This window comes from Amblyomma maculatum, chromosome 5 (assembly GCF_055883805.1).
Source record: "Amblyomma maculatum isolate TAMU_Amacu chromosome 5, ASM5588380v1, whole genome shotgun sequence".
In the NCBI taxonomy this organism is placed as follows: Eukaryota; Metazoa; Arthropoda; class Arachnida; order Ixodida; family Ixodidae; genus Amblyomma; species Amblyomma maculatum.
Window position 1 is genome coordinate 147,425,734 of NC_139348.1, and position 72,089 is coordinate 147,497,822.

Here is a 72,089-nt window from a genome sequence, read left to right on the forward strand (position 1 = left end):
ATGTGTCCTGAATCATTTAGGCGAGATTTTTGAATTTGTGCAAATAAGTTCAAGTGTTAGGCACGCAAAGGAAGTTGAATTAAAGCCCAGCACTTCTTGATAAGGTACTCAAGAACACAGAAACAAGATTCCTTATAGGAGCAGAGAAAATAAATTGATGTTGCATTTTTCCTTGTCAATGAGTTGTGAGGCGTTACTGTAGGCGTTAACCACGTGATATTACCATTACACTATAGCGCAGCAAAAGACGAGGTCACAAGAGACGAGAGCGCTCGGGGTGTTCGTCTCTCGTCTCTTGTGTCCTCGTCTTTTGCTGCGCTATAGTGTATTGGAACTATGTACCAACAAGCCCAAAAGGCCACGCTACGTGGTATCAGCCTACGACCGTTGAGTACTTATCAATGAAATGTTTTCGCGTCTGTTTCGTAGTCTCTGGAAAATAAAATGATGGCTGTAATAATGAATACAAAGGTCATGCCATTGATTAAAATACTGTATAATCGCTCCTTCTTTCCTCCTTGAGCGTCATTTACTTGAGGCGTCACAGCTTCATCGCTGCAGCAAAATATATCTACAAAGGAGCGAATAATTCGCGGTTTCTAAACCTCTGTAATGAAAAAAAATGCCAAAATGTTGATATCGCAGCTGTTCATCGGCGTTTGGAGCCGGAATATATCAGAAAATTAGAAACGAAGGTCAGATACATTGTCTAGCAGTGACAGGCAAATATCACGTGCTCATCCATAAATTGTCTGATGCGCCATTATAAAAATAAAACACCATGAAACCTTATGTGTTTATAACCTTTACGTATTTTAGGACCAAACAGTTTTGTTCAGCGAATTTCGTCATATGCTGCGTCGTGGGAAGGAGAGCGAGGTGCATAAAAGAGGTTGTTTCCACATGTTACAAACCAACATGACAAAAACCATGTGGCATATCAGCCTCGCCTTCGAAAGCAGTTTCGCTCGATCATCACCACCTTACATGCTTAATAAGATGAGTGATGGAGTGAATCTAGTTGATTTATGAATATTTAAGCAAGCTTAGTCTCCTTCCGTTTTTCTAACTTAATCTCACATACCGCTCCGATTTCTGTATATGCCTAGCGCCGAACAGCTCGTATAAAAAAAATAGATTGGGTCACGCGCCTGCTAGGGCAATTATGCCGGATGAAATAGTTCCGGCATACAACATTTAAGTTGCAGGCATAACCCTTCCCATAAACAACAGCGGCTACAAAGCGTATTTACTCATTTTGTTTAGGTAGGAGGTTAAATACAATTAGGCAGCATATCTCTCCACTCAATGTGCCGACCATCCCTCTTATTCTACATGCGCAAAAGAGCCTTCTGGGCTACTACTTCTCTGGTATTGTAAATCTAGGAAATCGTACTTTTTTTCAAAAATTTGACTCGCCTCGATACACTATTCTTATTATTGCAGACGCTGCCCGCTGTTTTTTTCTACATATGGGCACACAATATAGCTCAAAATTCGGAACGTAAAATCATCAAACAACACCCAACGATACCTCGTGATGAAATAAGAAGACAAAATTTGGTAGTACTGTTAAGAAATTTCAATAAGTCGCGACTTTACAGTGACAGCCTTTGAGGAAGTAAAGGCTATAGAAGAAAAAAGGAAAGAAAGAGTATCATTTATGCAAGATTCCTACGCAATAGCTTGTATAAACGCGTTGCGTTCACTAGCCGCCGCTGCTGTTGACAGCAGCCGGGAAAAATTCCTCGAGGTTCTCCTAATGCACGTACCGAAAACAAAAACAGAAATAATTGAATAACATAAATTTTTCTCCAATTTCCTTCAAAACCAGTTCCTTTGCATGCCACGTGGGCGCGCAAAGCATAGACCGCGACGCGTCGTGAGCCATGCGCGTTTTAGAGGCATTTCGTGAAAGCGCTTCGGTGCGTATGACAATGCGTGTTGGGACCGTATTGATGTAACAATAATAACAATAATTAAGATATGCATAAAATAAACAGTTTTCTTTTTTTCTAATTTACCGAATGGAAAGTTGGTGCTGAAAGCACATCGCGTGTACTTTTAACGCGGAGCTTAAGGGTCATCCTAACTTTTGCAGAGTACATTGGCGAAATCTAACTAAGTCATATTTATCAAAGTTGCAATTGCTTCGAAATAGTTCACGCATGCACAGTGAAGTCAAGGGGTGTAGGAAAGGAAAGGTGCTGGGGAGAGGAAACTTAAGACTATTTATTTTTGGCCTGATGACTTTACTTGTTGTCGGTCCTCAAAAGATTTTACTCTTGTAGCTTCGACAAAAGGTCGTTGAGGATACCACTACACTTTTCTAATCAGATCTCTTCCTTTTGCAACGAACACAAAAGCAGCCAGCCTTATTTGTGAAGGTTTTCATATATAGCAAGACAGTTCAACGAACGCATTCATAAATGATTTGTAGAGCCTCGTAGGCCGCTTGAAAGGAGTTGGATTGTTTCTTTACTTTTCCGAAGGGAAGCAGCTTTCGGACGAATTGCTTAGGGAAGATGAATTTCACGTCTTATGATTGGCATTAACGTTAAACATCTCTTCTCTTCAGGTACGGAGAGCGTAGGCGATAATAATACGAAGGCATCTATTTGAGGACCGAGAAACTTTCGCAAGGCACGAGAGGGGAGGCGATCTTCAAGTACCGCGCAGAAAACCGCCGACGTTCTAGTGGCAAGAATGCCAAGCGTTCACTCTCCTACCGTAGTGTCGACATGCCGTTCTTTTTTAGGCGATGGGTTCACGTTATTAATCTCTTCAGATTCGGGTTTGATTGTCTTTCCGCAGAGTGCATCGAACCGATATATGATGTGCGAGCTGCGTTAGACGCGGTCATCAACTCTACTTCTGATTTTTGGGAAACGATCTCTCGCTGGAAACACCTCAGCGTTTTTCGTCAAGCTTCCGACCCTTTTAGTCACGTTACATACACTTACTGGGAGCATTCTTTGTTTTTTTGAGGGCACAAAGCGAACTTCTCTTCTCGGGCTTTGATTTGGACACTAGTTCGATGTCGTTTTATGAAGCGAGCGCTCCTTGATTGATTCCTACTTACCACGTGCACCATTCGGCCATTCGTTCCTACCTCTCGAACCTCTCCTCTCTTGATCTTCTCCTGCAAGGATCGTACAGCTGCTATTGTCAGATGTACTTACGATGGTGTGACTGACCTTTCCTAGAGTCTGTAAGAAGTGGAAGCGTTAACGGAGAAATCAACCACAACTCAATCTGCGTGGTTTAGAACTTTATGCGAAACCCTTACTCAGTCAGGTCGGCGAACTCTTCTAATTGAAAAGTCCGGAAATGAATCCGCTAAATAAAATAGAAACATAAGCGCCTGCGGGTCTAAGCGAAGGATGTTCCCGGAATTCGGGGTTTTCGTTGACTCATCAAGCGCTCCCATCTTTCGCCCCCCTCGGCCACTTATAACCGTTCCTCTAAAGCATTGCTGCATCTTTGCAGATTCCCGTGTGGTTCGTTGCTCTCTAGATCGTGTAGATGATGAGTTCTCGAAGGCCGTTGGCACGAGAAATAATTCGCCCGTACACGTCTATCTCGCGTAGCATCGTAGTCTGCAAGTGCATAGAAAGAATCGTCGTAAGTATAATGACTGTAGCACTTGGGCGGACACTGCAGAAAACGAAATTGTTTCAAGAGGTGTTGCAATTATTCCGCTTGGAACAATGTCATATGTAGCTCAAATAAGCCCCCCCCCCCCCCATATTACAACTGTGGAAATATAGATACAGCACAACCGCAACGAAAGCATTCTCTGCCAAAATAGAATCGAATTTACAGTATATTTATGGCGCCTAGTCTTTATTCAAAATTCACCGACTCTGAAAAGGGTTTAAAAAAAAGAAAATACCTGCACCATACACACGAATATAATAGCTAAAACGATAATTGGACATTCGTTTTTAGTTTTAATGCTTGAAGTGTAAAGGTAAGTTATGCAGAAACCTTTGCTGTACAACATCTTTAAGGCATCAAACTCCAGCACTCGCATTTTTAATATTTCTGTATTTAAACAATTTTTTCCTGTGCTTCTTATAACAGACATGGAAAAAAAAAAAAAACTGTGGACTCCCTGACAACGCTTTTGAAAGTTCGCTGGTTATTTGGTTAGGCACTTTTTTTCTCTAGTTGAATGTGCGCTGTCGTCTTAATTTTAAACCTCATGGACAGGTGTGGTTTAAGGAGACGTTTCGAAAGCGAACTGGTGGTGGATCTAAGCGCTGACAACCATCATGATTCGGTAAACATTGCTTTCAATGTTCAGTTGACAACTGCTCAACTAATTGCTACATATTGTGGTACAGCACATCCTGCAGATGTAACTCTGCCATTGATGAGAGCGCAGATTGAGGCGGCGCGAGAGTCCCGTGGTGGCAGGCCGCGGGCCACTCCACCGCTCCGCCTTTGGTTCCAGTGTGCAGCTCAAAAGGTTTCTTGTGTGCTTTTTCTTTATAGGTCCGAGTTTAAACAACAAAAAATAGTTCGTTGTGCTGTACAAGATCCTGTACAAGAAGTACCCAGGCACGAAGTTTTTACATTCGTCTTAAATTACTTCCTTTTCGTTGAAAAAAAAAATATTCGCATAATTTTTGCGATAATGCAGCGATATTCTTGAACCACTATTTAATGTTCTTATATTTTTCCGCGTTCGTGATTAAGTCAGGTTTAATAATTGCGCAAAGTCACTAAATGTTATCATTTGCACTGAAGGAAAAAAAAATGTCACCTTTTAAATTGACATATGACAGGCAGAAGACAGGTTATAAATCAGGAAACTTCTCAGGAAAATTTTCTCACTTGAAAAATAATCAGCTGTGGTTTCCCAGACATCACGACTGAATGATTTCGCCTTTTCTTTGGCATTTAAGAAGCGCTAGGGCCCATTAAAAATAATCTAGCCCAAAAAGAGTGAGCTCATTTAGCAGCAAGCCGTTTTGAGGGCGAGCATGTTAGTAACGAGATTTCTTCATTAATCTTCAACACATGGTCAACATCATATCTTTGGCACACAATGGAAAGTAGCCGGTAACGTAAATCATATTACGCGTCAAAAATTACGATCAAGTTCCTTTGTGAGTTTCTTAATCTTTTTCGCCTGGTGACAATGTTGATTTCAATTTGCTCTAAGAGGAAAGACTACACGCTGATCCGCGATAAAAATAACTCTAAACGGCGAGATGCTTACATAATCTGTAATTCAAGTTTCTTGGCGTTGCGCTTGCGCCTCTTTTTATATATCAGACATTGTTTTTACTATACAGCAATAAGCTACCCCTTCATCCAGCTACCGGTGCTAGACTACCACGCGGCGGATATAAGGCCCCGCTTTGACCAAGCTTATGACAGTGCCCGCTTGCCCTTGGAGTAAAGTGACTGGCACAAATTCCTATAGTACCGGAAGTATGATTCTTATTCCACCTTTATACCTCAAATGAACAACCCGAGTTTCATCTCTTCCCAACTTTCTCATATCACTTTGTCTCGTTATGTAGCACAAACCATCAAAGAATCACTGCTCGGACACGCCAGCGGCCAGCTGTTACCTGCAAGCGACTTGCTCTTGATTGTTTCACTCACAACGCTGACGCTAACGACGGACTCTCTGGGTAGCGAAGTCTTTAACGGTGTCGCTTTAAAACGTTTTGTTTTGTACGCTGTCGTTTTGTAACGCTGTCGCTTGAAAATTCATAAGCGAAAAAAAAAAAAAATAAAGAGCACTGCAGAATTTGCAGTGGAGTAATGAGAGCGCACGGATGCTCCTGTTGGTCGCTTCTGGTTGCTTCTAATTGCTTAATTCACTTCTTGTTTACCAATTTTAGTCTTTGTTGCTTTCAATTAAAATGTGCACCAATCCCTTCCTATGCCCTTTTTCGGCTCGACTTCAGGTTACATGATGTCACATCCTTGACGTCACCTTAATTGACTGATTTAATTAACTATTTAGTATTTGATACATCTTGACGTCACCCTAATTTACTGAATTAAATATTTTAGCATTTGATATGTTCAAATGTGGCGCCAAGCCATTGGCTAATGAGACCATTTTCGCGTTTACTTTTACATTTTTTGCCTGTAAATAATTACCTAAATAACTTATTGGCTTAATTATTTTTTCGGACACAAAATTACGTCACCCTCTATCTATTGACATCACTCAAACTCTACCAGTTCTTTTATATTCTTTGCCTCTAATTAATTACATAATTTCTTGGCGTAATTATTTTTACGGAAAGAACTTTGCGTCACCCTGTATCGATTGATACCACTCATAAACCTCTAGCGCTTCGTAATTACTCACAACGGCTGCGGACACGATTTCGCAGACGCGGTCTGCGGAAAGAAATAAGTTTGATCCGCGCCGGCGACAGTTTATTTTGTTCCCTATCAGGCCTGTTCCAGTGATAAACCCCTACAAGCCCGAAGTAGCTGCCGCCTGTTCAAGTGGGCAACACGGCAAGAATAACATCAACACTTTACAACTCCGGGAAGGCCCGCGAAATTGCATACTTCCGCTGATCCTCAGCTCTGCTGCTTAGCGTGCCAAGCGTCATCTGCTATGCTATCCCTGGTGAAAGAAAAAGCTGCTGCGTGATGGCGCTTTTCAACAATCGATAGTGATGGCGCCTGGCGGATGCGTAGTGCCTACCAAGTTAACCGCGCAGTCTCTTAGGGCTAGCGCTGCGTAACTCAAAAGTGGCAGAACCAGTGCAGGTATTTTTTGTCTCTAAAAAAAAAAGAGAGCTCAATCGATGCAATTTCCATCCCTCGCTTTTGCTTTTTAAATCACGATAATGACTACAAACTGATTTCAAGCACTCTTTTTATCTGAAAGTCATTTGTGCAAACCCGATTTGTATTCCTACGGTGTATTTCTTCTATGCCTCGTGAAAATTCCCGGAGTACTAGACAGAAAAACAAGTTAGCTGTCGTGAGTGTGAAAGGAAACAGGGCTTTGCTTACACAAAAAACACCACAGCGAGGTCATAGCAGTTCACCTAAACACCATTAACGAGGGACATAGCGCAAAGCAGGCTTAATTACCGATTGCAACAGTATTAAAAACAGAGCCAAAATACCGAATACGCAGGACCTAAAGCAGCAATAAATGATAAATCAAATAGCGGAAGATTAAGTGCACTCTGCGTAAAATAAAAGTGTGCTCTTCACTGTAGCTAAAAGGGAATCCGCGATGATCCTGAACAGACTTCTCCGCACTATATTTTGTTTGCATTTCATGCTATAGTGTTTATTTCATGCGCTATGTTATTTTGTGGGTTTTTGATACAAAGACAACACGTGCAGAGGAGGAGAAAAAAAGAAACCAAAAAAAGTCGCACAGTGCCAGCTGTTAAACTTGGCTTAGGATTATTCTCCAGATGAAATCGTAGGTAATTGTTTGCTTTTGATATTTTATACTTGCGAAACAATCCTTCTGTAGGATGGTTGTTGGCTGGATTAAAGCTATTATAAGGAGCCTTCCTCTGCAGAAAGAAATTTGCGTTAATGTTACTGGACGTTATGGTTCCCGAAACAAGCACACCACAAATTGAAAGCGACTTGAATATTCCTTAGCAAATGGTAAATTTTCTGCTCTGGGGAAAATATTGCCGACATCCGGCAAATACTCACGCAGCTGATAATAATGATTTGACCAACGAATCACTGTTATGTGTCCATGCCATACGACAGTCGACAAAGCCGCCTATGGTAGTTAAGAGTTTTAATGGGAACAATACCGTGTGTTAAATTACGATAAATAGCAACCTGTTTGTTTCCTGGTTTACAAATTATGGGTTTAGATTTATTTGTGTTAATCTCAAAATTGTTTCCCAGTTTTCATGTTTGCAAATTGACCTTTCATATACGACCAGAAATAAACAGGCTCGCATTATCGACATAAAAAAGAATAACAAGCATCGGAACTGAGTGTAATAACTTTGTCACGTGGCTGTGACAATGCTGTGGTCACAAAAAAATACACAGGCGTAGAAGCACTGGAATTAACTCTTTTTGTTGGGCTGACTTTCGCCCTCAGAATAACTGAACTCGGCGGCGGCGGCGGCGGCGGCGGCGGCGGCGGCAATAGCAGATGTTCTCGCTGGACATCGAATTACGAATACCCGTCGCACACGTCAACGATCTATTTAAAGGTGATGCAGAACAATCTAGATAAAGTCGCAGACAGTGAATAGCCCAACCTAGAGCATTGTAGAAAAATACGCCAGTGGCCGGAATCTTTGAGACACATCTCGGCCGGTCTTGCGCGAACAGTATCCTGATAAAGCTGCATCTCGCGACAACGAGAAAGGACAAATAAGGAGGGTGAAATCGATCGGTGCACTGCAGTAACACTAATAAGGCCGCATGCCGGAGGCCTTAACAAATACAGATTTGAATGGTGTATGACATTATCATTTAGCCCTAGGTATACAATGACTATAAATGACTCCGAAATACTGCTACGTTCTTAAGGCATAAATCTCATCCTTGATATTGACCCGCTTCCGATATATCAAGTAACATTAAAGGATGCCTAAAAGCTCATTAAGAACACCAGAATTACTAAGTTTTCCAGCAGTATAAGTATGATTAGAATATCAGAGGCCTTTTTCTAATCTACATAAATTCCAGTCGTTTCTGATGATGATCTCATCACGTTTGAAGTGCTGTGTCGGTAAATTTGCCTCGGAGGAAGTCATGGTAATATTCTAGTAATAGTTATTGTTTGGAGAAAGATGGTTTGAATTATTAGTCACCCCGCAATGAAAAAGCGATCGATTATCGGGCGTTAATTAGCTCTAGTATTCTACTTCGTTTCTTCTTCATGTTGCATAAACTAATTTAGATATGTTTCAACGAGTTGTATATTGCATACTTTCGAATGTATGCGCAATGTCTTTTGTTCGAATACAAGGAGCGTCACCTAGTGAATAGATTCTGCAGTAATCTGGCATACTAGCTTTGTTTATGTCCGGACCACATGGTGCAAATCCACCTTCGCTTTATGCGAGATACATATAGATTAAATCTACAGGCTAAATTCAGATAGCATGGGTCCAGTGTAAAAGGATAGATCGTTCGACACCATCCGGAACGTCTCACGTTAAACGTTGTGGTCGCAATGGCCGTTTGAAGATCTTAAGGAGACGGTTTGCGAAAGGAGCAGAAGTCCCATGTGCGAATCTCGAAATCCCACGTACACTAAGTTACAAGTGAAATAGCAATTTTCTGTTCCTTCAGTCGCTGAACCTGTACATTCTGTGCAGAAAGGATGGGACATAAATACAAACGGTGGTACTATTTGGTTCAACATCGATATTGGCGAGACTGCTAATATAGCGAAGCGAAAATAGAGGCCCGATTCGTGTCGGTCGAGCACAGCTGATACTCGTCCGTTTTGGTATGCAGCTACCGCGTAGTCTCGGGTATAGTAGTCTGTTCATGCCGTTGCCATGGTGACTGCCGTTTGTTTGCGGTTCACAGAATCACTCGAACTTCAAAAATGCTAACCGTAGAGCTAAGGCTTTCAGATAAACAAGTTTGCTTCTCTGATATCCTTTACATGGTGTTCTTCAATAGGGACGACGTACGTTTTATCTCTTCGAATTCTTTTCTTCGATGACATTTCTGTGTACAGTGCCCTTTGCAATCTTGTACTCGTATGAACACTCCTCAGTGACGAAGAGGAAGCTTATCTTCGGTGAGTGAAAAAATGCTTATACTCTAGCCTATGCCCGATTCAGCGTACTTCGATTGAATCTGAAACTGTGTTCGCTCATCGGAGATAACAAATGTCCTTCTTTTCCACGGCAGAAAGGGCGCTGGAAGTCAGACTATGACCAAATTTCTGGTGTTATTTCGCATGCCAATAGTTGCCGCTGAAAGACAAAACGCACATACCACACACACGGCTTCCCTTTAAAATTTGCTCTTCCATTCCGAGTTAACATTTGTTTTGTCTGATTGGTTATTGTCGCATTTGTCTGTAATGCTTAAATCCTGCATTCACCTCAGATGTCTTAAGGGAACGGGACAAAACAAGGAAAAGCAACGGGAGTCCTTATTATGTTCATTTCAATAGAAGTGGCTTCAATTTCACGGGAGCGAGAGAGGGGCCAAACTTGCATGAAGGGGATTGGTGTTTGCTGGCACTGCTCTTTCGCACGAAAGAGCGACTCGGACCTCGGTCTGTTTTCCCATCCTCGTTCAGGAATATTGGTTTTCCCTGGTTGAAAGTGCAATATTGTACCAAGTAGGAAGGTTACCTTTACTCTCCATGGAATTTTTCAGCAGACACTGAGAAAAAGTTTCCAGTCTTCAAAACGTACACAAGTCTGCGTTTTCTTTCAAAATATGCCGACTGCGACAAAGAGGAGATAAGAATTAAGAAGCCCGACAAACACAACGTGATCTGCCAGACATCAACAACTTGTTCCATCTGTCTGCCGTCAGCAGCTCACATTGGTAAACTCAGTTTGCAAGGTTATAGTTGCAGTTGAATGAACTCTAAACAGAGTGCTGCGCAGATGCGCAAACCGGCTGCTACTGAAGGAGGATTCCTTATGTACAGTGCAAAATATGCCTCATAGAATTTTTGTGGTCTCCGTGAATTGTTCTAATTTTCAGTGGTGTTAAACGATATAAAAAAGAGATACGAAAACGCACCATAATTACAAACCAGCGTAATACGGCAAATGTAATTGGGGGCGCAAACTACCAGCACGTGTCCAGATATTTTGGGCTTGATCTCAAAGGGCGAAAAACACTGAGCAACACAATAAGGATAGGTGTTATGTAGATAATTATATAGGAAACAATAAATAACTTAAATGCTGGCCGCGGGAAAACAACGTGCATGAGTTGTTCTCAGCTGGGACGTTGTACAGTAGCTGAAAGGTCGACGTATGAAATTTGTTTTTGACGTTCAGTGCCTAGTACCTATGAATAGCCACTGGTTTTGTTTTAGGCAAAATCATATATTTTCCCATAAACTTTCTTATATGAACGGTAGTGGTTGAAAATATTATTCTTTGACCCTCTCTTGAGGACTCAGAAGTTCCTTTAGTGATCTTAATTATTGCCTTATGTCGTCTTGAAAAAACTAGATTAAAATGTGTGCGCGTGTGCGTGCTGCAAGGTTTGCAGTCAATTCAGGAGGCTCGAAGAGGCTAGCTGAGCTACTTAGCACATCAAATAAAAGATTGTAGCAGTGGTGTAATATTTGAAGTAGGATAGCAGATATTGTTTTAGGGTCGTACATTTTTCGCACACTTACTACTGTTCAGGGACGTCGTCGTGGTAGACAGGCGGTAATGATCTGTTGTCTTTAACGTTTGAAAATACTTCTCATTTACTTCTGCCAACCATGGGACTGAAGGGAATCAGTTCTACTCCCATATGTTTTAGCCTTTGGTGAAGACAGGTTTATTGAAGCAGGATGATGTCCAGTTTACTGTCCTCGATAAAGTAATAAGTATTTAAAGTTTTGTGTTTTAAGGCGAAAACCTTTCTAGGCTCAAGGTGAACAATTCATGTACGCGAGTTTTCGCGAGATATGTTCGCGAGATTCCACGAAATTGCACGAGGTGTGTCTATCCGCGTGACGTCGAATGAGGTTATGACGTTTACATAATTCCCCTGCTCGGCTAGTTAGGCCTAGGCCCTATAAAATCCGCATAGGACCAAGTGTAAGTACGTTCAGTCTCGCATGTCAAGTGAAGCATTCCTGCTAAGCCAGTGTTGCCGACAACAAAATCAAAGGAAAGAAAAAAATGAAAGTAAAACAATTAGGTACACAAACATGCAGTAAGAGGTTCAAGAGAAGTAGAACAAAAAAGGAGGAGGAAAGGTTTTTGTTGCTGCGCTCGTAAGCAAAGCTACGTGCAGTCTTGTAATTTTTCAGTGCTCCTGTTAGTAAAAGAAACTAGCAATTTTTAAGTTTCAAAATTAGTGTATTCGGGTACTGAGGTGTACGGGATACGATATCTGGTTGAGTTTAAATTCGCACTCCCATCAATGATGTCAGGTATTGCAATTTTAAGAGTGGTGCCACGAAGCGAACTGTGTTTTTTTTATATATATATCGGATGCGGAATCCTAATAGAAGTCTGCTTCCCACGCGTAATTCCTCAAATCCTTGCATAAGCGTTCAATTAAGCGGCCGGACGTTTTTGTATGTAACTTACTTATAAAGTTGAAATGAAAGACAGCGGATTTGGAGCTCTTTGAAAGTGACGCCAAAAATGATATGTGATATCAGTTTTTCTTGCCAGCTTTGGGTAGTTTTTCTTTGTTAAAGCAGTGTGTGAATCTGGATTCCTTTTTGTAGCACTCAGCAAGATCTCACTGGAACTAAAGAGCAAAATTGTCATCAATAACAGGAAATTGTCAGAAATCACGAGGACAAAAATTTAGTCATTTCAGGTTGTAGGGAGACAACATCGGAGCATAGAATTTCTTACACCTTTGTTATTTCCTTAATGAACTCTGGAAACCAACATAAAAAGTTAATATGCCTCTGAGCATCTGTGTCAGGGGGCGTAAGGTCTCCAGTTGCTACAGTATGTCACAGAAGATTAAGTATTTGTTTAGATCCCGTGACTGCTGACATAGATGAAAGTTATGTTTAAAAGGCGGATAACCGGTAATGTGTCCGAAGCGGCAGCTAATCAGTGGCGCTGTTCAATCGAGGTGACGAATATTCACTCCCTTTGAGGAGAGAATTCTGGTGAGTAGGTCGACAGGGTGACGATAAGGCATACACTTTACCGGATTCAGAATTTTGACTGAAGCCTAATACTTTCTTCAGAGTCATAGACAAGGTAATAAATATGCTTAGCAACTAAAAACACACAGTGCATAATGGCTGGCCTTTGTCACTGTCACAGGCGAATGTTTAGCCAGAGTAGCGAAGATTAGGTTTAGGGCAAAACGAGTGGAATACTTTGGCCATGCACATATTTGAATTCTCTTCTTTTGAAAGAAGCTGAGTGTACCATGTGTTTTCGCTGAACCCATCCCTGTAAAGGCGCAAAGGAAGGGGAAGAAGAAAAAAATGAAAAAAATGTTACCTTTTCTCGCTTTATTTTCTTGTCTTGCATCGTAAGTAGACGATACAATGGCAGCGAGCAAGACATTCAATCATGACTACCACATACACTGCCTCTGCGATAATGCAGCATTTATACTGCGTCTCATCTGCAACCTCCACCAGCGTTCTCGCTCCGTCTCTACAGTCGACGCTTCTGCACACTGATGATACCACACTTGTCTGTAAATATGTGTCCCGCACAGGGTCAGCAATAGCAAGGCAAACGGTAGAGCAAAAGAAAGTCTCTTTGTATACGCGCTGCAATCGATGGAGAAAGACAGCGTGCCTCTCAGAGGGCTTGCCTCAGCTTCCTATGTTCGCATTTCATTTTGTTCGACGCTTCTCGTTCTTTGCACTTCCGTGATATTTTTTTCGCCGCTAGCCATTGTGTAGTCATAGTCCTCCCGTCTTAATTTCCGGTAGTGCCATACAAGACTTTCCTCCTAGTCTTTGTGCTCACTCTCGTTCGAAACTATAGATCTTCAGTGCCATAAACATCGAGTTAGGGACCGAGGCAGAAAGGGGGGCGAAAGGAACCAAGAAGAAATAACGGGAAAGAGAAAAGTAGACTTGCCTGAGCTTCGTTTCGTCGTTCGAGGCGTTGAAAGTTGCCACGCGATCGAACCAGTCTAGCCAGTCTTCCGCATCTTCGTCCGGTCATCCATCGAAGCAGGAAGGCTCACGGGGTTCAAAGAAAACAACCGGTGCTGTAAACTGGGTCATTGTCAGCGTTGGTGCTTGCCGAGATCGAACGGGTCTGGCAGCGGACCGTGTTTGGATTAGAGCCCTTTAATTCGATGGGCGGTTCGGTGGCCCATTGGCTGGTCCTCCAAGCTAACAGGCCCTTGAAGCCAAGAGGTACTTGAAGGGATAAACCGGGAGTCGAAGTGCAGCACCTCCATCAGATGGCACGTAGTGGTGACGAGGCCGTAGACACCAAAAGAAGACATAGGCTTTATACTACTGAAATTAATTCTTTATTGGGCTGACTTGCGCCCGCAAAAGAACTAAGCAACTAGGCGGCGGCGATAGCAGCAAACGTGCTCGTCGATCGTCGAACAAAAAATGCCAGTCGCAATCATCAAAGCGCAATTTAAAGGCTGCTCGGAACCACCTAGATAACATCACAAACTGCTACTATCGCAACCTGGAACATTGTAGAAACATACGCCAGTGATCGGAATCTTCGAGACTGATCTCGGCGTATTTTGCGTGAAAACGAAACTGATAAAGGTGCGTCTCGCGACATCGAGCATTAACAAACAAAGAAAACAGAACTGATACGCGAGCTAGAATCAGAGTGATAAGGCAGCATGCCGGCAGCTTTAAAAAACAAACGATACATGTTTGAAGGTTTCGCGGCAATATAATCTTTTCTTAGGACTTTACTTCCTCATCACATCGGACGTTCGAGGTAGAGAAGCGCGGAGTGCAAAGAAAATTATTTATTCAACAAAGGGCGCAATAAGCTGCTTTAATAATTTTAACCCTTTGTGACTAGTATTTTTCAAAAGAATATTATCTTTTTATAGTTTATTCCCGTTCCGTTTCTGTAGGTACACATTAATTATTCATTCCCTGATTTACCTTCCGTATTATTACGTGTACATAAACGGAAGCACGCGCTCACGGAAGCACACACCGACGCACCGCATAAACATTGTGTGAGAAACTTCTGGAAGAGCACATGCGAAGCGCAAATTATACCGTTTTTTGCTCCATGGCATCACAGCGATCCACAGTTTGGGCGCATCAGCTTCCAAACACAACGCTTACGCATAATTCCTAAACATCGCGCTGGTGCCACCACACATAATATTTTTACATGAATGAACGAACGTCGCTGTTGGCGAAAAATCCTTTCCTGGGCGCGCCTTGCGTGAGTGTACATAATGTTCACGAGGAATGTGGAAACATGGCCTGTAGGCGTGAAGAACTCTATAATATTTGAGCACGATCAGTTCAGAGCCAGGTAGGTGTCTACATGGGTGCGAAGGTTGTGAGAGAGGCGCCCGAAAATTGAGGAGCTCTCAAACATAGAACACTGCTCTACTAGCAACCATACCACCACCTACGCTAGGTGTCAGTAAAATCACGTTCGTTCGTGTTCTTTTCTCCTTTTATTCCGCTCCCTTCTAAGGCTCTCGTCGACTTGGCGGGCTACATGAAGATGACATACGAACAGACGAAGGACGAAGAACTTGCAAGAGCAGGCTAGCTAACTTTATGAACGATAACAACATAGTGTACAGAAACGTATTTACGAAAGATGAAGAGGCGACTACACTTGATAACAGAGACTGATTCACGCTACACACAGCTGCACGACTAGGCGCGTTAACTGACGCTTGAGCTCATAGGTCTATTTTCACGACTTCGTCTAAGCCGGGGCCTGCCAGTTATCGCTACCGTGGCTTCGTCGAAAACCGGTGGTCGCAGCGCGACCCGCTCAAATAACCACGGCAGTACCTTCCGGAAGGTGGAACGAGTGCTGACAGAGAGCACGAACACCGCAGCTATCGCAAGCTATGCTCCTCTCCTCCGGCCCCCTAAAGAAACCTGGAATTCTCTAAAAACCGTGCACTGCATGCGTGACTTTCTCGGGGACACGATGCAAGGACTACAGGGTCCGTGCAGTCGGGTCCGTGCAGTCGGGCCACCATGTCTTCCCGCCCGAGTACTCAGGCGTGAGAAGGCGAAAGATGCGTAATGTCCCGCTTTTGATACTACAAATGTATCGGCTTTCAATTTGCACCTATTTCTCTGGAGGGTAGACCAAAACATTTGAAAATGAACCACCACGGTCTTAGGATTCCACTAAAAATTAGCGGTCACTGTCAGACAAATAATTAGTTTCTAGTATTGTTTTTGTAATTACAGGGAGAGTCAGAAAGGCTGGAAATTCTGAATCTGAAAGCTTAAGCAACAAAGCCGAAAACGTGGCTTGGTATTAACGGTATGAAGTACAATCTACGTCTAAGGAATTGGTCGCATTGTTTTCAGGGGGTCGCAAGTACTTTGACTTGTTTTCAAGCCTCAGAAAATGGCTAGGATAAAGATTCGAGCTGAGCCAAATATTATCTGCAAGCATGCGTAGATAATACAAAAAAAAATTCTTTATCATTGTTTCCTTATCTCGTTTCTCTTTATCCATCGGTTGAGAAATATTTCAATACGGTGTCTTTTTATTTAAATTTAGTGAGAGAGAAAATGAAGCTAAACAAATGTATTCCCCCGGTTTCTTCTGTAATAGGGCAAAACAAAAGAATATATATCGACATGTCACCACGTTGCGGGGAAAACTAGTCAAGGATATGGGGCATAGAGTTAAGGGAAAGACAAATGATGGCAATGTTATAGGCGCCGTGATTTATTTTACTCTCGCTCGTCTGCGCAGGATTTAATTTCGAGCGACGGAGCGTCTGTGTTTTGCTTGCCTCGTGAACGCCGATCCGGAAATGGCGGCGAGCAGAACAGATGGCGCTGTCGTCCTCAGAGCGCTCAAGGTTCGTCGTAAAAAGAAATTGTCCTCAAGACATCTGCAGCGCGTACGTTTCTTGGACTGCAATAAACTGGGAAACAAGCATAAAAGACGGTTGCAGAAAAACAACAGAAGATAACAATGATGGCCTTGAGATAATGCCGGCAATGAATGAGGCCATATAAATGAGGGCTCGTGCTTTGGATACTGCTCACTTACGTCGGGAAGCTATTATCATTATTTCGCTTTATCCACTCTCACTCTAAAGTACCCAGAGATCAGACACAGTTATGGAGTAACAAAGTGGAAAAAGGAACGATGATGGCCCAAGCTAAGTCGTGGGAAGGGAATCCATAAATTTAGCAAGGGGGAACAGTGAAGAGTGTATGGGGAAGAGTAATGGTTATTACCCGGAGATAAACGTTTTACAGACATTCTTGTCGAGGACATGATGGAAGCTTTTGTAAGTGAACGAAAGAGAAACATGAATTGTGCCTCAATTTATCTTTGTAAGGAAAATGCAACACGCCTTTTTAAGCCTAATTTTCTATTTTTCGTGTAGAGCGAGCGCACCCTTTAGGTACGATGATATGATGCACAGAAAAAAGAAACGAAGGAATGTAAGGACGGGAAAGAAATAAAATAGGAAGAAATATTGAAGAATGTCAACAGAAAAAAAAGCCCATAAAGATAGAAAGGCACCAAGAACAAATAAACTAGTAGGTGAGAGAGGGAGAGGGTAGAGAAGCTATGTAGAATTCACAACATATTAACAAAGGAAGTGGAAGGACAGATAACAATGAAAGCACAGAAACAACCAACAGATTTTCGACTGCCCTCTGACAACTCTATATGACAAGCATCTAAACGTTAAAGGTGAATTTAGGGATCAAGAAAGACACAAGAAGATTGCCTGAGAATAGTTTAAGTATACATTTCCCTATGCATTTTGATGGCATCGAATGCTTTCCGCCGATATGTGTGAATACTTCGAAGAGCAAAGCCGTAACGCGGACGTCAGCATACCTGTTTGCAGGTGATGGAAATAGAATGGGTAAGACCTTCCTTTTCCCTACGCGGTCCACAAATAAAGAACCGTTGTATAAGAAATAGCCCTCGAGACAAGGACACGTGAAGATGAACAAGACATGTGCTCTAAACATGAACAAAATTTCTTACGCTGCCAACAAGTATATATGCCTACAATCTCGTGAAGAATGCGTAAAAAGCAGAGATTCTAAACACTTTTGCTTCTTTCACTCATGTGGAAGACTACACCCAGATAATCAAGCTCTTTTCGTAGCCAAGAAGAACAACCTGTTTGTTGACACAAGAGACGTCTGGTCGTTAAAGGCGGACGATTAGACTGCTGGTTCTAAATTGCAGGCGCGGCGGGTGCTAGCGAATATCCGCTACACGTGTCGTTGGAAAAAAAGGTACACAGTTGCTGGGGAAGAAATACGGGAAACCTTCCACGTTAACAACGAAGATACTAATTCTATTAGCTAATTTTTATGGTTTGTCACGAAATACAGGCCATTCCTGTGTTAAGGGCGAGTTGGCCTTAGCCTCGGTTGAACGGCCAACAACATAACACGATTTACTATGTCATTCTGCCGCAATATGAGGCCAGCCACAAAGTCGACGAGCGACATTTTCCTTACAGGAACATCAACATAAATGAGGGTCATTCGAAAGCGAGATAAATAGTGAATAACAGAGCAACACGCAGTCACTGTTGCCACAGAAATCTCGCTTCCCAGCAGGGAGGCGACAAAAACTTTCCCGTTTTAGAAAATTATCCCGTGAGCTTGGAAAAAACTTTTGTACACTTGTTCTGGCGGGATGAAATTTGAAAATAACCGGAAAACGCACTAAAAGAGCCTATAATTCTTTTCGATGTGACAACTCCTTGCTGTCGGTGCATCGCCAAAAAGCACGCATTTGAAGCCTATTTTTGTAAGAGTAGGCAACTTCTGATTTGGAGAAGTGTGCCACTGATAAAAGTGCCTTACACAACCGCCCAGATTTGTATTGTTGTGCAAGGCGCTTTTGCTAGCAGCCGCAGGTTTGCCAATTTACAAAGGGAAGACCAGGTCGTGCCTTGCCTACAAACAGCAAACGCTGACGCAACATCTGTCGTCACCAAACGTGCTTCGGCTGCGGCAGCAGTAATTTCCGGGCTAGCGGCACTGCACAGAAGTGCTCCCTCGGAGTCTCTCCTTTCGTTGCTATTTTTGTGCTAAGACGCTTTAGAGTGCGGAATGGTTTGGCTCCAGAATCCTGGAGCTAAGTTGCAGGTTATCTAAGGAACTGCTCAACCACAACAACAGAGAAGATAAGTTCAAGACCTTGGCAGACACATCTGGGGCTTCATTCTTGTTTACGCAACACGGGCCTTGTAATTCAGAGTTGGTGGATGTTATAAGTATGTTAGTGTATCTGTGGGTGTCTTCTATCTGTGTTGACACCTACAAAACCTAACTTTGATTCAGTGCCCTACTCATCCCTTGCAGAGTAGCGGACCGGCTCACATTTCTGCCTTAAGCCGTCGCTCGTGCTCACTTACCACCTAGGCACTCAGGACTGTTATCATTTTCCCTAGCTAGAAGATTCTATTGAGAAGCTATTTCTGCTTTTTACTTTGCTTATTTGGTACCTGCATCGCCCTAGAGAATTAGAACACATGGGAGGGGAGGGGGGGGGGGGCAGATACTTTAAACACGATGTGGCATGCTATTTCAGTTACCGTCACCTCGAGAACAACTGCGAGTGCCGATACTCCTTTCATCTGCCGCACGCTTCCAACACCAATATACGGCAAAGTTCTCCAGGACCTCCAGTCATAAATTTGCGATATTTACGACGACATTCATATGACATCCTTTGTCAGTGACTGACATGAATCTGCGGCATCATAGTAAACAACAGTGTGAACGCAGCCGCGCGATACGTTGATAAAATACGGGCTTTGTTCCCGTATGAAGGTTGGGCTTCGCAGGCTGGCGCTCAAGTTCACAATTACTGCTTTGAACACGGGTGGGCCTTTAATCACCGCTTTGTACCGTAACTCCGTAACATCCACCTAACAATCTCTGATTCTTGAAAGAAATACTCGCTAGTAAGCGATATTCCTCTGTCGTCTGAGGATGTTGCTTTTACTGATCAAATTCATTACCCCTTCTCCCTCTCGTTCGCCCGAAATACGTACGCTATGTTGTGGGGCGTTTCTACATTCGGATTTAGCCACAGTACCTAGAAACCTGTGTTTTTTCTTGAAGTGAATTCCTTTTTGGCTGGTTTTGTTTAGGTTCATCAACAGCACTCCTAAAAATATCAGAGAATTATTCGAAGAACCACAACGCGGCTGCATAAATTTAGTGCGATGATGTTTCTTGATGTTTCAATTACGTAGCCTCGTGCGGGTAGTTCCAACTCAGTGGGGTAGAGCGGCTCCAATAAGCAAGCCTCAGATGGCTCTTTCAACTTCGTCAGCCTACAAATTAGTGGAGCTTATAAGTGAATAAATGTGGGGTCATGATCTTTTAAGTGTTTTCAAGCTAAAGTGAAATACTGAATGGGCTGGGTTCGAACAATGGAAAAGGAAACTTATACTTCGTCTCAAAAGATGTTTACAACACTGTGAACGGCAGAGGCACCCCGGTCCAATCGATCACGTGCATTCCAAATGGCAACTGTGCTTCTACGCGCCTTTCGCCCCCGAAATTGGTGAGGGTGACCGTAGGAACACAGTTCTCTAGTATAGTGCGCAGGGGAGAGAGGCACATAGTAGCACAATTGCAAGGGCTCATCTGCCTTTCGCAGTGATGCATATATCTTGTGAGACTAAGTATAGGTATAGACGTCGAGCATTATAGCAATACCTGCTCCACAGCGGCGGATTTTTAAGAACTTTTGCTCATTGTAACCAGGTTTCAGTAGAGTAACAAAATACACTACATGATGGGCAGCTATAAGATTGCGTCACAAATCCATGGGGTTCGTGACTAAGCTCGCCCTTCCAGAAGAACTGTTCGCGGAGGCTCCGATTAAAGCTCTGTCATTTGAACCGGCGGCTCCCGGATGGTGCCACATGCACTGCTTGAACTGCAGCTTCCTGTGTTTGGCGCTGTAATCGGTTTAAGAGAGATAACTTATGCCATTTTTTTCTACCCTTCATTTAAGCAAAACTGCCACAGCCAGTCGGAGTAGGTACAGGGGTTACGGGTATTTGAAATGGTATGCTATATACGTAGATCGAATCGAAATGGCTTCCTCCAGTTTATGTCACTGCAGGAGTTAGAAGTATCGTAGAGGCTGTGCTGCATCTGTGCGGAGTTTTGGAACGGCCCCATGCAGTCTACGGAGATGTAGGATATGCAAGGGTATCAAAGTCGGACAGAAAAGTGTAATTTTATTCTTCACTTCATTCACACCATTTTTGCGTCTTTTACTGCTGAATAAACATTAAAGGACCCCGAAATGCTACATGGGGCAAGATTCTAATACAGGCAATACAAAGTGATTGTCTTTGTGAGTTTTTAGAAAGTGGTCCCCGCGACCGCTCGCAGCCGAGTTGGGCGACAGATCAGCGCGCGCAGGCCTCCCCACTTACGTCAGTGGGGCAGCTGGGCGCGCCAGCTAATTGGACGCTTCCAAGTTAGGAGAGCGAGGCGGAGTGTGGTGGGGTGACGTCGCGACTTTTATTCATTTTTTCCTGCGCTTCAGCTTTTGTTGAGTTGGGGGAGTGTGAGGAGGAGTATCATTTTCGATCACCCATAACTTCAATGCTAATGAAGCTAGCTTAAAAATGCTTGCGCTGCATAGAAGAGTGATGTTCTATCTTTTTGCTAGTGCGAGATTTATAATCCTAGTAAATAGCTTTCAATCTCCCTCTAACGTACTCAGAAAGGGCGAAAGAATCAATTGTAATTGCATAAATATTTCGGTGCAATGGTCCTCACTTTTGGTTCCTGTGAACCACAATGTCAGTGTCAGAGCGTATTTCATTTTCACCTTTGACACTGACACGTATTTCATTTTCATTTTCACCACTGCTTCTGTCGAGTTTTATTTGGTCAATTTGTACTGAGCACTAGAATGCAGTATGTAGTTAGCAAAAACAGAACCTCAGGTGGATAATACAAGCTGTCAAAATGACCATAAATGCAAACGTCTGATCAAAACATAACATAAAATGCTGGAATAAAAGCAAGCAGTGTTTATTGAATAAATTCCCACAACTACATTCTAGTTTTGTTCTTTCGGTAAAGCACAGAGGCGTGGAATAAAGCAACAAGATGAACGCTATTGCCATCCACCTCGCTGTAGGCTCGCTGCTGTATTTTTTAACCTGACAATGGGCCTGGAAGGAAAAAGAGGTGCAAACGCCATCAGATACCACAGAAACAAGAGCAACTAGCTTGGCGCGCATGCTTTCGCCCTAGCAGTTTTTATGACAAGAAAAAATAAACAGCATGAGGCGCATCCCTGCTTGGAAATTTTGTATTACTCTTGACTAGAACTAGAAATTACAAGTTACAAAAAACCCACACTGGAGTGTTTTAGTGCAATACCACATTATAAGCCTTTTCGCGAAAAGCTTATGCATATATACTGGACCATCGATGATTTCACATTTAAGCTTTGCGAGCGCGGTCGCAATGAAAGATATCTCAGCCGCCAGAAAGCTTCCAGCCCAGTCCACAGAGAGATAAACTTCGTTAACCAATGCGTTAAACCATTGGGCCATCGAAACGTACTTTCTGTATTCAACGTTGCCACCTTTTTTTTCTTTTTTGTATTATATAAAGTTTTCTCTCTCTCTCTCTGCCACCTTTGTAGCTGGTTTCTTCACGTGTTAAACTTTCAGTCGTTGTTGTTGTTTTAGCCCTCACACAAATCATGCTCCACTTGAGTGTGGTCGCCATCATCTCCCTTATCTCCTCTGGCCAAGTGGCATTAAAGTCCTGAATCGGTGATATGATATTCATGTAATGCGGCATCGAAATGCATTGCCTGGCTTCCAAGTGAAGCGTATAGAGGACGACGCTGACACCACATGCCCACGATTGCTGAAAAATTCGGCCGGATTTCTTCATGTGTTTATAGCTCTAACAGGCAATCAGTCACCATAGCTCAGATTACTTAGTATGAACAGGTTCTGTCTTCTTTGTCGGAATTCTATGACCACTAAATCGGGCTCTTCAGGTTTTGCTGACGCAAGGTATTGCTTAGAGCGTCAAAGTAAACTACAGTGAGAAAGAAAAAGGTTGGAGTGGGAGTTAACGGATCACAGGAAGAACGCGAAGAAACCTGCTACGGCTCAATAACAGAATGCCTAGCGAAGCAAGCCAAATCAATGCTAGACCAATGCAAGCGGTGGTAGTGATAATTATTCGCGCTGAGGTATACTAAACCTTACTTTATAAACTTCGCTACCAATTTTGCCACCACATTTTGACTGCACAAACGAATTTTCGATAAGTTGTGACACGCACGAGACAACATAGTATACAATCAGAGAATGTGAGAAGGGTTAGTCATCTAAAATATTGTTTCCAACCTCACCAAAAGAAGGTTAATATGCGGGACATGCTGAGTTTCAAAAGACATGGTAGTTCATGAGTCGCAGTCGTTTCCTATAGAGTATTATACGGCACACTCACACACGACGCCAGGCACAGAGGCGAGGATAGCGGCGCTGAACACGCCGAAAGTTAGCTGGAGCGCGGCATTTCCCTGTGTGGCTTGGTTAATGGCCTTGATCAGCTGGCAGACAATTCCTCGAAGAACAGTGAGAAACTGGTCTGCGGGAAGTTGTCTCAGGATGCACTGCAGGTAAACAACATCAAGACACGGCGGTTGGAAGTCTTCAAAAGAAGGAGCTAAGAGGGCATCGACATAAAGTCACTGGAAGAATTTTTCTATTCCAGACATAGTATTTCAAATTTATATGCACGTAGCCCACCTTCCCACCATGTCTATGAGAAGGCTTAATAATGTTTCAGAAGCCCATAATCATTCTATATAAGCTTACTGTATTTCGGCCATGCTTAGTGAACACCTGTTAGCTGGATAATTACTTGACTGCTAAAGGCCAAAGTTTCGTTTTACAGGGGACATGCGAGCTTTCTTTATCCCTCTGCGTAAAATATAACGCCTAAAAAGCTACGTGCAAAAGCTTCATTTTTTTAATATTGGTATTTATTTTGTAGTTTCAGCAGCATTGGTAGTTCCTCTTATCCACACGAGAACGAAATGACAGCAGGAAATGGTCGGGGAAGTATTAAGAAACTGATTCAAAATCTTCGCGGTGGATATGACAGATGCAGTTCCGATGCATCTTCACTCTTGTAATGCGCCAAATCATACCGTCGCCCCATTTTCATGTTTGTGCAGGCAGGTAGGCTTGTTGCTCTTGCCTATCAAGGCCGAATACGCCTTTTCACACTCCAAAGAGCTGATATACGGAACAACAAAAATGTCTGTGTCGAAACAGAGCGTTTTGACTGGACCTTTCTGCGTTTTCTTAAATTCCTGTTTTGGGATAAAATATAGCTTTTTTGCAGAACATTTTATACACTCGTTTCAGTCACAGAAAGACAAAATGTCGCATGCATACACGAAATTATATGTACAATGTTTGTATCTGTTTGAATTTACTCTGTATTATTTCCAAGACTAAATTTATTTCACGTTATTCTAGGCCAAGCCCCCTGAGATGATGCAAGATACAGAAAAGAAAATGTCGGAAAATTGTGCACGCAGAGGAAACATGCTCATTTACTCAGGTTTATATAGAAGGCTGTTAAAGATTAAAGCTTATTCTTATCTTGCTTTCACCAAGTAATGCGGTGTTACAAATGCACAGTTTTTACTTATGCCTAGCATCTGATGAGATGAGAGGAGTCGCTAGAGAGAGATTTGATGTTGGGAAAGGTTGAGGGTCACCGGAGAAGGGGTAGGCAGCGAACGCTGTGGGCATCCTCGAGGCGCTGCAGATGAAGTTGTGTGATGTTAGGAAGATAGTGAGAGATCGGAAAGCGGGGCGTGATATGGTCCATAGGGCCGCGAAGAGTCGGAAATGACTAAACGGCTGAACTAAACAGAACGGAGCATTTGCACTGTAAATTGCCGAGTCATCTGAAAGGCTAATAATTTTTGAAAAAAAAATATTTTAAGCACGAAAATTGGCACAAAAATAATTCGCCTGCAATCACTTAAAAAAAATTTTCGAAGGCATTCTCCGGTTACTTGGCTGATTACGTGACATACAAATATTTGCTGTTGTTAGGTTTGTTTCCACATTGACTCATTAAGAAAAACGGTAGTGTTAACGCGAAAAGAGAGAAAAACTTGCAACTACCACAAAACTCCTTGTTATTTCCGTAGAGTATTAGATCTTTTTGGAATCGGGTAGCAAGAAGTAAGTTTCTAGAAATTTAAATATTGCTCAACTGTGCAAAATGTTCAGTTTACTTACACCAATGGCTTCCACCGTAGACTGAATCATGTTGGTCTGAAACAAAATAAAACACACATGATGTCAAAGAATGGGAAACAGTATTCAGCACTCGTTGTATTTGCGGGAAGACACAGTGTGGACCTTATCACCTTACTAACGGTAAAAGCACGATGACATATTGTAACGCAGTCAAGACACAGACACAACAAGAGAGTCGATATAGGAGTGCTCATTTCGTCATCCTCTGCTTCTTCAGATATGTGCCCTCACCACAAAATGTCGTAATTCATACGTAAACCTGGCGAAGGCTCCATTGGAGCTGCTTAAACCTTCGCACGTACTCGAGGCAGACTTGTCTTTAAAATGAGGCCTTCATTGACAGGCTTCGCATTCCCTTATTTTATTTTCGCAAAGGCACTAAATGAATGCTCATGAACACTGTAACTGCCGGATACTTGCTCTGTTTGATGTTTGCCTTCTTTATAATTAATCATTTATATCTTTATAGATTTGCACGCGCACCATAATATTGTTACCCGACTTACAGGCTCTGATTTCCACAAAGCCAGATACCATTACACTGAACACGGTCCCTTGGATCGCATCTGGGATCAACGTTTCAAGCGATTTGCATATATGTGAATGGACATGTCAACAGGTGCATAAGCTCTAAGTGAGATTACAAGAAACGGAACCATTTCATGACCTATAAATCCGAAAACTTCAGCCTCCACCGCATGAATCGATAAAAAACGGCAGACCTGGTCCCCAGACACGGGGAATAAAAATGTTGAACAATTAGCATCTCGGCAATTGACAATTTATATTTCTCTTAAAGCATTACCTCTCATCTGCCGCTCTCACCAGATAGTAAAATAAGCTAAAATAGTTATTTTAGAAATGCCCTTTCGAGAAATGTTATGTAGACCTGCTTGATAGTCCTCGTCCCCAATGCTAAATATTAGTGACGAAAATCTAATCATTTTTCTTTGTCTCTGTAAAACCAAAAATAAAATTTTGGACGCGGCACTTCTCTGGATTTCCCTATATTTAACCCAGGACGCGATGAAACACATGAGGATCTGACTTGAAGCTACACAACAACGCAAAACAATGACATGCCTCCGGATTTTTTTGACGAACCTAATTCCGCTGGGCAAATGCTTTCCCATGCTATATGCGGTTTCCTAAGCACCCAGGCGTAACCTAATACACAGAAGAAGCATTGGTTATTTTACATTCTGTCATAAACGTTTTATTTCCTCTGGATCTGTAAAATCTATTTTTCTTAGTTACAACGTAATTACAAGTCACACAAGCACAGTAAGACAGCTTTCGAGGGCAAATTTGAAGTCACGGTAACAGCGAAACTTACAGTGGTAGGGGATCCAGCCGTGCACATCATAGCCGTGTCTCCAGCACACTGCCAACAAAAAAATTCTGAACTGTTTCGAAACAAAAAGAACTTGGCAAAACAAATGTAATTACGGGAAACACTTCTGTTGCACCTTACTCTAAAGTCTTATTCTTGGCAAAAAGCAAGCGAGGGATAGAACATTATGGAAAAAAATGTAAAAACATTTTAAAGGGGCTTCTTAGACCAAAAGCCACTGCCGTTTTACATGGTGTGGTCGATCAGTTCAATGTGTTTGCTAGCTCGTACGTCCTATTTGTGCACCCCAGGAGGTTTGAATGGGAGAATCTGGAGTTAAGGAATTCTCAATTTACTGAGAAATTTTAAAATGGGTTGGATCCGCAAACGAAAAAGTACACTGAATGAGAAAGTTTTCGGCCGTTAAACAGCTGGAGTAGAGAAGGTAATAGTTATCTTTGGTATATTCATAAATCGATAGGCTCGTCCCTCAATTTAACGAGTTATAAATGCGATCCGGCTGTATCGAATTGGTTGATTGATTTATATTTACTGATGCATGATTGTGCTTCTTTGCAAAATTTGGACGAACTTTCTCTGGATTTCATCGTCTGTACGGTTGTACATTGTTCTCAGTCACATTATGCCTGGAGCAAGTTCAGAGTATTTGTTGATGTACGGGAGGGGCCATTGTTCTGCGTCTGGCTTAAGCTGCTAATGCTAATCATGGTCCATCATAGCTTTGAGAAATACACAAATACTCTATGCAGATTTTGCTTGCGTAAAGATTTCATGATGCCCCGAGTTTCAACGCAGACATATGGCTGAGTTGGTAGGCATACGTAGCTAACTGGAACGAATAGGCTCTGACATAGAGAGAATATAAGGACATCACAAGTGTTCACTTCAACTTTTTCTTAACTTCAGGAAACAAATACACAGAGAAAAACAATGTAGAGAACTGGAAAAACACAATTTCACAAATAATTACAAAAAATTATATTTCAACAAAAACAAATAAAAATCAAATAAAAGTAACCGACACTACACACTAAAGCAAAGACAAAAATCTGGCATAGATTCAAAATGAGGACTAAGTGATGTTCATTGTGGGACTGTTCGTTGCGGACGCAGGGCTTTGCTGTGTCGGTCACCTGGATGCTAGTCTACAGCGTGTATGCCAGTTTTTCTTCTTTTCATGAATATTTTTATATATTTGTACATTTTTTTCTATCTTTCTGTATTTTTTGTTTTTTATTTTTTGTCTCTTTGTGGCATTAGTGTTTTTATGGTTTTTAAAACAATTTTCTCTGCTCTATCTATTTTCTTCGTAGAGGGACGAAAAACTGGAAGTGAGCGCTTGCTTTTTTTTCTTTTTCTTTTTCTTTTTTAACCAAGCTTGCCATAAGGCATATTATAGGAACTCATGTAAATTATATTCGGTAAGGAACCGGAGCAGGCTCCCACTCTTGTCGTTGTCTGTGAGCCATTTAGAGAGGTCCTCTTCCCTTGTTGTGGTTAGTCCCACTTTGCGCAGAATCTATTGTGTCCTTTTTTTCTAAGTGTCCATGTTCATGTTTTAATATTAGCTATGAACTGTGAGTTCAAATGTTATTGAAGGTGTTCTCATAAAATTATGCAATAGAATGGACAACCGAAGTGACCTGAAACGCGCACCGAAGATTGCCGGCAGGTGTATTCCGTCCACACCTGATGTGGTGCTCGCATTTATGTTTCCAAATGCGTAAAAAAGTGACAATAATCTAGTCAAAGGCTGTAGACAAGCACACGATGAACTGAGCAATTACAGTATTCTGCCTAAAGCTTCAGAAGGGATTATGAATAAGAGTCTTGCAACTCGATACTTTTAAGGGTCACATTCAGCTGAATGCATAGCGGTGTCGGCGTTAGCGGAATGGTTACAAAATCCGGATTTGTGGAAAAGATGTAACGTCACACGTGGAAAACGTGAATACAAAATGAAGTATAAACATATGTTAGGACACATAAATTGCGATTACAAGTTTTAAACATGATTTTAGCGTAATTGAGACATTAGATAAGAAAAACGATCACTGACGCCAAAGAAGTTTGGAATGGGAGCGATGTGAAATTTGGAACTGGGTTTCTTAGATTGTGAGCGATACACGGTAACTCTAGTCTTCGTTTGTCTTTGGTTAAAGTGGCGATTTATGTTTATGTCATGTGATCTAATGAGCATTAGTGAGACTGGAGGGACACCAACAAGGGATTAGAAATTAAGAGATTGGCAAAGTACACACCGATGAGAAGTGTGTGCGAACGAGGATCCTGCAGTGCGTCAACAGACGCCAGGCGGTAACGCTGTCTTTTCGTGCACTGAAAGACTGAGCCTAGTTGTCTACCCAGCTTTTTATTTCTGCGGTTGACTCACCATCAATAATTGCGATAGAAATATAAATGTAAACGTCATCAAAATCAAGTGAAATTATAAAGCTCGCAGATGGCGTGGGTAGAGGTTTAACAAGGACGTTTTTTTTCTACCGAAAGGTGCTCAATCGATTAATCTTGCGGCGTTTTGAATAAGAATGTCGGTAATGATTATTTGGATAAGTATAACTTAAGTATAACTCTTGAGAAACTTTAGTAAATTTTCAGGCATTCCAGCAAGAGGTATTCACCGCGCTAAGATTCCCAACGGCAGGCAGCCCAATGTTGATCGAGCCAAGGCACGAGTCGTTCTTGATGAGGAAGCCAAGGCAGCCTGTCGAATTGCAGAGCTGGTAGTTTCCGAGCATTCCAAGATTTACGCCGACTGCAAAGTTGCATGTGGTGTGTTGAACCAAAAAGGTACGAGGAAAAATAATAATTGCTAAATATGTCTGCTTCTTTAATTCCTTGCATTCGCGTGGAAACAATGTTCACTAAAATTGAGCTCACTAAATTTGACACCGTTAGACATCTAGTGGCAGGAATAACATTTAAAACAAAAATTACCTCCTTGCATAAAGAAAAATGTCCTCCTCTTCAAGTAAATGCTAAAAAAAAACAATGTCTAAGACTACGTTACTCACAGGAACCGACCATATATTATCTGGTGCCTCTTTTAAGAGTCATCTGATCCCGCATATCTTCGATTGCTCAACATTTTTAGGAGGTTCAAGATATAGGCTGCTGGAAATATTTAGCAACCTAGTGGGAACTTGGTAAAGACAGTCTTCAGTTGCTTCCCTGCACAATATAATTGCCGACATATTAATTATATCATCATGTAGGAGTGCTGAACATTAACTCGAGACAATTCATTAACACTGCTTCAGGTGTTAGGGGTTGATGAATTGCACTTTTAAACTTGTTTCTGACAACGTGTTCGTACATATTTTCTTTGTATGCGTGCATATAAGGAGAGAAGTACTTGTAATAAACAGTTGAAAGTTCGCACACGCACCAGTCTTGTCTTGTGTTACTCAAATTTCTCGAGTTAAAGTTCAGCGCGCCTACATGATGATGGAAACCCAACTAGCCGCCATTACAGCATTGCTCGCGATATTGATTATATATCGAGCTTCTTTTATTACAGTAAACATTATGTTTGCACTGTAATATTGTTACTCAAAGTTAGTGCAGTATTGAGTAAATTGCTAATCCTTCTGTGCGCAAGACATAATAGCGTTTTAAGGACGTTCGTAGTAAATACCTGCAGTTAACATAAGTATGTAAATATATCAATAAATGTTTAAATAAAGGCTAATTATGAAAATGATCGTACTTAGTGTGATATTTTCATTTGGTGCGCATACAGGAAGAAAACCAGTGATCCAAACAGCCAGCTTGGAACAATGTTAAAATGTAAAACAAATCGGGTATTCTCACTTGGAATGTCTCGGTTCGCAATAATCAAAAGCAGAGGCGCCAGTGCACTGAGGATTCCTTGCGGGGAGCCACTCTGGTAGATTCCTTGTATAAGGCACTGCAAGAAAATATCTTTTTTTGACTTCCCAGGGTAAAAACAAAGTGTAAAGAATTCAGTGTCCGTGTATTTACGAAAACAAGAAGCAAATCCTCTAATAAAGAAGAATATACTGCACACTATTTACTTGCTTTATTTAGCTAAACGCTCCATGCATTTACTGGGTATTGTGGTCGAACACGGAAGCAACGTAGCCAGAAGCCCCAAAACAGCGGCTTAACTCATATTCCAGGACCTGCAGTGACGAACACATAATCTTCATTGGCCATATTTTACATCCATATGTAACTCACATGAATTTTAACAGAAATATGGGGAAAGCGCTTGTTGAATGGACTAGACCTTTCACTACATTGCAAGCCTGCAATTCGGTGAGGAATGAATGGTTTGGTTTATTTGGTGTAACGTCCTAAAGTGGCTCAGGCAATGACAGACGCCGCATTGGAGGGTTCCTAGAATTTTCACCAATAGGGGTTCTTTAACGTGCGCTTACATCGTACAGCGCACGTACGCCTAGCTTTTCACCTCCGTAGACAACCGGCCGCCAGGGCCGGGTTTCAATCCTGTATCTTTTGGCACGGTAAGGGCTCACCGGATTACCGGAAGGGCTCACACCATGAGTGCCATTAAGCGAACTGTGCCGTATTTCTAGCGTTAGCCCGTGGATATACAGATTGTCATCAACAAATGTTATTGCTTAGCTTCGCTCTTTGAGAACAAAGCATTGAGAACACTTTATAAAGAGCTCTCCATTTCGCTCTGAAATGAGGCACTGGTAATAATCTATCCCTCCCTGATCCATGCGGCTCCGTGTCTGCGACGAACTCGTATACTATTACAGCAGGCGGAGAGCGCACTAGTTGTTATAAAGCGCCTTCGGAAATGATAGCTGGTCATTTTACACGAAGCGCCTTTGGCAGTGATAGCTGGCCATTTGGATAAGCATCATTCTTTCCACAGACTCTTGATAATGAAGGAAAATCGTTTATTTTTATATTAATTAATATTTTACGTACGGGAAAAACAGTGTCATGGAGCGCGAGAAAAAAACAACAACAAAGCGCTGACCTAACCCACCCTACAGACCAAAAATGCAGCCTGACGATATGTCTTAGCCAAATGCAACTTAGCAAGGGCGAATATACATACGTTGGTGATCTTGATGATACCTTGGGTGGCGCCACTTGTCTGGAAACAAAGCACCAAAAGGCGATTTATTACAGGTGATAGCATGGAATATATCTATTTAACGCTATACTACTTAAAAAAATTCATTTGTTCAAAAATTGCGTTTGAAAAAAAAAATACATTCCTTTACAAACAAATTGGTCATCTGTGGCACCCAACTATCGTGGCACCCAATACCATTCGCTTGAACTAAAATAGAATACAAAACAATACTGGCTTCTAAGTTACTGCAGCTTTTAGAGGTGACAGTAATCGTACACGCCACCTGATTAGCATTATTACCGCCAGCGTTCAGGCATGAGTTTCTCCTGATAGAAATAGTGCACACCAAGAGCACTGAAGCTTTACAACGACGTGCAACACAATAAATCTTGTGAAATCTTCACTGTGTCTTAAGTAGCTGCTTTCTACAATTTTAGGCACATCAGGATCTGAATTCGCAAGGTTTTAAACAGACAAATAAACAGCCCCCCAATTTAGAGAAGGCTGTTTGACCAGAAAGGAAAATTTAGGCGATATTCGCACAGTAGTTTCTCAACTAGAGAAAGTAGCTTTACTTAAAACTGTATTGTAATTCTTATATACAATGGCATTGCAAAGCGAGTATTTACACAAACTAATTTTAGTACTGATCAACTTGAGTGACTCGCAAACCGCTCGTAGAAAATAAGCAAGAATATGCATTGAAAAGTTTGAAGGACGTTGGTTGAATACAAGAAACTAAAGGAACAAAAAACAAGTACTTACAGTTGTGCTGCCGCAGAAGTTGGTAGAACTTCCAACGCACTAACATAGGGGCGGAAAATAGAAAACATACAAAATATTAATTACGGAGAGTGCAAAACGACAAACATTGTATAGATTATTCTTTATCTGGATGCTTGGACAGAAAGGCCTTGACGCTGATATTTCGTTTGGCGCCACTGTGGTTGCTATCCGGTAAGATTCAACATGATGATTTTTTAAAAACTAAATCTGGCCCTTCTGCTGATTCTTTTGAGGAGTTTGAGAAGCTGTTGAGTGTCGTTACTTGAATATGCATTATTGGTTTATATTTCTTTTTCAGTCAATTTTTCTCACTGCCACTGTTCAATTGTGAACTTATGAGGCTTCATTTTGCACGATGAAACCGAGACGTTTTGTAAGGTCAACAAATAAAGGAGCTTCTAAAGTAAACAATGAGTTATTGGTACTGCAAATTGTTCATGAGTTGTCGAAAGGAAACACCTTAAAAACAGTGTGAATGTGAGACTTACATTTCCAATGTTGAGGATATTGCTCAGGGTAATGTTGACGCAAGAAGCTGCAAACACGAAAATATTCACGTCGTTGAAATTTAAATTGTGTATTTGCGCTAAGGCACGGTTGCAAAGACATCTGGCGTCTTCATTATTGACTGCCTTAATATACTCTTCTATTGCAATCTTTGCCGATTTCGAAAAATGTTTAGTGTTCAATTGCACAGATGAGAAAAAGCGCCCTTCGCATAAACTCACGTTAAAAGAAAAAGGAGAAAGATATGCACATGCGTTTAATATAATTTTACGCTCTAAATGAAACCCGTTGACATATTCTGTTAGCATTCATAATCCAATTCTTTCGGCCAGAGGCCAGTCCTTAGGCTACCTCAGACTAAATAAGCACATAGCTGAATGCCGAAATTGCGAGACAGGATTAATCCACAACAGTAGTAGCCTTCGGCATGGACGGGTGGGTCATTGACCTCGTAGCATTAAATGTTGCCCCTTATAAAAGGTCGAATGGATCCAAAACACATCAGGTCGCATCGATTATTACAGAACGTAGACATAGGTTGCCCTGCCATATCTATTCATGGATTTTGTTAACGTTATTATCATGCGGGCATCAAATACATGTTGTGGGCTAGGATTCATTTTGGACAAATGCCGCATGGAAATAATTTTGTGATTTAAAGAAAACGATGCCTGCCCCGAGGTGCTACTGTAAAAGGGATAATCGTTAGCATGACGAAATCTTTTGAGGTACTCGCATTATATTCTGTTGTTTGGGATTTGATTCTGCAAGTCATTTTTTGCACTAGAGAGTAATGTTGATGCATATAATATTCCAGATTATATTTAACGACTGTAGTGTTAATTTCTCATCATGTTACTTGGTTGTTAGAGCAGAAATGTAGGAATAACGAGAGTATCGCAAACATGAAAACAAAAATAGGAATTGAGTTTATAGACTCAATGACATGCTGGGGATAGTGTGCGTAACAGCAAAAAAATAACATTCCCGCCAATGGCAGAATAACTGATCACTGACCCTTGCATTCTAATTCTTCTTTAAAGCTCAAATCTGTGGCTCAAAACGTGCTTAAGGTTGTGGATATGAATGAGTAGAAATATCCTAAGATATTTTAAGAGAAACTTCAAATATATTAGCTCTCGATGCACGCAAGTGAGAAAAGGCCACACGTTTATAGATAAGTATATACGCTGCACTGTTCACAAAAAAAAAAAATCGAAAGGTGGCCGGTATTGATGAAAGTTGCTCTCCATATATTCTCCTACCGATTAGCCGAAGAGGACGTGGGGACATGTCTTGATTGCGTTATCGGAAGCCAGAAAAACTTCTCGTTCGGAAACCTGAATACTGCGAAATAAAGTCTGTGATGTGGTGTGTTAGGAACATTTTAGCGAAACTAAATTGGTGAACAAAATTGCAAGCATCATCTTTATTCTAAAGGAGGGTTTTAGCGCTCGATGATAGGCGAGAGGTGAAGAATGTTGAGGCGATTTTCGTATCACCAGGTTGAACCTTTTGCAGCATTTTAATAATTAGCTCTTTTTCACACCCATATTTAAGGTCGGTTAGGAAGAAGAAACGGCCCTCGAAACATCACAACACTGATTCACTTTGAGCATGACATAGCAAACTGATCTCTGCATTCAATATGTAGCTGTAACCTCTCTATCCCTCTATCTGCCACTGGTTCTACTTCCCATCGTACAAATACTTCCACCTCAGGCAAAAGGTCATGAAATGCACCGCTAGCAAGAAAAAAAGCGTGCACATTTTCTTTATTTTTATTCAATGTTCCTGGATTGACTTACAACATTTAAAGGCATGAATTAAGCAGGTTTTAAGACTGGAGTTAATGATAAAGCGGAGTCACTACATGCCGACTCAGCTCGGTAGGCTAGTACGCACGCTGTTTTGATAAGCTAGAATAATTTGGATATACAGGATATGTTATTATGTACAAAAATCCCGGATAACTGGATTTTTTACACTTTTAAGCTCCTCCTTAATTCCGCATTACGTAAAAACTATCTATAGGTGCAGAAAACTTTAAGGTGCTCCTGATGACCTAGTTGAGGGAAAACAATCCCAAACATTGCGTCTGAACGATAGACCTACCCTTCTGCTGGCCTCCAGAATAAACCGCTGTGCTATGAATAGATGAAATTATAGAAGCCTGCGAAGTTCCTCTCATAAAGCGAAGATTATTCTGCCGATTTTCATTTCTCCCCCATCGTAAGCCATGCCATATCCGCAGCGTTCAACGAATGAACAGGGTTTAGTTGAACACCACAACTACTCAGCTACCTCCTGCAGGCTTAATATTTTGCAACACTTTCCACTCGATTTGTTGCATTGCAAATAAAAATTTTTTGTTGCCACTGCTAGGCCTAGCAGTAGTCGGTTCCGTAAATAAAGCAGCATCCTTATAGTACCAGTGTATAATTTTATTGTACTCGCAAATAAAGTCTACATTTCTGAAAACAAAGACAGTGACCGCACGTGGTTAGGCATTGTCTTGTAATTAGACGGAGTCAAAATCTTTTGCTGCAAATGTTTATCTTTATCGGCTCCTACCACAACTACTGATATTGCAGTCGTTCGTGAGACTGATATTTTATTTTGTCTCTTCTTGGTGTTTAAGTCGATGAACGCAATAAGCTGCTGCACCAGCGGAGGTGCTTTGAATCGCCGTTGTGCTGCTGTATTCAGGGGATGGCAAAGAATAGGTGTCAGTTTTTGTATGCTGTTCCTACACGTGGCAAAGTACATTTGGGTGACGTTTAGAATTGGCGCATCCTCCCGTATCCTCCCACTATGGTGTTTGTCACAGCTGATGTAAGTTTGGAACGTTAAAATCAATGTAACACTGCCATAGTGCTTCTTTCAATGGCCAAAATCATTTACTAATTTTAATATGACCGTCACGTTTTTTAACAGGTATCCGAGTTCCTGCATAAAGCAGAGAGTGCATTGTAGAGCATTCACAAGAAACCAACTCATTTTCCTCAGGTCTGTTCGAAATATTTCGAGGAACAAATACTTATGCTTAGTAGCAGAGGTAAGGAGTGTTTTAGGGGGTTATAGTTTAATGAAAAGCTAGAAAATAAATTGAATATGCACTTACTCGGCACTGAAGCTGACGCAGAAGTCACGGCCGCAACGACCAGAACAGCGACAAAGGTGTAGGTAGAGACCATGGTTGTGGTTATTGTCGGGCGTGCAGGGGCGACTGAGAGCAGATTGGTATGAGTTGCCACAATATCTGGGCTCAGAACCTTTGGTGCTTTTTATAGGCAAAATCAAGCACCAGTAGTATTACAAGGTACTCGAATATGACGTTACTGAAATCATTGTTTACAGAATGAAGTATATGCGTTTTTTTTTTCCCATGGTCATTTAAATATAAGGTTTACAGTGTTGCACACTATATCCTACGTTCGCGCCCACCTGGAACTCCTCATTAAAAATTATTAATGTCACTGCCTTCATTTTGTCGTAGAATACTGAAAACTTGTCACGAACAAGCTCCTTGACAGCTTAAAAAATATGCTTTGTACTGCGCGTTTCCTGTTTCATTACTTTCGGTGCGCCGGTCGGAACAAAAACGGAAGTTTATCGGTAAAAAGTATAGCCTGCGCAGAAGCCGGACGTTTGTAAATACCTGGGTTTTCCCGTTTTCGACACGTGTGCATGTGTACAGGATATATATTTACAGCAAAACCTTGGCTATAATTCTGATTTGAACTTATTTTTTAATGAAACAACTGAACTCTTTTCTCTTCCCTAATGAGACTATGAAGCACTAGGTATAGGACTCGGTATTGCGAGGAAAGAAAAACAGTACGAAATGAACTATCAGCGTGATAGAGCTAAATATGGCCATCGCAGAGGAGAAGACAGCAGCAACTGGTGCACCACAAGCGCACCTGCTGAACACCATGGCAGTCGAACGGTAATGGAGGAGTAAGTGCCATACACAAGCGTCGATCAGCGAACCCATGCGTAGAAGCGAATGATGGGTACTTTATTTGTTTTTTGTAACATTTTTCAGTTTCATGCTTGATAAATGACGTCAGGTGGTAGAACAGAATTGCTCGAACTTGGCAAAAATATACAGGCCTTGTGTCCAGTATGTTTTCAGGATCCGGATTCATATCCGGCAACAAAGATACTCTGCGCATCACAGCTAGGTATGACGCCAAGCGAAATCCGCGATGATACACGCCTGATTACGTGTCCGGCAAGCAACGAATAGGCTGCCATCATATATTTATTTCTAACTGTATATAATAACTATGTTCAACTATTTGCTCATTTTACCATTCCAATGTGATTGCTAGGTGGCTGATCCGAAAGCTCAGATTTCACTGCAAACATTGCGGTGCTATCAGACGACTTTCTCTCTTCAAGGCTCTCACAAATACACGCCCCTGAATCGCAACTACATGTAAGAGTTCTAGTGGGCGCCCATAAACTAAAATTTGTCCGTGTCTGACATTTATTTTTAACAAGCTACACAGCTCTACTAATGTTAGGGAAGGCGTTGTTACTGGTTTCATTTTTTTCGTGTGTCGCTTTCTTTGTAATCGTAATTCCTTGTAAACGGCATTTCTTGCTTTCGCGTGATTACGCATTACATTCTATGTTATCGACGTTACAGATGCCGCGCAATTTAAGTGTCAAAGTCGCTATTGAACAGAGTGCTGCTAGTGAAAACAAATTGTAGCTATTACTGTCGTCTACCAAGCCAGTTATCAAAGCCCCGCTAATTTTCCAGACTATACTTGCAGGGGAACAGCATAGAATTTGGCTGCTTTGGAAGTCGTAGGTCGTGAAGCGGGTAAAACAATGCGCAACCTAATTGTCACTGTCTCAATAACAACCCTGCCGAGACCAATGCTACAGAAAAAAAAGGGGTGGTAATCTAGCGGTGCTTACATCTCTAAGTCGGTAGCTTTGTCTGTTCAATGCAGGTAAAAACGCAACTTTTAAATACTGGATATCATTTTCGTTCCACCGCCGGGGTGGCGCAGTGGTTACGACGCTCGACTACTGTTCCCAAGGACGCGGGATCGAATCCCGGCCCCGGCGGCAGCTTTCCGATGGAGGCGAAAGGCAAGGCGTCCGTGTGCTGTGCGATGTCAGCGCACGTTAAAGAACCTCAGGCGGTCGAAATTTCCGGTGTCCTCCACTACGGCGTCTCTCATAGCCTGAGTTGCTTTGGGACGTTAAACCCCACCAAACCAAACCAAACCATTTTCGTTATTACAAGCCCGACGACGCACATTTTTCCACCAATCCAGAACATACAGCTTCTGCGAGTGCCGTATCACTGGCAATAACAATAGATTGAGTTTCTTTTATTCGGAAGTTTTTCTATTGGGTGATGTGATTTCCGTGCACTGGTGTTTTGTGTTCTGCCTCGTGCTGACGGGCATAAAGTATCACTGTTTCAGCCCTAATTTCAACACACATTGTATTAATCTGACTGACCTAGAATAGAACGAAAAGTAAATCTATATGTGGCGCTGTTACACCATCAAGACTACAGAATTGGGGCCGATGCCACTAGTTTCTAATCAATTTGGTGCCTAACAACACAACCACCACGGCAGCTGGCTGGTGTGAGTGCTGATATCAAAGAGGCGGGGTTGATTCCTGCCCTAGCGGCTCTTTTTAAATATTTGTGCTCCAATTTGGACCACTAAAGTGCGATAAGGCGAAAGCCTTTGTTTGAAACTTGGCCGATTCCTGGTTTTACTGCGTCTGCTTCTTTCTGTAGGCTGCGTGGTGCGGCTTTCGAGGAAGTTGCGAAATGAAAGGTGCTTCAAGGACGCCTGGATCGGTATGACGCGATAGCGTAAGATACCAGCCAACATATGAAGCCCCAGGTGAAAAACATTCGTGTAAAAAACAAAAACGAAATATATTAAAGGCACACTGATTCGAGCTCTAAAAGACGCAAATCGGATAGTAATTTTCCAAAAGAACTTTACCGCATTGGGATGGCACAATCTGTGAGTCGTATAATTAATCAGAGTAAGTCGTATATTTCATCTGCTGTGTAAGCAGTAAAGTCCAAACCTACTTGTTGACAGCTTTAAAGTGCTGGCATTGAAATAAATTTTTATGTGCACTGAAACGGGTGAGTATCCAAGTGTGTAGGAAAATATATAACAAAAATGTCAGCCTATGTTTTCTCCCAGAGAAACTAAACGAAACACAACATTTACCGTATGATGACCGCCTCCAAAACTGGCAACTAGTGCTTTCTTTGGTTTTTCAGTGCCGTTGTTAATTTACCAGGCCCGTCTCTTAGGTCCGTACCTTTTCACTAAGGTCATTTGCTTGCTACGCTGGAGCTGCGAGAAACTCGACGTTTTTATGAAGCGCTTTTTCCGGTGTGAACTGCAGGAGAGCGTACCGTCATGCAATGCCTTTGGCATGATATATCCTTCCTAAAGGACCATTTTGAGTCTCGTCAACATCTTGGTGACATTGAACAGTGCTCTTATTAAAAGCTGGGGGCTGAGTGTTCAGTCTGGAGTGTTGTAAATAAGAAAGCCTGGACTGTAGTTTATGGGCTACCAAACGTTGGAATTTCTCGTGATGCGGCAGTGCTTGTGCTAAACGCGTACCGGGTAAAACGGTGCCAATTATACGAAGGCGAACAGCTGTCTGCATGAATACGCAGATATCATTAGAGTTGAGGCATGCTAACAATCTGAATTTAAAGGACTTGAGCATATTTTGAAGTTAGGTATCTGGAAGCAGGGGACCATTGTGTCGTGTTCCTCCAATGTTTGTACTTATAGGCTCCTGATTATTTTGGATACCCTTCATATCGAACTAGCCAGAAAGGCGCAGTGCATATGTGGATTCAGGATGTAGTCACGACAAGTTGTAGCGAGAATGCTTGCAGCAAGAAGAAGTATACAAACCCTGTCGTTCAAAATAACAAAACAATGCTACCATGTGTGTGCAGCGGTTCGTCTGATTTTAGTTTGAGCATGAGCTTTAATGCATGTATGTTCAATTGATAACTTTTGAATTTGAGCGCCTATTTTCAGGCTAGTTAACATAATTTAGTGTGTATATTTGTTTTGTATGTACATTTTTGCCATTGATAACTTGAATCTTGATGGACGGTGAAGATGGAGGTAGAATTTTCTAGTCGATGCGATTTGGATCACTTTCACATCTGCCTGTTTAGCTCTAGCGATCGGATGCTGATTTGATCTCAAATATGTTGGCCTCATTTCTATGCAAAACGTCGCATACGATGCCAACGTACGTTACTGAATTCGAGGTGATTTAAATTTCACGGTTCATCACTACAGTGTCGCTCATATCACACTTGACCCTTCAGGATTTCTATTTGATATTACAAAAGAAGGTGCATTTCTCTTAATTCTCTAAGTTCAGATTCAGGTTAGTTGATCTAATATTCGCAGTTTTTGACGACTCTCTGGTAGTCTAGCTGTCTACAATGAGATTCTGGAATTCTGAGTCATTTGTAGTATACAGATTTTGCTACTTTGTGTACTAACTATGTATTCGATCAGTGATTGCAAGATTTTTGAACAAGGTCGTGTTCTTTTTCTTAAACGCTTTTATATTTGCTAAGGCAGCACTTGCATTTTAAACAAGTTAGCCTTCGTTATTTCTTAAATATGCTAGAGCAGCTGTTTTGACCGTATTTGATGATTTTCCTCGATATGTCTTTGGCAGTACTAATCACGGAGAAGAAGTATCTCAGAAGATGCGTCTTTTTTGGAGCTAAAGTCGACTCCATAGATTTTTGTGGCAGCACTGGAATTCAATTTCAGTTGCGCAAGGTTTTATTGGTGTGCAAGTTTGTTTTAATGGGTGTCATGAGATGGTGGGTTACATTATTTGCCTATTCCTTAAAGGCAAACCTTAAAGCAGTTCAAATAACATTGTCCCTATGCGTTTACCTGCTACTGCAAACTAGTTGGAGGTCGCACGGTGCATGTTGCATGTTGCATGCCAATTGGAGCAGTATGTAGAACGTTGCTAATGTTGCAATTGGTGCATCCTATGAATAAAATGTCAAATATTACCACCGGTGTGCCTACGTTATGTCATATTGTTTTTAAAAAACAGATTAAACCTATACTGTGAGTGTGCCTTGTCATATGCCCTTAAATTGCATCTGCTTGCTTAGCTATTCAAATTTCAGTTTCCTTAAGTCGAGTGTCAGTATATGTCCGACCTATTAGAACGTGAGGTTCAACACAAAAAGAACGGTACTCCAATTCACTTTAAGGGAGATAGAATACAAGTGCCCCAATCATGCATCGACTACGGTTATCAGATGTTATGTACGCAAATAAGAAAATTATTGAAATAACATCCGGGCAGCTTTGAACTAGTACTAGCCTACCCATCCCTGCGTAAGATAAAAAGAGTATGACATATGGAGCTAGTGGAATATAAAGGCAATACTTTCTTTTCTCATGTGGACGGTCACACTTATGTATCATTATATTGTATTCGTTATATGTCACACTTCTGTACGTGGGTGGCGCAGTGGTTACGGCGCTGTTCTGATACTGTTCTGTTCCCAAGGGTGCGGGATTGAATCTCAGCCTCGGCGGCCGCTTTTCGATGGAGGCTAAAAGCAAGGCGCCCGTGTGCTGTGCGATGTCAGTGCACGTTAAAGAACTCCAGGTGGTCGAAATTTCCGGAGTCCTCCACTACGGCGTCTCTCATAGCCTTAGTCGCTTTGGGATGGTAAACCCCAAAAATCAAAACCAAACTTCAGTGCGTGGAGAAATATTTGGAAATGTGCACGTATTTTTAGCAGAAGTGTTCGCACTCATTTCCCTTTCTGATAGCTCTTTTATTCTGCCCTATATACAAAACACACGCTACAGAGCTGAAGAGTTTTAATTTGTTCTGGTTGGCGTGCTTGTATACACATTGGTAGAAGTACTAAGTCTCCAAGTTTGCCTTTTGTTTTATGATGTACCTTACTGCAAGTGATTTTGTATGTAACCTATAAATAGTTGCTGCTCCTATTGAGAGCGGGAAGGCCTAGTCACGCGGAAATCCCGTCAGCCTTTTTACCTAAGACAAATTTTGTTGAGTTGTTCTCAAGTAAGTTTTTCTAATTTAGTTCGAAGTTAAATGGATTAAATAGTAGCAACTGAGACAAGTGGTTTTACCATTGCTCATTCGTAAAGTATTTAGTAGAACCTGCGCTGCTTCTCGTCTCTATGCTGTGATTATGTTAAAACATACTAGGTATTTGTGTATTTAAACATCTGTTTGAACAGAGGAAGCTAATAATTATAATATTGGCTGTAATATAGGTGTTCAGTGATTACTAATATTTATATTGTGACCAACGTAATTGTTCTAGATGCGAGCAACACCAGGGTCCAACAAAGAGTGAAACCAATAAAAGGCACAGACTTTATTTGAGGTTTATAAATCTATGCATGCGAAAGAACCAATTTTCGACACAGGGTGTGGAATCGGAACCAAAACCGAATCGAACCAGATTTTTTCCGCCATCTTTGAACTGAACCCGAGCTGGAACGAAACAAAGGAACATTTTTGAAGCTGTAAGGGGTACGCGTCCGACCCACTTTTGTTGCACCTTACATTCATTATTTTGTCTTTTATCGCAGTTTGTAAAGCGCTCTTCTCGTTTATTTCCAAAGCGCCACGGCATACAGGTACGTCCCAGCCATATAAAGGGGACAAGAACTAAAGAAAATATAAAAAGGACCATATAAAAAGGGGACATATAAAAGCCATATAAAAAGGGAACAAGAACTAAAGAAAATATATTGATGCAGACATAGCACCAATCTCTGGTGTCGGGCTATCGTTTCATCCGAAAACGGGTGGTTGCTACGCCGCGCAATTGCGCCGCTCATGGAGAAAGCTCTCCCATTATAGAGCCTTTCTAGGCAGTGAAACAATATCATAGAATTCCATATATTGATTTCTATATTTAGATAAATAAATATGTGACAATGTACAAATCAAAATGAAGTAACTAATTAACCGGTTAAAAATGTCCGCAAATTATTTCATTTTTATCTCGTTCGACGACGTTGCAATGAGTACTCTGGTACGTGCATAGCAATCGTGTGCGTTGCGACGCCAGCATAGCCATTTTCGTTTACCGAGGATTCAGAATGATAAGCTGGCGGTGATGGTGGGAACGCCGCCCTGGGCGGGAAATAATCTGTCTGTTCCTGAGTTGTATCTGAACTTAGCACAGAGATGAATCTATAATTTCACTTCCCATTTAGTCTCCTTTTCCGTTTGTCCCTGGTAACGTCTGCTTGTTTTATTTCCCTTGAAAATTTAATCTATGCCAGAAGTGAAGCTCCGATGTTCAAATGTGAAAACTGGGTGAGCAAGAAACTGAGTGGAAATATCAGTAGGAGTATTATTTCACGAGCTCCATTTGGTCTGCTCTCGTTTCGGCCCGTGCAACTACGGTGTGTCGAAAAAAAGAAAGCATTTCATTCCTTTGTTCACCATCCCTGATGAGACTACTGAAGACAGTTAGAGAGGTGGCACTAAAAGTTAGGATTGACCTACTTAAAGAAAAAGTAAGTAATAAATAACTAGGTGTTGCACAGTGAAAAGGAAGCAAAGGAAGGCGAGAGAAAAATATAAACTTCAGGCTCGGGGACGGACAAAGGAAACCGTCTTGGAAGAGAAGGAAATTACCCGTATAAGCGCGGAAGGAACATGTGTGGAAGGGAAAAAAGAACGAGCTGGGAGGGAGGAAAAAGAACGAAAGGAAGCAAAGATAAAGTTACCAAGACAAATTCGCGAAACATAGCTCAAGGCATTGTAAATGCGGAATTAAAACGCTCCATTCCCGTTGATTACTCTCTGAACTTTTTGTTGTGATTGTTGGCTCTCTTAGACAGGGAAATAGAGACCACAAGACAACTTCAATAAAAATTACGCAATGATCAACTGCATCCACGAGCGCGGCACATTGGACGTGCACGGCGGTCCCAGTAGACGTGTATCTATGAGTTTCCAAATTTCTTTTATTAATTTGTTTTATTAGTTAAGAAAGGATGCTAAAGCAGGCGAAGATAGTGTGTCCTCTTTCGGAAAAAATGCTGCGCTGAAAATCGGAAAAATCTGCTGACGGACGACAGCGATCCAAATTTAGCGTCGCTTTGCATCGTAAACCTTATTCGGGGACGTAAAAATATATAATCAGGCCAGTGAAAATGTGTGAAAACCAGCGACTGCAACCTAGCAATTGATTCGTGGTCATATAGAATGCCGTGAATCACAAGAACGAACGGCGAATGCGACCCACGAACAGGAGATGCGCCGCGTCTCCGCTGCGGGGCCGGGCGCATGGGCCCCTACAACAATCTCAATTCCCGCCTCAAGGGGCGCGCGTATCGCGCCGCGAGGTACTCCTGCACAGAGCCTATAGAATTGCAACCATGCCTACCAAGTCACCGGCGGTTACTATGCTTTTCTATTCCTTAAGGTCGCCAAACTCGCCTAAAAAAACATTTTTTTCGAACAAGGACGGTATACGATAGTTAACCTTCAACAGCCACAGAGACAATTTGGAAGGAAGAGAATTCATAAATAATTACTGCAAAGCGGTAAATAAAAAACAGTTCCAATTGGGAGTCAAATGCACATGCGGGTGTCATCAACGGACTTTGCATATGCCCAGGGCTTCCTAAGCGCCTAACGATCCTTTTTACTTCTGTATGAAAAATGTCGCTGACGTTTCGACCACTCCAGATGTCTAAGATTGAAATTATTATATCGTATGATTTGGTGTATGGCTTCCACCTCTACTTTGGAAAAATCACCCCAAAGTGAGTGATAACATGGAGTTATATTGAAAAATCTGAATAATCTAAGTCAATTTCTTGCCAGCTTGCAATCAATACGGATTGAAGTGCTTCTGCCGGTGCAAACTCTATGTTTCTGAATTGAATATTTTCTCTAGGTTAATATTTGTAAAAATATCTTCGTCCTCTCTTCGACTCGGAAGAATACGTAAGTTCTCGATGAAGTTCAAAGGGCTGCCATAAAATCTGTCGTGGGTTAAACGATAACCTATATTCCATTGAGTGAGAATGAATGATGTATTCAGTAAAGGTCTATTAATTGGCCATTTTTTATTTCTTCAGAGTTAATTTCAAGCTCTTCTCCTCCCTCTGCGGGACGAACCCACATAACAGGACTAGAGGTGTCATCTGTCACATAGAGAGCAGAACAAGCAGGAAGTTTGGCTTAGCGGTCTTTTCAATAGATGTCACCACTATCCCATCGTTCTAAGAATGTTTTTCTGCTTCAGTATGCTAAGAAACGGAGAGGAGCCTGTATTCTCGAGATCGCAAAGCTCGTCTAAAAAACATTTTTTTTTCCAACAAAGACTATAACGATAGTCAACTTTAAACAGCCAGAGAAACGATTTGGAGGGAAAGGTGTAGGTTACACACTTCAACAATCAAGCTCAAAAAATTGGCGCGCTTTCGAGAGGAACAAAACGTTAAAAGCCACGTTCAGCTTTCTACTATTATTTGTATTACTTGCTAATATTTGTATTCTCATATTCAGCACAACTGAGATTTGCTCCTCCAAAGGCAGCAATAAATTATTACTTTTATTTTTGATCCTCTTTGCCAGTAAGGGAAATTTTTAAACCTTTAGTAAAGCCGGTGTAGCTTTCCATCTACAAAAATGAATTCGCTCAGTTGAAACGAACCATGAGCTACAGATATATTCTAGGTCGCATAATTTCTAATACTTTCGAAATCCTATTCGCACGATAACGGTAACTTTTTGTTTACTGTGAACAGTTTGGCTTGCATGAAAAGCCTAGTAGAGAAGAGCTTTACAGTTTCTTAAAATAACCGCCATTAGATGACATGAGAACAGCCCTTTGTTCTGTCTTCACAGAGAGGGAAAGACTACTACACTAAAGAGAACAAGAATTCATCTTGAAGATGTCTAGTTGCCAACTTGTCAAGCCCACTAAGTTAACTACTGTTAAGCAAACCTGACGTAGCCTGTAGCTTACGAAAGAGATTATATGGGCTTCAGCTCAGTTGACGTCGCGTTATCAGCAGTGCCCTCCGAACAGTTTTGCCTCTTTCCGGCATGCATTAGCTAGAGAAACATCAAAATCTGGTTGCCGCCTACAATTTCGAATTAGGCATAGGAATTTGTCTGAGAACCCCTAACACACGCTTAGTAGTGTTTATGGCGTCGAGCAAGCGGACCATATGCGCACATTGTGAGTATGAAGAAAAGTATTGCAGTTTAAAATGATGAAGCTGTTATAAGCCGCACTGAAAAAATAACACCCGGGCAACGTTGTTTGCGCAAGCAAACTTAACAAGGTTTTACGAGTCCTTCATGTTTTTGCAATTACAGTCCTCACATCGCTAAAATTATGGAAGAAAGTGGCAACAGTAAACGAAAAACAAAAAATAAAAATACGCGGACATGTGAATGTCGAACTGAAGGCACGTGGCAGAAGATTGTCGGTTCATAATGCCGCGAAACCTTCAAAACAGTATTTGTTGTTTTTTTCAACAGCCGCCGGCATACAGGCTTATCACTCTGGTTCTGGACCGCGTATCAGTTCCGTAATCTTTGTTTGTTAATGCTCTATGTCGCGAGTCACACTTTTATCAGTTTTGTTGTAGCGAAAGATACACCGAGATCTGTCTCGAAGGTTCCGGCCACTCTGGTGTCTTTCCACAATGTTCCAGCCCGTGCTGGTAGCTGTTTGCGACGTTATCTAGATTGTTCTGTGCAGCCTTTAAATTGAGCGTTGACGAGTGTGACGAGCATTCTTTGTCCGACGACAGCCGAGCACGTTTGTTGCTATCGCCGCCGCCGAGTTGCTTAGTTCTTTTGCGGGCGCAAGTCAGCCCAAATAAAGAGTTTCTTTAGTGCAATCATTGACCATTCATTTGTGTCGTCGACCTCGTCACCACTACGTGACATCTAGTGGAGGTGCTGCGTTTGATCCTTCAAGCGAAGACCCAAGCCGTGTTCCTTTCGCCCTGGAAGACCAGCCTACAGGTCACCGAGCTAGCCGCCGACTTCAAGGCGTACAACCCGAACACGGTCTGCTGCCTGACCCCATTAGATCTCGGAAGGCATCGACGCTGACAATGGCCCAGCCTACAGCACCGGTTGTTTTCGTCCAACCCCGTGTGGCCCCTTGCTTCCATGGACGACCGGATGAAGATGCTGGAGATTGGATGGGCCTTTTCGACCGTGTGGCAGAATTCAACGGCTGGAACGACGCTGCAAAACTCAGGCAGGTCTACTTTGTTCTTCAATAACATGCCCGAGTTTGGTTCGAAAATCATGAGGCAGCTATGACGGATTGGGACATTTTCAAGGAAGCGTTTTTGACAGCCTTTTCAAGCGTCGTCCGAAAGGAAAGAGCCCAGGCCCTCCTTCAGTCAAAACTTCAACTTCCTAACGAGCCTGTCCTGGCGAATGTTGAGGAGATGAAGCGCCTCTTTCGCCGCGCCGACCCTAACATGACTGAAGGTGAGAGAGCCAAATTCCAAATTTTTAATGCGAGGCGTCAAAGAATCGTTTTTTGCAACTCTTGTCCGAAATCCGCCAAAATCGGTGGCGGAATTTGAAACGGAAGAGTCTGCCATCGAGAAGACGTTGTACACCCGGATGCGCCACTACGAGCGACCACTTCAGCCAGACTACTCAAGCGACTACCCCAGCGCATCTGCGAGTGGAGAGAACCTTCGGGACCTCATCCGGGAGATCGTGCGAGATGAGCTCGGCCGATTGATGCCATCATCGCAACAACCCCAGGTGGCGACGCTCGCGGACGTCGTCCGTGAAGAAGTCCAGCAGGCGCTGGGCGTTCCTCAAGCGACGGCTGCGACTGTTCCAGCACAAAAGGCAACAGCAATGAACTACGCTGGTGCATTACGTCGCCCTGCGCCCCGACGTGATGACTTTCCGAACCGTCGCCGCTACCGTCCTGTTTCTGAAAACCGTCCCTTGGCCCCCGCCCGCCAAGCATACCAACGACCCCCAAACCCCAGGAAGTGCGACGCTTGGAGGACTGCAAACAACCGGCCATTATGCTTCCACTGCGGTGAGGCCGGCCACATTCTGCGCCACTGCCCGTACCGACGAATTGGTCTCCGCGGATTTGCAGTCGACGCTCCACGACCACGCCCAGGTGAACGACCACAAGAAATTGACAACTATCTGCGTAGCGGCGTGTTTGCGCCACCAAGCCGTCGGTTCAGATCTCCATCGCCGTACAGGGCCCGCTTTGCGTCGCCAGGCCGTACCTATGATGAGAGTATGCGCGGAAGGTCCCCAAGCCCGCGCAGGGGAAACTAAACAGAGCAACCTTTGGAGGTGAGGTTGCTCAACGGCGAAAAGACGAACATCCTCCGCCGCAGACGACCAGTAACGACGACGATACCACTTCATCGCCGCTCCACATGACGACACCGATGACAACACGACCAGAGTGCAAGCCGACACCGCCGCCCAGCGAAGTAACAACGGTTTGCCCCGGCCATGACCTGAAGAAACGACGCAACCGAGATCGGACACTAAGGCCCACGTGTAATGCGAGGACGCGAACAAGTGACCTTGAAGTTGATATCGACGGTCGCAAAGTCACTGCCCTAGTAGACACCGGAGCTGACTATTCAGTCATTAATGGACCGTTAGCCTCTCAGCTAAGAAAAGTTACCACCGCTTGGGATGGCCCGCTGATTCGCACAGCAGGTGACAACCTGATTACTTCATCGGGACGATGCACTGCAAGAATAACCGTAAATGAGCGTACTTATCCCACCAGCTTTGTGGTCTTGCAGCAGTGCTCCCGCGACGTGATTTTAGGCATGGACTTCCTAAATGAACATAGGGCTATCATCGACCTGCGATCCAAGCTCATCAAGCTCTCTGCAGACAAAGCCATTCCTGCTACGACGACGTCAATGCAACACATCCCTCTAAACGTCCTCGACTAAGAATTGAACGTCCCGCCCCGATCAAGTATCGCAGTCTGCGTAGGTAGCGCCAACATCAAAACCGCTGAAGGCATCGTCGAAGGAAATATCCAGTTGCTCTTAGAACGAGGTGTCGGCATCGCAAGAGGCATCACGAATTTCCGGAGAGATCAAGCTCAGGTGCTGGTAACAAACTTCACTGAAGAATACCGGCATCTCAACAAGGGCACGACGATCGCCTTTCTCGACGAATTAGCGGACCTCAAAGATGTATTCCCCCTCCACGACCAAACGCTGGAAGACGCACCGGACCTATTCCGTCAGCCCACATTTGACATCAACCCGGCATTGACCCACAGCAGGAGAGAGAGAAATAACATTTATTGCACCCGTCAAAAGGTTGGTGAGGATCCGAGGCGAAGCTCTGTCCCCACCATGTCCTCCCCCTCAGCCGTCGACCTGGATCCCTTGGATCTTAGCAGCGGCCAGGGCAAGACGGATGACTTCTCGTTGCCCTTTTTCGTCCTGCTTGAGAAGTAGTGCCTCCTAGGACTCATCTGTTCGGTCAGGGTCTCCAAATCTAGGACACGTCCATATCATATGGATCATGTCCGCTATGCCATCGCAACGTTTGCACCTGGGGCTAAAAATTTCCGGGTGCCACTTGCTGTAAAGCTGGGGGTTCGGGAATACTCCAGTCTGTAGCTTACGCCACATAACCTCCTCGCTTTTGGTGAGTTGCTTACACGCTTTTGCTAGTACTGATCTGCCTAATTTGTAATGATTTAGGATATCTTGGTAGGTATTAAGGTCATCGTCGAACTGCAGGGGCTCCTCATCGCGCAAGGGGTACGGGGTTGCGCATAAGTCGTCACTGGGATCACGGAATGTAGCTAATCCTCGGGCCAGTACGTGCGCTTTTTCGTTCCCCCTCAACCCTTGGTGCGCCGGTGTCCAAATGAGCGCGACCTGCTCTGCAGGAAAGACCAGATTCTCAGTCTGCTTCGAAGCTACGGGGAGTGCTTCTCATCGTCATCGGAGGTACGACAAACACCACTGGCCAAGCACCGCATTATAACGGACGAGCACGACCGACCTCTGCGCCAAAGCCCTTATCGTGTATCGCCGCGAGACCGCCAGGCCATTCGCGATCAAGTTGAGGAAATGCTGCGTGATGACGTAATCCAGCCATCGAACAGCCCCTGGGCGGCGCCAGTCGTTTTGGTCAAGAAGAAAGACAGCACACTTCGCTTCTGTGTTGATTACCGCCGCTAGAATAGCATAACGAAGAAGGATGTCTACCCTCTTCCCCGCATCGACGACACTCTCGACCGGCTCTGCAATGCAAGGTACTTCTCATCGATGGACCTGAAGAGCGGATATTTGCAAATTGAGGTCGACGAAAGAGATCGCGAGAAGACCGCATTCATCACATCGGACGGCCTTTATGAATTTAAGGTGATGCCATTTGGCCTCTGCCCCGCACCAGCCACGTTTCAACGAGTAATGGACACAGTCCTGGCAGGCTTGAAGTGGCAAATTTGTTTGGTATATTTGGACGACGTTGTTGTCTTCTCGTCACACTTTGAAGACCACCTAGAACGACCACAGACAGTGCTGGAAGCCATCAAGTCCTCGGGGCTAACGCTAAAAGCGCAGAAGTGTCACTTTGCCTCTGAGGAACTCCGATTCCTAGGTCACATCGTTAGCAAGGACGGTATTCGCCCAGACCCGGAAAAAACAGCTGCAATCGCACAATTCCCACCGCCTGCCGACAAGAAAGCTGTGCGCCGATTCCTTGGGCTGTGCGCTTATTATCGACGATTTGTCAGAAATTTTTCGCGGATCGCCGAACCGTTGACGCAGCTTACAAAGGCTGACGTACATTTTAAATGGGAAGCGCCGCAAAGAGAAGCCTTCGACGAACTCAAGCGCCGCCTGCAATTCCCTGCTGTACTTGGCCACTTTTATGAAAATGCCGAGACCGAAATTCACACCGACGCGAGCAATGTAGGCCTAGGAGCCATTCTCGTCCAGAAGAGTGCCAGACAGGAAAAAGTAATCGCCTACGCTAGCAGGTCCCTCACAAAAGCCGAAGTCAATTACTCGACGACCGAGAATGAGTGCCTTGCGATCATTTGGGCTACTTCTAAGTTTCGTCCATACCTATACGGCCGACCATTCAAGGTGGTAAGCGACTATCACGCGCTCTGCTGGCTGGCTAATTTGAAAGATCCTTCCGGCCGCCTTGCCAGATGGAGCCTACGACTTCAAGAATTTGACATGACTGTAGTCTATAAGTCTGGCCGGAAGCATTCCGACGCAGACTGCTTATCCCGCGCTCCCGTCGATTCTCCCCCGAAGGACGATAACGACGACGCCTTTTTGGGACCGGTAAGCGCCAGCAGTTGCGCAGAACAACAGCGATCAGACCCTGAGCTGAAAGCGCTAGCCGATTACTTGGAAGGAAAGACCACTTCCCCTCCTGGTGTGTTCAGGAGACATTTATCATCCTTCACGTTAAGCAATGGCCTCCTCGTGAAGAAGAACTTTGCACCCAACAAGACCGCGCAGCTTCTCGTAGTGCCTAAAACCCTTCCGCAAGAAATTCTGCAGGCGTTGCACGATGAGCAAACAGCAGGCCACCTCGAATTTGCACGCACGTTGCGTCGAATCCAGGAGAAGTATTACTGGCCGCGACTGCCTGCCGAAGTTTCCCACTACGTGAAGACGTGTCGTGAGTGCCAACGACGCAAGACACCGCCGATCAGACCAGAAGGACTACTAAACCGGATTCCGCCCCCAATCCTGCCCTTTCAACAAATTGGGATGGATCTCCTCGGCCCCTTTCCATCTTCGTCTATGGGTAACAAGTGGATTATCGTGGCTACTGACTACCTTACCCGTTACGCCGAAGCAAGAGCACTACCAAATGGTACCGCGGCAGAAGTCGCCAAATTTTTTGTCGAACAAATTCTCTTGCGACACGGCGCCACAGAAGTGCTCATTACGGACAGGGGAACGGCGTTTACTGTAGAGTTGACGCAAGCCATCCTGGAATACAGTCACACAAGCCATCGACGAACAACTGCGTACTATCCCCAGACCAATAGCCTTACGGAGCGCCTGAACAAAACGATCGCGGACATGATCGCTATGTACGTCGACGCTGAACACAAGACCTGGGACGCCATCTTGCCGTACGTGATCTTCGCCTATAACACGGCAGTCCAGGAGACGACCAGAGCGACCCCGTTTAAGCTTGTGTACGGCAGGGAGCCCACGACGACGCTCGACGCAATGCTGCCACACGTAACCAGCGAACACAACATTGACGTCGCCTCCTACCTGCAGCTTGCAGAGGAAGCCCGACGACTCGCACGGCTGCCTATTAAAGACCAACAGCTCACCGACAGCCGACGATACAATTTACGACGACGCCACGCATAGTACAATCCAGGAGACCAAGTGTGGGTTTGGACACCAATTCGCCGTCGCGGATTAAGTGAAAAGTTGTTGCGTCGATACTTTGGGCCATACAAAATCCTTCGCCGCGTCGGACCACTGGACTACGAAGTCATTCCCGACGGAACGTCAGCATCACAACCGCGACGCGCACGCCCGGAAATTGTACATGTTGTACGACTGAAGCCATATTACGCGCGTTAAAGAATCTGTGCTGTTTAAACTTCGCTGTTTTTATGTTTAAGTTTCTTTGTTTTGGAACATCGAGGCGATGTTCTTTTTAAGGGGGGAGTAAGGCCGCGAAACCTTCAAAACAGTATTTGTTGTTTTTTAACAGCCGCCGGCATACAGACTTATCACTCTGATTCTGGACCGCGTATCAGTTCAGTAATCTTTGTTAATTTTCATCAGTTTTGTTGTAGCGAAAGATACACCGAGATCTGTCTCGAAGGTTCCGGCCACTCCGGGGCCGAATTACGGACTCCGCTCACAAGTTTGTTAGCGTGACGTCAAAATTACGAGGCTGTGACGCAGCCTTTAGACGTCAATCGTGACGAAGTACGAAATCGTCCAATTACCAGCGACTTTTGGCGTGGCTCCGCCCTAGTAGTCCCGAATCCTCGGCAAACGTTGATGCCACTGTGTGGCACAAAACTGAGCAGGGACCGTCTCCTAACTTTTTCTAACACGACGCAACTAATACGCAATAAATAAAACAAACAAAGGTTTATTTTGGCAAGATACTATTTTTAATATTGATTAACATTGAGCTCAAGTTGAAGCGTTCTTAGTTTTGTAGTTATACTTGCTATTAGGTAACTTTTGTTGCCGCGAGGGTGCGCCGGCGGCGTCATGGTGTGCGCATGGCGGCCTGCAAGCAAACAGCCGATTCACCGAGAAGGTGCTGCTTTTTTTAGCGTCGTCGGTAATCGAAGTACCGTGCAAGTGCCGTGAGCATGCTGAAAATCTAATAAAATGCAGTCGAAGTTCAGGGCCTGCAGCTATAAAATTTCATGGAGCGCTTGACACGGAAATGGACAAAGACAACTTGCGAAGGTGTTTTCGGTCGGCGCCTACTAGTATCGATGAGAAAAGTGCTGAAAGTGCAACGTGCAGGCTCCGTGGTTCTATTTGTTTCTCTTTAGGAAATACAAAACGACTGTGAAGCATGTAGTGTAGGCCAAAATGAAGCTCTGTCCTTGCATGATCATCTGTTTGTATGTAGCTGGATAGTTTAGGAAAGAACATGATCATGGGAATGCTTCCACCCATGCCGTGACTGAACCCGAAGCCTTCATTCACTGCAGTGCCACCGTGACAGGGCTTTCGATGTAGCTTTCATTGTAATGAGTTCTCATGACTGAGTTGCTTTGTTTTTGAGTGATACCTTCTGCCCACACACCATTTGCTTGATGTATATGTGATGTTTTTGCACCAGTTTATATACCTATGGGATTTTCTGCGTACGCTACAGTCACTGTGAGCACTAAAACTCGCAATATCATGCATTCAATTTGTCAGCTTTACACTGTTTAGCATTAAGCAAATGGTTACTATGCGTCCTAACAGAATATGCAGGCCTGTAGTCCTGGAAGGTTCACTAATGGAGACTACCTTATGCAAACATTGTACATAGCACTACTTGTGTCATGTTTCTGCACTGTTAACTGCCATACTTTGTTTACTGCTTATGAAATGTGTCAAACCTATGGCAACTACTATGCAAGCCTGTAATCATTAAGCAACTATTCTTTTGTGTCATGCCTCTGAGTCGCAGTTTTATGCACAATACTTTCATTTCTTGTTTCTGAAGTGTGTCAGACCTGCGATGAGTACAGTGCCAGCTTACAGGCTGCAAAACATCATTCGTGTATGTCTTCTCTGTGTAACACAATTGTGCAGCACGTGCAAATAACTGCCTGTGCTATTGCAGGCAGTTGGTTTCGCTGCTGCATATTCAAGCGTGTGAAACGCTGCAGGAAAATAAAGGGGCACAGTTGATACACGTGCTTCTAAAAAACTTCTGTGAGACTTTCCCATTCGGATAGGCATCACAATTGCTGCCTCGTTGTGAAACACTTTAATTATGTACTCAAACACACGCACACGCACAAACACCAACATGCACGGTTGCAAGCAACAGTGAATGGAGGGGGGGGAAGGGTACGGAGACAAATTTGACTTGGAGATGAGGTTCGAGAAGATTCATCGTTATCACAAAGGTTTATGGCACAGACATGAAACGAGAAGGCGCTGCACTTGGCTGCCTGCGATGAGTTGGTCGCCTACGTGTGGTATATCATAGCCGATTGTTGTGCTGGCATTGACGCCGCAGCTGTTGCCGCACCATGGGCAGCTGTGCCAGCCAGCTCTGGTGGCAGGTTCTGTGGAACAGGCTAACATGATTCTGTATAGCTTTTCCCTAGAGGTATGCATGGCAATAGTGATCCCACTTCCAAGTAGCCGGTACACAGATGTGACCCTTTCTTGTCCAAGCCAGCAGCACCCTCCTCGTCTGCAGGCAGGAAGACATCCAAAGAAGTTATGCAACACGGCACATGCTACACGCTCTGGCTGGTAGAGGAGCGTCTAGTATTTTTACAAGCACTGGAAGCGGTTCTTCAGCACGCCTACGCAGTTATCCACCATTAACCTTGTGGAGGTGTATGCCTTGTTCTATAGCCGTTATGGAGAGTACGGACCGGGATGCCATGGCACTGGCAGCCATGTCTCCAACAGGTGCCCCTTTCACCAGCATAACCGAAAATGGCACGCTGTTAAGCACATTCTTCGTCGTTGTCGACCTCAACCGCCTCATAAACTTTAACAGCCTTGCTGACACAATGGAAGAGCCGCATCAAGTAGCTCATTGCCAGGTCTTGCTGACGATGACATTCATGGGCGTGCAGACAATGAATGATTGAAAGTTTCAGCAACACTGCTGTAAGGACAGCCTTGCACTTCATATCGGTATAAATGGTGCCCCATTCCTACTCAATACAGGCCTCAAACACACGCATTCCCATCTTCGTTTCTTACGTAGGCATTTCAACAATGCACGACGTGTCTTACGTTTCAGCTTTTATAAAAGCTCAAGAACGGAAATACATGTGAGGCATGTGGAGCCTACCGTAACTTATCTTGCAAAGAGCAGCGCAGCTCACTTTCGTGAATTCGACGCCTCGCAGAAGGCCTGCCTCGGCCTGTGTCATGCCTGTGTGCAGCCGAGAAGGCCGCCAGAAGAAAGCATCATGCCAAGATCCCACGTAGGGAGGTTCATGGCCCAAATCATGTCGGCATCTCATATCTGAAAACAGGGACATCACAAGGCTACTCGTAGACGCCCGATGGGCCGTCGACAAACCCGACGACGCCCGATATGCTGCCGTGACGAAGGAAGCCTTTCTTCGCCGCCGCCCTAGCTGCACGCCGCAAACGCTTTCGAACTGTTGGCTGCGCGAGACCGATGTTCGCTTCGTTGCCAGTAGCGGTTTGGAAGCCACTAGCAGCCCGGAAAAAGCGCAGTTCACACATTATCTGCCGCCACACAGACAGCGCACTAGGCCGCACACACCTATCTCAGTTCGTCGCGTCGCACAGTCACTGTCCTATATCCTTCTCGAGTAGCAACATGCGTCGAAACATATCCCCCGGCACGTCAGTCTTCGTACACCGTCCTTCGCCGATTATCGCGTCGGGGCGCCGCCCCTACCGCCTCACGAGAACGCCGGCCGCCGCATAGATCGCCGCCATTTTTCCTTTGTGAGCGCTCACAAACGAGTTGTGAGCGGCTCGCGTCGCTCACAACCCCCGCTCACAATTCGCCGGAAGCCAACGTCATCACTTCAAGTGTGTTCATGACGTAAACAGCAGACGTCGATGACTTAAAGAAAGGCCACTCCCGCCTTGTTGCCGCTGGCCAATAGGAAGATTGTGAGTGTGAGCCGTCTGTAATAAGGCCCCTGGTGTCTTTCCACAATGTTCCAGCCCGTGCTGGTAGCTGTTTGCGACGTTATCTAGATTGTTCTGTGCAGCCTTTAAATTGAGCGTTGACGAGTGTGACGAGCATTCTCTGTCCGACGACCGCCGAGCACGTTTGTTGCTTTCGCCGCCGCCGAGTTGCTTAATTCTTTTGCGGGCGCAAGTCAGCCCAAATAAAGAGTCTCTTTAGTGCAACTATCGACCCTTCATTTGTGTCGTCAACCTCGTCACCACTACGTGACAATAAGAACCGTGAGGCTTAGTGTATATTTACAGAATCCGTGAAGCACAACTAAGAAATGAAAAAACCTGAAGCATTATTCACCGTCCATGGTAACCTAATTGACGCATGCAGGCCATCAGTAAGCAAATGTCGTCGCTGTTACTGTATTTCCGAACTTGGTACTGAAGAAAACACTTCTATAAAATGGAGGCACCACGCTTATAAATTTAGATACATCGAGGAAAAGTACGAAATTAGTGGTTCAGCCCACTCAACGCAGATTGCTACAGAAGCTAGTTACAAAGGCTGCAAAAAATGTTAGAGAGGATTTTTCATGAAACACTGCTACATCATCATCATCATCATCATCAGCCTGATTATACCCACTGCAGGGCGAAGGCCTCTCCCATATTTCTCCCCTTAACCCGGTTCTGTGCTAGCTGCATCCATTCGACCCCTGCGAACTTCTTAATCTCATCCGCCCACCTAACTTTCTGCCGCCCCCTGCTACGCTTTCCTTCCCTTGGAGTCCAGTTTGTTACTCTCAGCGACCATCGGTTATCCTCTCTTCGCACTACATGCCCTGCCCATGTCCATTTCAGCCTGTGCCAATCAGCCATTAGCAGTATTGTGAAGCGACATCATTGGAGCACTAGATAGCGCCAAAATATTGCGATCTAGCAAGGTACTCTATCTAACCAAGCAAGCAGATTTCGAAGTTTTCGAAGATTTCGAACACTGCTACAAATCTCTTTAAGTTTTTCAAACTTCGAAATCTGCTTGCGTGGTTAGATAGAGTACCTTGCTAGATCGCTATATTCTGGCGCTATCTAGTGTTCCAATGATGTCGCTTCACAATACTGCTAATTGCGAGTGATTTGACAAAGGCTTATACTAGTGCAGTAAATGTTTCTGCAGCATCATTTAAAAATACGTTTCTGTCTTTGACCAAAGGCGCGGTGCTCTCCAGACAGCAAAATGAGACGCATTTGGTATTGGAGCACAGTTATCATATTTATGCTAAAGAATATACTGTCATGAACTGTCATGAACACATTCAACGATTGCTAGAATTATTATGGTCGAATTCCCACGTATAGATGATTACATCAAGCTCATACTTTTTGTTTTGGGGGCGGGGGAATTTTCGCTTCTTAAGATAACACAGCAGGTCTCCAGCAGGTCTCCGACGTCTTCATATCAGGATCTTCTTGCCATCAATCATGGTGCCTAAACTATCAGATAGCCTCATCACGAATGGTCAAACGGACTCTAGTTGTCTTGTAGCCAAGTTTGGTTTTCTGGGTAATTTGAATAAAGTGTGTGTTGCGATGATAGTTTGGATAGTGGTGGCAATTCTTTCTTTTTCGACGAATAGCCTAAGTTATTTGGGAGGAAGGAGTAAAAAAGGTAGTGAAAGAAGAAAGTCAGAATCATGGAGGAGGGATTTCGAATAATGTCGACTACATACATCACGTGAGAAAGGCCCTTTTTTTCCTTGCATCAAAATACAAGCACAGCTGCGTATCTTAGCTGAAATTTGGACAAACTCAGCATCCACAGCGAATGAGAAGGCCGTGTGCCTTGAGACACTCAATAACTTGTTAAAGTTGCTGTACGTAGATTCTATTTTCCATAGCCTCGTTGTCAAAGCAGAAATGATGATGGTTCGGAAGCATATTATACTTACAAAACGCTCCTTGTTAAGTTGTAGGTACTGTTCTCTACAATACTGACAAGAAAAGCGCAATATGATTTTTAATGTAATGTGATATAATATAATGTAACGCAAATGTGTGATTACTTAACGTGTATTGCTGTTAGGAGACTCAAATAGGCGTTTCAGAATCAAGCTTCTTAGTGCTTCCAAAGAAAGTAGCGCTTCAGTAGGGTTCCTCGAATCGCGTGCGTACGCTTCAGAGCCTGGTAGCGCTATCTCTATTTTTCGAACTAAAGAAGGGGAGCGATCCGACATCACCCTCTCAAAGGGAACGCTACAATGACTTTCTGTCTATTTCTGTCTACATTCAGTTCGAGTCAATCGGAAACAACACGCTGAAAGAAATAGGTGTCTTCTCAGACGCCTCGCCTTTGCGGCCTTTTCTAAACACAGATGAGTGGTAATCAATACCAATAACGGAATTACCCGGATTGGTAAATTATGGAAAAGTAATGAATCATATCACTAAAATGTAATTATTTATATTATACCACTCGGCGACCACTCGCAGCAGATTTAGGGAACCCATCGCCGCGCCCAAGCCTCCACACTGACGTCAGTGGGGCTACAGTGCGCGGCCGCTCATTGGACGCTTCCAAGTTAGGAGACGGGATGTGGTGGGCGCTATCGCGACTTGAAATTATTTTTTCTTGCGCGCTGGCTTGAGTTGAGTTGGGGGAAAAAGAGAAGGAGCATTCTTTTCGATCAGCCATACGTCTAGTACTAGTGATGTAAGCTTAAAAACGTTTCCGCTGCAGAGAAGATTGATGGGATAACGTTTGGTAGTGCGGGTTGTATCATTCTAGTAAACGGCTTCTCATGAGCCCTCTAACATACTCAGAAGCAGCAAACGAATCAATCTTCAATGTCGTAAATAATTAGGTGCGGTTGTCTTCAATGTCTTTTCCGAGAACAGCCTCAGTTTCAGAGCATCTTTTGGATTTCCACCTCCATCAAGATATCAATACTTCTGTCTGGTTCTAATCCGTCAACTTGTACGGAGCAGCAGAATACATTAGGCGGTTAGCTAAAATAGAGGCTCTGCTATCTAAATCTATCTCTCTGCTATCTCTGCTATCTCTATCTAAAGAGGCTCTGCTATCTGCTATCTAAAGAGCTATCTAAATGCTCATCAATGCGAGGGCGTGAGCAAAACACAGCATAAAATACTGGAATAAAAAGCAAGCCGTGTTTATTGAATAAATGCCCACCACCACATTTTGTTTGTTCTTCTGGTAAAACACAGAGGCGTCGAATCAAGCGTTGACATGGGCGCCATTGCCGTCCACATCACGGGAGACCCGCTGCTGTATTTTTTAACCCGACAATGGGCCTGGAAGGAGACAAGGTGAAAATGCCATCAGACATCATAGAAACGAGAGCAGCTAGCTTGGCGCGCATGATTTCGTCGTAGGAGTTTCTATGACACGGGAAAATGAAAAGTAACAAGCGCACCCTGGCTTAAAAGTTTTGTATTACACTGGACAAGAAATAGGATGGAAAAACAGCGCAAAGCACGAACACCACAGCAAAGGAACATAAGACGAGCGCTGTCGGTGGTGTTCGTCTTTTGCGCTGTTTTTCCATCCAATATGTTCCACCAACTCGCTCGTTTGGTTATAGTGTTGAAGAAATAGGAATTATAAGCTACAAAACCAAGAATGTAGTGTTTTAGTGCAATGGTATCTTATTCGCCTCTTCGCAAAACGCGCATGCGTATATAGTAGACCGCCGGAGATTTTATTTTATCCTTTGCAAAGCACGGTCGCAATGAAAAATATCTTAGCCGCCAGAAAAGTTTGAACACAGGGCTACTATAGAGATAACCTTCGCTGGTAACTGCGTTAAGCCATTGGGATATATAATGTTTTTTTTCCTTTATTTACCGGTGCCACCTCGGTAGCTGGTTTCTTGAAATTTTAAACTCGTAGTCGGTGTTATTGTTTTGGCCCTCACGCAAATCATGCTCCACTTGAATGTCGTCGCTTTCGTCTTCCTTATCTCCTCTGGCTAAGCTGCATTAAAGACCTGAACGAGTGTTATTCATTTTTAACGTGTCGCTGTATTGCGTCGCCTGGCCTCCAGATGACGCGTGTAGAGGACAACACTGACACCACACGCGCATAATGGTGAAACAAATCGATCGTTTTTCTGCGTGTGTAGATTGGTCTGATAGGCAATCCGCCGCCATAGCTCAGCCTACGTGTGTCTGAACAGGCACTGTCTCTTTTCTCGGGTTTCCATGGCCGCTAAAGTGATCTCGTTTAGTGTATCTGGCGCAAACTATTGTTAATATCGACAAAGTTAACAGCCGCTGGCGAGAAAAAGGTTGGAGAGGGAGCTAATGGTTCGTTAGAAGAACGTAAGGAAACCGGCTACCGTTGGTGCATGCGTTCAATAACGGAATAAAGCCAATAGGTGGCCCATTGGCTCAACGCAATGCCTAGCGAAGCACGCCAAATGGATACTAGACCAGGACAAGCAGTAATAGTCGACAATAATTCGCGCTGAAATGTCCTACGCCTTACTTAATAAATTTTTACCCTAAATTTCGAATGCACAAACAAATTTTTGATACGTTGGGACACACACGAGAAGAAGCCTATTACAGGTAGAGAATGGGATGAGTATTAGTCGCCTAAAAATGTTTTCAACCTCACCAAAAGTAGGTTGATACGCGGGACACGCTGAGTATCAGGTAGGGTTGAAGCAAAAAATCGATAAGTCATGAATCGCAGTCGTTTTCCACAGTGAATTATGTGGCACACTCACACACGATGCCACCCAGAGAGGCGGTGAGAGCGGTGCTGAACGTGCCAAAAGTTAGCTGGAGCGCTGCATTTCCCTGTGTGGCTTGGTTAATGGCCTTGATCAGCTGGCAAGCGATGCCTCGAAGAACAGTTGTTAACTGGTCCGCAGGAAGTTGTGTCAGGATGCACTGCAGGCAAACAAAATCAAGGCACGACTGTTGGAAGTCTTTAAGGAAGGAGCTAAGAGTGCTTCGACACAAAGCCATTGGAAGTTTTATCACATCCTGAACATTGTACTTCGGTTTTCTAAGCACTCAGCCTGCCATCCCACCACATCTCCGAAAAGGCTGAATACCTGTCCAGAAACACATAATGATTCTGAATTATCTTATTGAATTTCGGCGGCGCTCAGTGGACATCTGGTAACGCGATAATTTCCCGACAGTTAATGGCTAAAGGGCTGTTTTGCAGGGTATCAGCCACATTCCTTTATCTTTTTGGATAAATATTTGATGTCTAAAAGCGATACGAGAGTCGAAAAATATCACTTATTTCAATGATTTGATTTTTTATTTCTTCATTTCAGCAACGTTGGTAGTTCGTTTTGCCCAAATTAGAAATAAACGAATATATGCTTGGAATATGCTCGTAAAAGTATTACGAAACTGACTCAAAATGCTCGCCGTGGCAATTACCAATGCAGATTCGAAGCATCTTCAAGCGTGTGATGCGCCAAATTGCACCCTCTAACATTTGCATGTTTGTGCAGGCCAGCAGGCTTGTTGCCTTTTCCCATCAGGCTGGACACGCCTTTACACACCCCAAAGGAATAATATATATAACAGAAGAAAATTCTCTGTCCAAACGGAGCGCTTCGTCTGGATCTTTCGGCTTTTTCTAAAATTCCTGTTTTGGGAGAAAACTTGGCTTTCCTGCACAACATTTTCTACACTCATTTAAGTCGCATAAACACACAACTGCGCATGTACACATGCTATTGTGTGCACAATTTCGGTATCTATGCTTCAGTGTACTCTAAAATATTTCCAAGACTCAATTTATTTTGCGTTATTCTAGACCTAGCCACCTGACAGGAAGCAGGAGGAAAAAAAAGTCTCAAAATTGGGCACGCCGTTCAAATAATGTTCTAATGCTAAGTTCTATATAGTACATCGTTAGAGATTACAGCTTCTTTTATCTTGCCTTGAGACATTTATTGCGGTGCCCAGCGATTGCACAAATGCATGGTTTTTAGTGGTTTTTAGTTATCCTAGCATTTAGACTACGAATTGTCGAGTCATGTTAGAAAAAAGGGCATGCAGCTCGGAAAGCTATGTCACTATAAAGAAAGCTAAATCACTTGGCCAATTACGGCCCATAAGAAGTACTGCTATTGTGAGATTTGCGGCAACACTGAATTATTACAAAACTGACAAAACTAACATGAAAAGGAGAGAAAAATTTGCAACTACATCGTTCCCATAACTTCTGAACAATATTAGTCGCTTTTGCAATCGGAAAGCAAGAAGTTAGTTTCCATAAATAAAAATATTGTTGCGTTGTACGAAGGGGGGTTCATTTTACTCACTCCAATGGCTGCCACTGTAGACTGAATCATGTTGGTCTGAAACAAATTAAAACAGAAATGAGGAAAAATAATGGGAGAGAGTATTTGGCTTTCGAAGTATTTGCGGGAAGAAACAATGTGGACGTTTCCAGTGTGGTCTGTCTAACAGCACCATAAGATATAGCGGCACCCTGAACGCACATACATCCTGAGAGAGTCGATACACCAATACTCACTTCGTCGTGCTATGCCTCTTCAGATACGTCGTACGCCACAAAATATCATAAATGCGAAAACCTGCCGATGGCTTCATCACTGTAGCTGAAACTTAAGCCCACTACTCGAGGAAGATTTGGGCTATAAGTTGAGGGCTTCATTGAAAGGACTTCACATTTCTTTATTAAAGGTTTTCAAGAGCACTAAATAGGCGCTTATGAATGCCATAAAATACGGGATAACCGGTTCAGTCTGGTGTTTGCCTTCTTACTTCCTGTTGACTTACATCTTCACATACTTACATGCTCACCATGATAGTACTACATGCCGTAGACGCTCAGCTTGATCTCCAGAAAGCCTAAAACCGTTACATAAAACACGGCACCTAGGATCGCACCACCAATACCGTTTTGAAGCGGTTTGTTTACAGTAAATGAACGTAAAGGGGTGCATTGACATCAACTATATGACTCGGTCGCCTGCACGGGGAATAAAATGTTGAAAAGCAAGCATTTTGACGTGTGACAAGTGGCTGATTGTTATCTATATTTCGCCTAATCTACTGCTTCACTCATATATTTCGTTAAAGACTTAACACACATCTGCCGCCCTCACCAAATAGTACCATGAGCTAGAGAGTTCAATTTAGAAACATTTATTTAAGAAATATTGGGTAAAAGCTCATGATGACAAATTTTATTCGTCATCGACGCAACACTAAATGTAAGTGACGTAAATACAATTATTTTTCTTTCGAAAAACTAAAACAAGATTTTGGAAGCTACATTTATCTGGACTCTCCTATTCTATACGCCTTGCCATGAAGAAACCCATAAGTAGCTGCTTTGAGGTTACACAACGAAAAACAATGACATGCCCCAGGATTTCTTTGTGAAACACAAAGCCGCACTGGAAATGTTTTTCTGTTTATATTCAACTCCTAAGCAAACGGTTGCCACCTATTATAAAGAGGCAGCCCTCAGGCTTTTACCGTTAGAAATAGAGGTTTGATTTCCTCTCAAGCTGTACGTAACATCAATTTTTAATACTTACACCCAGAGCAGTGACATAGCTTTTGGGGTCAAATTTTGGGTCACAATAGCACTGAAACTTACGGTGGTAGGAGATCCAGCCGTGCACATCATGGCTGTGTCTCCAACGCACTGCCAAGAAAAGACAAAATTGTAATTGTTTCGAAACAATAATGACTTCGGCGAAATAAACGGAGTTGTGGGAAACATTCTGTTGCACCTCACTCTGCAGTCTTGTCCAGAGAGAAAAAGAGAGAGAGTTCTTTTTTGAAAACAATATTTAAAACCTTTTAGGGAGCTTTTCAGTCCGAGTCAATCCCCTCCAAAGTGGTGCGGTTCATTAGCCTAATGTGTTTGCCACCTTTTATGTTCTAATTGTGCACTCGCGGAAGGTTGGGTTAGGTGACCGAATGGGTGCCCCTAGAGTTTAGGTAATGTAAATGATTGAGAAATTGTGAAAAGGGGTGGTTCTCCAAAACAAAACGTTTGCTGACATGAGAGAGGTTTCGGCCGTTTAACTGCGGGGGTACAGCAGGTAATAATTATCTGTGATGTGTTCACTAATCAATACGCTCGCCATGTCGCCATAACGAGTTATAAAGTGCTCCGGCTGTATCGAATGAATTGATTTATACTGACTGCTGCATGATCCTGCTTGTTTGCAAGCTTTCTACGAAGTTTGTTATGGACGTGTACATGGGTGTATATTGGCCTTATACACGTGTCAAATGGCACAGGTAATTGTCGAAGTAAGTAATTGTCGAAGTATAAGAGTTGTCATTGTTCCGCTTGTAGCTTAACCAGACTGCTAATTCTGATCATGGTACAGCATAGCGCTACAATAAAGAAATGCTATACGCAGATTTTGTTTTCATAGAGATTTTATCATGGTCCCAGTTTGAACGCAGATATCTGGGCGCGTTGGTAGGAATACCTAGCCAATATGAGGGCATAAGCACGGACAGAGAGAGAATATAGGCACACCACAAGAGCACACTTCAACTTTTTCTTAACCCTTGGAAGCTATTACAAGCAAAACCACAATGTAGAAAACCAGAAAAGCACTAATTGCCCAAAGAAATACAAAAATAAACAAAAATAAAAACGAATAAAAATAAATAACAACAAATAAAATGAAAAAAAAAGTAATCGACATTATACATGAAAGTGAATACAGAAACACTGCATAGATTCAAAATGGTGTTTCAGTGACGTTTGTTGTGGGATTGTTAGTTGCGGACACAGGGTGTTGCTGTGTTGGACACATGGGTGCTAGTGTGCAGCGTGTATACTAGCTTTTTGGTATTGTCTTCATTGATAAACATTTTATTATTTTTGTACATTGGTTTTTCTAGCTTTCTGTTTTGTTTTTTTTTTTTTTTACTTTGAAATTTGTTTTGTAATTCTTTGTGGTATTAGTGTTTTTCTAGTTTTCAACATATTTTGCTCTGCTCTATGCATTTGCTTCCTGCAGTGAAGAAAAACTGAAGTGAGCGCGTACTTTGCCGTTCTCCCTGTGCTTATGTTTATGCGCTCTTGTTTTTTATGTACTGCGAGTTTCGATGTGATTGAAGGTGTTTCCTATGAAATATGCGATAGAATGAATATAAGAAAAGACTTGAACAGCGCACCGAAGATAACCGGCAGATGTCTTCTGTCCACACCTGTTGCTGCTCGCATTTATATTTCCAATAAATACCACCGTCGTAATAATTTGGTCAGAGGCTACAGAAAAGAATATGATGTGCTGAGCAATTACAGCATTGCCAGCCTGCGCCCTAGAGCTTCCGAAGGAATTATGAAGAAGAGTCGTTCAACCCGGCATGTTCAGGGGTCACTTTCAGCGAAAGGCTTAGGGGTGTCAGTGTTAGCAGCATGTATAGAAAATCCGGATTGGTGGAAAAGATGTAACTTTACACGTGGGGCGCGTGAATACAAAATTAATAATAAATATACATAAGCACATATAAATTGTGATTACAAGTTTGAAACATGACTATGGCATCATTGAGAGATTAGAATAAAATAAATTAGTGGCGTTAAAGAACGTTGCAGCTGATGTGAAATTCGGAACAGGGATCCTTAGATCGTGAGCGATACACGCTATCCCTAGGACCTTCTGCGTTTGTTTGCCTAGGTTACAGCGACGCTCCGTGCTTATGTCGTCTGATCTAATGAGCACTAGTGAGACTAGAAGGACACCAGCGAGCTAACAGACGCTAAGGTATTGCCAAAGTACACGTACGCCGATGAGTGGTGAGTGTGCGCGAACTAGGTTCCTGTAGTGTGTCAACCGACGGCAGGCATTAACGCTGTCTTTTCGTATCCTGGAACACTGAGCTTAGTCGTCCCCTCAGCTTCTTTTCTTCGGTTGACTCACCCCCAATACTTGCGATAGTAATGTAAATGAGAGTTGATGTCACCAAGCTCTATCGAATGTATTAAGCAGATAAATGGCGTCGATACACGTTAAACGAGGGAGTGTTTCATATAGAAAGGTACTTATTTTGATTAATCTTGCAGCGTTCCTAATAAGGATGCCGGTAATGATTAGTTGAGTAATTATAACTCCAGAGAAATTTCAGTAAAGGCTCGCGCATCCAGGAAGAGGTATTCACCGAGCTAAGATTTCCTACGGCAGGCAGCCCAATGTTGATTGAGCCCAGGCACGAGTCGTTCTTGATGAGGAAGCCAAGGCAGCCTGTAGAATTGCAGAGCTGGTAGTTTCCGAGCATCCCAGCGTCGACGCCGACTGTAAAATTGCATGTGGCGTGCTGAACCAAGAACGTACAAGGCAAAATTATTTTTGCCAATAATGTCGGCTTCATAATTCCTTGCGTTCACGAGGAAACAATTCTTCATTAGAATTGAGCCAACTGAATTTGAAACTATTCAAAGCCTAGTAGTAGGGGAACATATTAAAAAAAAATAACTTCCTCATGTATAAAAGAAAGCCCACCTCATAAAGGAAATGTTGAAAGAACAAACTAAGTCTAAGACTACATCATTTACAGGAACCGACCATATATTCTCCGGTGCCTCTTTTAAAGGTCCTTCGATACCACTTATCTTCCATTGCACAATACATTTAGACTTTCAAAATATAGGCTGCTGGGAATATTTATCAACCTAGTGGGAAATTGATAAAGAGTACGGAATAAGTATTTATGAAAATTATGAAATAATCGTACTTAGTTTGATAGTTTCATTTGCTGCGCATACAGAAAGAAATTCAGTGATCCAAACAGTCAGCTTGGAACAGTGTTAAAATGTAAAACAAATCGGGTTATTCTCACTTGGGATGTCTCGGTTCGCTATGATCAAAAGCAGAGGCGCCAGTGCACCGAGGATTCCTTGCGGGGAGCCGTTCTGGTAGATTCCTTGAATGACGCACTGTAAAATAATCTTTTATTTAGCGTCCAGGGAAAAACTCAAATTGCGAAGAATTGGAAATAGGAATGTAGTTTACCAGTACACGAATCAAATCTACTGAATACGGGTAGCTGGTGAATTTGCTGCGCACTGTTTATTTGCTTCATTTAGTTAAACAAGCCACGCATTTACTAGTTATTACAGTCGGATATGGGAACAAAACAAGCCCCCCTCAAAACAACAGCTCAACTGAATTTCTAGGAACTTCAGTGGGAACGCATAATCTTTATTTGCGCTAGTTTACGTCCATATATACCTCACATGAATTTTAAGAGAAATATGCGAAAAGAGCTTTCACTACATTGCAAGCGTGCAGTTCTGTGGGTTGCTGTGGTGGCAATAGGAAGAAGGAAAAGAAAATGCACGGGCCTGCTACTGGCTCTGTAGCTGAGCCACCTCCGCTGCCTAGTGCAGACAGACGAGAAAATAAAGAAAGAAAAGGGAGAGGGAGAGAAAGATGCGCGCCGCGAAAACAGCCGCTGTCCACCACCGAAGCGGTGGAGGGTGCAATGACGGTCTACAACAGATAAAAATTCGGTGGCAGGCTGGCCCCCGCCGCAAGCGGCGGTAACCTACCTGTCCCAGCCCCATCAGGGAGAGTAAAGTATGGTTTGGTTTGTTTGTAGTAACGTCCTAAAGTGGCTCAGGCTATGACAGAGGCCACAGGGGACGGCTCCGGGAATTTCGACCAATAGGGGTTTTTTTAACGTGCACTTACATCGTACAGCGTACGCGCGCCTAGCTTGCCGGCTACGTAGAAAAGTGTCCGCCAGGGCCGAGATTTGATCTCGTTTCTTTTGGCACCGTAGTCGAGTGCCCTAGCCACAGAACTATCACGGCGAGAGTGATGGCTCTTAAGTCGCATATATAAAGTGACTCCTGAACCCACTTTGCCATTTCCCCAGGTGGTCGAAATTACTCCATAGCCCTCCACAATGCTCCACTTTCTCTCTTTCCACTTTCACTCCCACCTTCGTTCCTTCCCGTACGGCGCGGCTCAGGTGTCCACTGCGCAAGTAGGACAGATAATGCGCCTCTCCGTTTCTGTGAACGAATTATAATAATATTTTTTATTATTATTATTTCGAAATGAAACACGCAATGCATATATTTGACATCAGAACGACATGATCATTATGCTAGAGCCATAAGAGTTCTCTCAGGTATACCACGCTCTCGATGAAGTAGTGTCGAGCGGGGTGTACAACGGTTCGCTCATGCCTGACATCCATACGCGTTTTCCATGCGCTATGCATACATAATAGCATCAGCATGTCATTCGGCACTCCTTCAGGGTCGGCACATGGCAGATATCGGATGCCGAATGGCGTTATTGGCAATTCTTTTTTTAATGTTCGCTTCAAGATATCCCAGAGGAAAACTGAGTCATGGCACTCCAAGAAGATGTGTTCAATGGTCTTGGGTTTTCTGCAAATAATGCAGTTAATAGACCAAGGTAAAAAGAGCGCTTTTTTCTGCAGCCATGGTTTGACTGGAAGAGTGCCGGAATGCAATTGAAAAAAGAACGATTTTGCACCAGCTCTGACAGGCATACGTTTTACCCTTTTCAAAACGTCACGCTCAGACCCTACATTATACACAGCGCGGTACACTGGCACTGCCAAAAACACATCTCGCAGATCCTTATACAACTTCTTCCGCGGCACAACTGACAGATATTCAGTTGAGAACCTTGCCTTAAGGATACGAAAAGATAAATCAACTTCCCGCAAAAAGGGGCTTAATGCCACCGGTTTTGAAAAAGCAGATACGACGTAATCAGGCAGTGACTCATGTAATCTCACTTGGATTACAGTCCTTAGAAAGGTGTCACTTTGCTCACGCAGAAAAGAAAATCTAGCCACAATTTGCTTGAGAAATAGATGCGTCCAACCAAGGTGCCCATTCTGAACTGCGTGAAACAGATTGCCCTGGTTCGTGCGTTCCCATGTGGATGCCCATATAAACGTTGCAAATACATGGTGAAGTTTCTGTACAGACGCTCTTGTCATCGATAGAGCTTGAAGAACATAAAATATCTTGGCAAGCAAAAATACGTTACACACACCAGCTCTAGAAAACATAGAAAAGTTATGTCCTCCCCACTTGTTGGTTTGATTTTTAACTCGCTGCGTTTCTTCCTCCCAGTACTCTTTCGAGTTCTCGTGCTGATCAAGTGGCACACCAAGGTATTTGCCCGGTGTTATCGTCCATCTGATGTTACAAAAGTATTCCGGTGTGTGTTCCCAGTCTCCATACCAGAAACTTAAATATTTAGTCCAGTTAATTGCACTGCCAGTAGCCTTACAGTACTCCACAGCTTCTTTGGCAACTTCCTTTACGCTGTCTTGGTCCGCACAAAACACTGCGATGTCGTCAGCGTAGGCTAGGACCTTAACTGCAACATTGAAAAATGTGTACCCTGTAATAGCTTGGCTGGAGAGAAGCCTTAAACAGAAAGGTTCCAAGTATAAGGCAAAGAGAAGGGGCGACAATAGACACCCTTGTCGAACAGAAGATAGCACCGGTATGCATTCACTCAATTTAGTATTTATGACTAACCGCAAGTCCCATGTAGTACTGATCCCAAAAACCGAGGACGCGGCTAGATTGCTCTGTGTCGAAAACTACCGCCCAATAAGTTTAACAAATGTGAACTATTAAAGTATACATGAAGGTCCTAGCCAGAAGATTGCAGAATGTCATTACAACCCTTGTAGGACCTCATCAGACGTGCGGAATTAAATGCAGGACTATATTCACCAATATTCACGTGGCGAGAAGCGTATTGGAATGTTGCGATGCCATGCACGATCACGTAGCAATGTTACAATTGGACCTGCACAAGGGCTTTGATCGAGTTGGGCATGATATCTTGTATGCACTTTTGGAGCATGTAAATGTCGGGAGTGTAATCACAAATGGTGTTAAAATGGCTCACTGCACCACGCCGGCGGCGCCACTCATCCGTTAATCACTGCAGTTTTGGTGGCTTTCACTGACGCCTCTTTGACCGGTGTTATGTCGGTCTGTAATTACTATTCAGACTGATAGGTGAACGCCAAGTGAAGTCATCGCGCTGTTGCAGGTTGTATTTCCGCCAGTCCTCTGACGTCACTTAGCATGTTAGTGACGCACGCCTGAATTTCGCCCGACATTTTGTTTGCCCTTACGCATAAACGAGTACGAAAACAAGATACTTCATTTCTCCTCCAAGTTATTTAACGTTTGGGCCTGTCATGAGGGCTGTGTCATAACGTTTCACTAGTTTACATTTGTTTTGCTTTTAGAGCGCTGGAGACGCAGACGTTTTTGTAGAGAGCTAATGATACATTTAGCATACCACTTGATGTTGCTGCTGGATCACCGGAAGGGCGTACACCATGAGTGCGGTTAAGCAGACTGGGACATATTTGCAATGCTAGTCCGTGGACGCGTATATTACCATCAACAGATATTATTGCTTAATATCCCTCTTTGCGAACTGAACATTGAGAACTCTTTATTAAGAGCTCTCTACTTCCCTCTGAAATGGGGCCATGAAAACTATCTACCCATTCCTGATCCATGAAGCTCTGTGTCTGTGACGAACTCGTATACTATTACAGAAGGCGAAACGTGCACTAGTTTATATCAAGCGCCTTTGGAAGTGATAGCTGGCCATATAGATTGGCAGCGTCCTTTCCACAGACTGTTGATAATGAAGGGAAATCGTTGATATTTTGTTATAACTTACATTTTATGTACGCGAAAAACAGTGTCATGGAGCGTGAGGTAAAAAAAAAAGCGCTGACCTACCCCGCCCTGCAGACCTAAAATGCAGTCTGACTATATGTCTTAGCCGAATGCAACGTAACAAGGGTGACTATACATACGTTGGTGATCTTGATGATACCCTGGGTAGCGCCACTTGTCTGGAAACAAAGCACCAACAGGCAATTTAATACAGGCGCTATCATTCAATATATCTATTTACCGCTATAATACTTAAAAAATGCATTTGTTCAAAAATTGCGTTTGAAAAAGAAATACATTCTTTTACAAACAAATTGGTCATCTGTGGCACCCAACTATCGTGGCACCCAATACCATTCTCTTGAAGAAACACGGAACACAAAACGCGCCTGGTTTCTAGATTACTGCAGCTTTATTAGATTACAATAATCGTACACGCCACCTGAATAGCATTATTAACGCCAGCGTTCAGACATCAGTTTCTCCTGATAGAAATAGTGCACCCCAAGAGCGCTGAAGCTTTACGACGACGTGCAACACAATAAAACTTCTAAAATCTTCACTGGGCCTTGAGTAGCTGCTTTTTACAATTTTATGCACATCAGGATCTCAATTCGCAAGGTTTTAAACAGAGCCAGTAAACAGCCCATCAATTTAGAGAAGGCCGTTTGACCAGAAATGAAAAATTATGCGATATTCGCCCAATAGTTTCTCAACTAGAGAAAATATCTTTACATATATCTGTATTGTAATACTTCTATACAATCGTATTGCAATGCGAGTATTTATACAAACAAATATTAGTACTGATCAACTTGAGTGACTCGCAAACCGCCCGTAGAATATAAGCAAGAGCATGCATTAAACATTTTGAAGGAAGTTGGTTGAATAGAAGAAACTACAAAAAACCAAAAACGAATACTTACAGTTGTGCTGCCGCAGAAGTTGGTAGAACTTCCAACGCACTAACATAGGGGCGAAAAATAAGAAACATACAAAATATTATATACCGGATATTTCTTTTTGCGCCACTGTGGTTGCTATCCGGTGAGATTCGGCATGATGATTTTTTCAAAATTAAATCTGCCTCTTCTG

General features: G+C 43.2%; 2 protein-coding genes across 2 annotated transcripts in view; both read right to left on the minus strand.

Annotated features, from left to right (window-relative positions):
* Nucleotides 1-21,964: 21,964 nt before the first annotated feature.
* LOC146189887 (uncharacterized) lies at nt 21,965-36,064 on the minus strand. The gene is made up of 10 exons (XM_084605368.1): nt 35,992-36,064; nt 32,849-32,895; nt 32,340-32,378; nt 31,554-31,592; nt 30,308-30,404; nt 29,116-29,249; nt 26,459-26,506; nt 25,102-25,137; nt 23,285-23,450; nt 21,965-21,981 (listed from the first exon to the last, which is right to left on the minus strand). Exons 1-10 carry the CDS (start codon nt 36,062-36,064, stop codon nt 21,965-21,967), a joined length of 696 nt encoding a protein of 231 aa, XP_084461494.1.
* A 24,954-nt stretch (nt 36,065-61,018) lies between these two features.
* LOC146189888 (uncharacterized) overlaps nt 61,019-72,089 on the minus strand; it is a 14,575-nt gene continuing 3,504 nt past the window's right edge. The window contains exons 3-9 of the mRNA XM_084605369.1: nt 71,921-71,959; nt 71,135-71,173; nt 67,124-67,220; nt 66,446-66,579; nt 63,912-63,959; nt 62,602-62,637; nt 61,019-61,201 (exon numbers count right to left, since the gene is read on the minus strand). Of these exons, the coding sequence (XP_084461495.1) occupies nt 61,019-61,201; nt 62,602-62,637; nt 63,912-63,959; nt 66,446-66,579; nt 67,124-67,220; nt 71,135-71,173; nt 71,921-71,959 (576 nt within the window). The remainder of the gene's footprint in view (nt 61,202-62,601; nt 62,638-63,911; nt 63,960-66,445; nt 66,580-67,123; nt 67,221-71,134; nt 71,174-71,920; nt 71,960-72,089) is intronic.

Bases quoted from the DNA above. Each gene is read 5' to 3' on its own strand.
- LOC146189887 (XM_084605368.1), bottom strand. From the start codon at position 36,064: ATGGTCTCTACCTACACCTTTGTCGCTGTTCTGGTCGTTGCGGCCGTG. The intron at 29,250-30,307 runs GTGAGAATACCC...GCAACTTTGCAG, and splicing joins TGCGAACCGAGACATTCCAA to TCGGCGTAAATCTTGGAATG. The intron at 25,138-26,458 runs GTAAGTTTCGCT...ATTTTGTTTCAG, and splicing joins CGGCTGGATCCCCTACCACT to ACCAACATGATTCAGTCTAC.